This window comes from Malaclemys terrapin, chromosome 1 (assembly GCF_027887155.1).
Source record: "Malaclemys terrapin pileata isolate rMalTer1 chromosome 1, rMalTer1.hap1, whole genome shotgun sequence".
Taxonomy (NCBI): domain Eukaryota; kingdom Metazoa; phylum Chordata; order Testudines; family Emydidae; genus Malaclemys; species Malaclemys terrapin.
In genome coordinates, this window is record NC_071505.1 from 305,883,673 (window position 1) to 305,955,439 (window position 71,767).

Here is a 71,767-nt window from a genome sequence, read left to right on the forward strand (position 1 = left end):
ATGTTCCCATGCCATGGAGACCTAGTGCATTTTCCAGGAGATGAGGGAGTGGGCCAATGAGCTGCTCCCTGCAAAGACTTTGGGCTATGGTAAATGTGATGCTGGGAAGAGGACTTAACAAGCCCTTTCTGAAATTCAAGAAGTGTTTGGTGTGTGGGATGGGCATCAAGTAGATTCTTAGTCCCCAATATTTGCACTGAAGGGCATGAGCTTCTTTATCAATATTATGGATGATTCTCATAGGCATGTACAGTGTCTGGCAAAGGCAGGGGCCCCGTTCACCAGAATCTAGTCAAATGTTGCCTTTGTAACAGACTGCAGCTCAGCCTGTCTTTACTTCAGATCACAGAGCTCCGTATTGGCAGTGCTCTTTCACCATCCCCAGCAGCCCTCAGGCCCCTTTCTGTGCTCCCTATGATTTCACTTCATGGGCTAACCAGAGGAATTCCACACGTTGAGCTGGAGGTGTAATTTCCAGCATGAATAACCATACCTGCGCTAGCTTGAATGGAGCTAGCACACTAATAAGAGAAGTGCAGCTCTGGCATCACAACCTGCAGCAGGGACTAGCCAGCCAGGTACGATCCTGTCTGAGACTTTAGTTCAGTGCTGGGGCAGCTAGCCCCTCCCACAGCCCTGACTGCACTTCTATTTTTAGCATGCTAGCTTGACCAGAGGTAGGGTGGGTGTGTCTACTTGAGCTGGACATTACAGTGCCAGCTCAAAGTATAGACATACCCCAAGTTACAACCTGCCAAGCAGCTTTGTCTTCAGGCGCTGAGAGCGAAGCTTGAGGCAGGTATAGCTGTCACAGTCTGGAGGTGGGTGTGACCTTGAGGCAGTCCTTCCTACCGCCATAGCGCCTGCCTCTCCTCTCACTTCTGCCAGTTTGACACTAGCACCACTGATTTCAGTGCAGTTACTCCTGATTTACACAGGTGTAAATGAAAGTAGGGTCAGACTGATTTAGGGACTGCAAACCTCATGCAATAGAAACTCACACCCCCTGCTGCTTTCAAAGAGTTGTAGGGGGCTTAATTTGTGGCAGGACATTCACATTAAAGGGGAGTCAGTCTGTTAAACTGTCAGGGATTTGGGCTCAAGGCTGCTCTAATTTACCAAAGGGGCTGAACTAGGTTTTATGCATGGCGAAGGATGGAGCCAATATCTACATGTCCAGATCTCTCTGTATTTTCTTCTTTCTCTCACTGCTCCCTGTCTGCTCATTTCACACCCTTTCCCCTAACTTTCTCCTACCCCTTGGTTTCCTCTCACTACTTTATTTTTTTCCCTTTTCACTTTTTCCCTGTTTTCTTCCTTCCTCCTCTTATTCCCTTGGTTTGCTTTAAGGGTCTGATCTGTCAAGGTGCTCAGTACCTCCTGCAAACTAGTGAACACCCCAGCTCTTCCTGCAAGATCAATGTGACAGGAGGAAGATGTCAGCACCTTGCAGGATTGGACCCTTAACAAGGAGCAGCCGCTGTGATATAGTTGCTCTTCCTTTTTCTGCCAGCTTGGAAACCAGACCACTCACTTCCTCTTCTTGAGGTTTCACTTGAAATCATTAGTCACGTACGCACAAAGGAAATGGGGCTTTCCAAACTGCCTGTTCAGCACTAGGACAGGAAGCAGAGCTACATACATTCCGTGGCCGACACTTATGGGTTTGACAGAAAGAGACTGTTTTGTTAATGCCAGAAATACTTACCTAGGAAGCTAAACCAGGGGGGAGCCATGGAAATACTAATTCTTCCCCCCTTGCAGCTATATGATTTTCCATTTTAGAACCAGGCACTGAGCCTTGCTGCTTCTCTAGAGAAGCCTGGTACCTAATGAAGGCTCTGCTGCAAATAGATTCTCAGCAGTGACGCTCGCTGGGTTTGTTTCAGAAGTGGGTATGTTGTGCCTTCAGAAGGGACTTCTATAATGAAGAAAAACAAAATGGGGGGCTATGCAACTAGGAAGTGGGTCTAGATTAGCGAAGAAGTCTTGAGAGAGGTTGCAGCGCCTAACATTTCTCTTGCGCCGTTCCAGGAGCAGCGCTGATGGGCTCTAGATTGAACCCCACAGCCATTCTTTCAGACCCAGAGGAACATACTGCTCCATGGATGTGGAAGATCTTGCAACACCCTTCCACACAGCAGGCCTTCAATCCTGTTTCCATTTAAGTCAATGGCAAATACCCTCTGACTCTATGTGATGATAGCAGGGTTAGATTCAAAGAAGACATTACAAATGCTGACACTCAAACACAAGATGAAAGATAACGGACCTAGAGAAAACACAGTTCCTATTCTGGAACTTCCTGAATGGACTCCTGTGCATACAGGGAGAATGGCTAAGATTCATTCCCTGTGTGGATGGGGGCTTGCCTGCACCAAGAGACAGCAAAACATTAAAGTCAGGATCAGCCACGGAGATTTGAGAGAAGAGTTTTGCCCTAATTCTGCATTAAAGGAGCTTAACAATAAACTGACAATTTCCAAAGACAGTCACACAATAGAAGAAAACAAGATGGTGTGGAAGACTGTAATACTGACTTAAAGAACTCAAAGATTTATTGGGATGCTGCGAACAACAACTCCGGCACACACAGGCAGGACTCAAACCTCCTACCATCACCCTGCCACCCAGAGCCGGTACAATGACATACTAATGTACAAGCCAGTTTAACACTAAGGTAATGATACAGCACCCTCTATTGGTGGAGGTTCTGCTTACACTGATCTCCACAAGATGGTGAGACGCAACCGGGCCAGAGAGGGTTCTAATTCTCCACACCATTACCTCAGTGGAGTTATGCTAGCACAAAAGTGGTGTAAGCGGAGGTGAAAGTGGGCTGGTGCGGGACAGTACGGCGTACCGGTAAGAAGTGGCCACCGGTACCGGCCCCTATACAGCCCATGCTAAAGCGCTGCTGCGGCAGCAGTGCTTTAACATCACTGCCCCTTTTGCCCCCCCAGGGCTGCCGACGTGGGGGGCGCAAAAGGGGCAGCTGCACTGGGGTCTGGTAATTTAAAAGGGCTTCTGGCTGCCGCTGCTGCCCCGGGCCCTTTAAATCGCTGCTGGAGCCCAAGGCAACGTGGGCTAGGCAGCCTGGAAGGGCTGGCTGTGGGAGGCTGATCCCCAGCTCTGCCCCTTCTGCCTGAGGCCCCGCCCCTTCTGGGGGCCCAGAGCTGGGCCCCCCATCCTGGTAAGTCTTTTATCTTACTTTCACCCCTGGGTGTAATGGAATGGAGAGTCAGGCCCAGGTAGGATTACCATACGCCCTGATTTTCCAGGACATTGCCTCTTTTTTGAGCCTCGGTCTTGGAGGATTTTTCAAATAACAGGAGTTTTGCAAAGTGGATGCTGTAGCTCAGAAAGACCCCTGATTGGTCTGCTTCCCGATTGGTCCCTCCCTGCATCCGCAGCTGATTGGTTCATTCCCCTGCAGTCTCAGCTGCCAGATCCCGCACACCCACATCCCTGGCTCTCAGCCCTGGGGTGGGGATTCCCGCAGGGAGGCACTAACTGACGGTTGGCGCTGTGTCCTGGGCTTGTGCCAGCTGTGCTGCCACTGTAACAAGGATCAACATTGCCTCCCACCTCAAGAGTGAGGTCCCAGGTACCTCCTCCCAGTACACACTCACCCCTCCAGCATCCCGCCCCCCCAATACTCCCACCAGCTCTCCCTCCCACTCCCTAGCAGTGTCCTCTTTTTGGGAATCCTAGGCCTAGGTAATTTTATCTTTTGAAGCCTGTGGGTGTTGTAGTGGCTGATAGGATGCAGGAACTCTGTTGCAATTTGGGGATGGCAAAGTTCTAGGCTACAAAGGATTTAACTGAAGCTTAAAGCTCTCTGAAAATGGCTTCCACCACAGCTGCATATAAAACTGTCTTCATTTCAGCAATAAACATGCCAGACCAATTAAATCTCTTGTTTCTCCTCCTTTTAGCTCATTATGTACTAGAGCACCTACTAGCAAAATCAGGGTTAGAAACCAACTTCTATCTACCAGAAAGAGCTGCTTTATGCAGTGGCAGATTAGCCACTGGGCCAAGGGGGCCTCTGCCCAAGATCCCCAGCCAATTGGGGGGCCCCTGGAAAAATGGGTGCCCGGCCCCCCAACCTGGCACTCCTGCTGGGGAGTGGAGTTGGGGCCACTTGCTCTGGCCCACAAACCCCTAATCTGCCTCTGTGCTACTCATGCCAATCAATAGCCCTAGCTCCTACTGTTGCAGAATCACTCTAAGGTAGTTTGACACTGTTCATTACAACTAGAACCCAGCCCCTACGGATGCCTCAGCTGCTATTTGAAATTCACTTTTCCCTGTTTGAGGGCGATAAATCCGGCAGTGTAGGGAGTAGAGCCCATGGAAATGTATAATTCTGGAAAGCTTTTCCGGTTGTGCTGTAGGATTTCCAACACATTAATCCCCCTCTTTAGACATCTTTAAGAGCGATTCAAAATAATCCTTTAATGTAATAGTAACACAGAATACGGACACACAGACCTAAAATGCCTACTGGTAGTATTCATCCCCTCTCTGCTTTCATGTGCTACTACTTGATAATTAGCTTCAAGGACTCAGGTAAGATGCTTGTGTATGATACTAAAATATGCTCAGTTGAATTGGTTATAATTTCAAATGGTTTGTAGGCATCATGTTATGTCGCAAATATAATGCAACGGACCCCGGACTAATTTGTTTATGTTTGCATAGTGCTTTGAAAACATAAATCAACACGTAAGGGCCAAGTACATACACACACTCTCCCCTTACAGCCTAGCCTGACATTACCCAAATCAGCAATAATAACTTAGGCCTTTACAATGTATGATACACACCCAGAATGAGGAACATGAGAAAAACGGCTGCAGTATAACATGGAATAATAGGTGGTGCTATTTCTTTGAACATAAGGTCTTTAGTGGCTGCAATATCCAGGCTCAGGATTTTCTATGTCACTATGTTGCACAGTATTGAAAACGAGGTCTTGTGTGGCATAGCAGGAAATCTGGGTCTAACATGAGAGTGACCTGTTAAATTGGGGAATAGCTGTGGGGAATGGCCCTACCTCCCTTCCAAAAAGTACCCAAAGCTGTGGTTAAAATGAAGCAATGCCAAAAATAGATGCTTGGAAACTGTGGTTATAGTCGGAACGTATACTATGTAAAAATGGCACCTTCTTACTAAGTAAATCTGGGGCCACATTCCATGCTCCTGTCATACAGCCAGCCATGGGAGGGTCACCCCAGGAAAAAGAAGGAAAGAATTAATATCTGGGTACAAAAAGAGGTGTAGGAGAAGAGGGGAAACTACAGGGCTAAATTCATCCAGGGGCTCCACCAGCAAAGAATCCTCTAAGGGGCAGTTTTTTGATAAAGCAGTTCCACTTCCCGCAGTGAATGGTGCTGGGCGGGGACGGGTCATAGAGGCCAGCCAAGATGCACTGATTCAGCCCATCCCCATAGCAGCTTTTCCCAGTGGGGTTCCTAGGAAGCCGTGGATGTAATTTAAACCATCCACAAAGCAGCAACGAGGAAAGATGTGGCTGGTGTTGTCTGAGCCTAAAAAATTACACTGCTTTCTGATTGGATTTTATTTTTTAACCTACCATTGTTACAATTTACACCTAAGATTCCTACAACTAAAGCAGGGGTCGGCAACCTTTGAGAAGTGGTGTGCCAAGTCTTCATTAATTTAAGTTTTGCGTGCCAGACCGGGGTTCTGTCCGCTGGCCCCTGCCAGCCAGGGTCCTGGCTGCCGGCCCCACTCAGCCCGCTGCTGGCCCGGGTTCTGTTCATCCAGGCCGGCAGTGGGCTGAGTGGGGCCGGCGGCCGGAACCCTGGCTGGCAAGGGGCCGGCGGCCAGAACCCCAGACCGGCAGCAGGCTGAGTGGCTCATCATGCTGCTGGTCTGGGGTTCCGTAATCCAGGCCAGCAGCGGGCTGAGCATGGCCAGCGTCCGGGACCCCAGATGGCAGCAGTATGCCACTAAAAATCAGTCCGCGTGCCGCCTTTGGCACGCATGCCGCAGGTTGCCGACCCCTGAACTAAAGGAAGGACATTAGAGAAAAAAATAGTCCCTCTTTTTATTTCAGTTGTGTATTTGACAGAGCTTTGTGTATAGTCAGTTTCATTGTTTCCTCTATATATTCTGTTAGGCCCTGCTCCAGCAAACACTTAAGAATATGTAGCTTTACTCATCACCAGAGTAGTCTTATTGACTTCAACTATTTACTCACTGGAATTATTCCAATACCCCAAACTGTAAAATATTTGCAAGATTGAGGCCTTAGTTTCTCCTGCTGTTTGTGTGGCTTTTCAAACCTCAACAGGGAGAGTAAAACAGGTTAAAAAATAGAAAAATATGATTCCAAAACCACAACAATTGGTAGGGTTGCTCATAGTCAGGTAACTGAAATTACTTTAAACTAATTGTTTTTTATGGACTAGATTTCAAGTTGATTGTGTCCCTTTCCACTAATCACAGTGTTACAAAGCCTTCCCCTGCATTTACTTTTACAAGCAGATTGTTCACAGAATTTTTTCTTGGCCAAACTAATGAGACAAGCATAAAATATTTAAAGTAATCATTCTAAAAAGACTTTAAGGAATTTCCCTCCTTTCAGTTGTTACCTTTCTTTTCAGGGTTTTTGTGATGCATTGTACATCTAACTCATTCAGAGGAGAGGTCTGAAGACCATGTTTAAGGCCACGTCTACACTACCCGCCGGATCCGGTAATTGATCCCTGTACTCCACCTCGGCAGGAGGAGTAAGTGGAGTCGACAGGGGAGCCGCGGCGGTTGACTTGCCGCCATGAGGACGGCCAGGTAAGTCAAACTAAGGCTACATCTACACTACAGGGGGGAGTCGATTTAAGATACGCAAATTCAGCTACGTGAATAGCGTAGCTGAATTCGACGTATCGCAGCCGACTTACCCCGCTGTGAGGACGGCGGCAAAATCGACCTCTGTGGCTTCCCGTCGACAGCGCTTACTCCCACCTCCGCTGGTGGAGTAAGAGTGTCGATTCAGGGATTGATTGTCGCGTCCCGATGGGACGCGATAAATCGATCCCCGAGAGGTCGATTTCTACCTGCCGATTCAGGCGGGTAGTGTAGACCCAGCCTAAGATACTTCGACTTCAGCTACGCGAATAGCATATCTGAAGTTGCGTATCTTAGATCAAACTCCCTCCCCTCCCCCCAGTGTAGACCATCCCTTAGTATGCTCTGTGGGATGGGATATAAATTCAGGACTTCATACTCACCTCAATCCTTACCAGATTTCCCAGTCATGTCACTGGGAGGTTTGCACAGGGATTAATAAGTGAATACATACTCTCTGTATGTGTGTATATATATCTCCTCAATATATGTTCCACTCTATATGCATCCGAAGAGGTGGGCAGTAGCCCATGAAAGCTTATGCTCTAATAAATTTGTTAGTCTCTAAGGTGCCACAAGTACTCCTGTTCTTTTTGCGGATACAGACTAACACGGCTGCTACTCTGAAACCTGTCATAGGTGAATACAGCCATTATGTAGTGACTACTCTTTTATTATTTATTCAGTCTCTTACTGTCATCCTTAATACTCTGTGTAAACTTCTGCCCTTTGTTTCTCTTCCTTTCTCTCCCTTTTTTAGAGCTTTGTGAATCTCTTCAGTTCTTCCCTTTATATTTGCTTCCCTGCAGCAACTTCCAGTTCCCACCCTTGTTCCTGTTCCATTCCCAAAAATGATCAGCAATGATACTGGTAATGGTGACAATGAAGGGTCCTCACTGCGCTTTAGAGTTGCCTCGGGATTGAGATCAACGGGGTAAGGGTGGTTCACCCCTCTGAATCAGTTTCAGGTGGTCTGGACTCAAGCAGACACCATAACATTAGTGTGCATGTTCTCCATGCTTGGAAGAGTCACCCTGCAGCCCTAGGGGCCTAGAAAGGTACTTTTCTTTTTTATAAGAAAGCTTAGATTCTGCACAAGCTGAGTTCCAGTGTAGCCCCATGATGCTAAGACCTTATATACTGTTTGCCTCTTCAGAGCCACACTTGTAACCACACCTGTGCCACAATCCAAATACCTGCTGCCCATCCCCCCTCACTGTCCTTCTGGAGTATTGTGACTCACTCACTAATCATTTCATCTGAATGAACACCCACCTCACTATTTTCTGGACCAGAGTTGTAAAGCATTCTGCTATCCCTAAAACCATCCATTCCCTCATCCCAAGTCACAGTTGTTGTAACGCTGTGTGCCTCATGTGAAGGAAAGGACAGGGTTAGGGTTAGGGCATTCACAAAAGGTAAAACCAAGGGCAACAATTTTCTCTTCCAAACAGCAATGCAGATCTGTACTGAATAGGCAAATCTCATGGACATCTTTAGACCTTGTGTTTGCAGGCTGAAAGAAAAACACACAGATTGAAGACTGGCAACATGAGGAATTAGAGCACAGGATTAGGAGACAGGACAGTTGGTCTCTGTTTGGGATCATGTCACTGAGTTACTCTCTGCCTCAGTTTACCCACCTGTGAAATAAGATACTGATTCATAAGCACTTTTTTGAAGCATGCTGACACCTCTGGATGAAAAATATTACATAAATGCAAAGCATTATTACTGTATTGCCATTGTTTCCTAAACACTTCCTGTAGGATGGGACAGTCCTCAGTCTCCATACAGCCCCTCACGCTCCTTACATGTCTCCATGATTCTGAAATGTGTAGTACTGCAGTATGGATAAATCAGATTGGAGAGAAGGCGTGTTAAGTGCTTTAACGCTATAAAGGACAAATTCTTTGCCTAAGGAAGCAGTAATTCATGTCTTGAATTCCTGACTGGGGGGACGGGAGGGAGAGAGAGACAAAGCCTCAGCATAGTCACAGACACCGAGACCAAGGTGAAGAGTGTGTAATGCCATGGAGTGAGCAAACAACGATACGGATCACTGAGGGCCCTGGGCGGTGTGATACCGTGGCGAGAGGAGGGAATTTCCTGACTTTCCCTGCAAGTGACTAGCGCTGCTGGAAAGCTGCACTGAAGGCGCTAATCGCCAGGGGGTGGCTGGCTGGGATAAACATACCCCGCATGGCTCGGTATTTCCCCGCCTGCCGGTAAGGACTCTGCGGTGGGGCCCGTCCTGTGCGATCAGCTCTCGGAGCAGCGGAGTTTCTAGACTGGGGTCGGCTCCGCAGCACCTGGGGCTCTAGGCACCGGCAGCAGAGTCACGCCCCCGCCTTCCTCCCAGACCAGTGCGCGCGCCTCGTCCTGCGCCCCCATTTTCTTGCCGGGCCCCGTTCTCCCCCCATGGACCCCTTCTGTTGCCATGGCGCCGCCTGCTTCTCCCATCCCTGAGGCACCCCCCTCACCCCGGTCCCGTGCAACCCCACAGCAGCCCCTCGGCTCCCCGCTCTTCCTGCTCCCAGCCGGCTCCAGCCCCGCGAGCTTCCGCATCGCTCAGGGCTCGCGCTCACGGCTCAGCCGGGGGCGCCCCTCACTACCCATCACGCAAGGTGTTTTTCCGCCGTGGTCTCTGTGGCGCAATCGGTTAGCGCGTTCGGCTGTTAACCGAAAGGTTGGTGGTTCGAGCCCACCCAGGGACGGGTGTGGGAGCGTTTTATTCTCGGGGGGCTGCTACACGTGAAGAGGGAATCAGGTGCTGCTGATTGCACTTGGGGGCGGCTCGCTCGGCTCCAGGCCTGGCACTTTTTATTGTAGAGGCTGGGCCGGAATTGGAGCCGGGCGGGGGACGGGCTGGGAGCGCAGACCAGACATTGCCCCGCTGCCGGCGCCTGTCTCCCGCTGGCCCGAGGGGCGCTGCGCACGGAGCTAGCTGGGGGGGCGATCAATGCGCACCTGGAGCTGGCACCCGCAGAGCGCCCCCTGCCGCCCGCTCTGCCTTCGCGCGCGCACTGACGGGGGCGGGGGTGACCTGTCGCTAGCGCTGCTGCCCGAGCCGGGTCGCTGGGTGCTGTGCGCGCCGCGCTGGGTCAGCCTGGGGCGGGGTGGGCGCTTTGTGAGCAGGAAGGTCACAGATCTAGACACGGCATTAGGTAGCGCCTGTAGCTAGAGACCATAGTCCAGTGCCTTCGACAAACGTTGTGGCAAAAAAAATAGAAGCCCTGTGACACCAAGTAGTTTCTGCATCCGGCACTGAACAAACCTACACGCCGAAGTATTGATAATACACAACCGCGCAGCTACATAAAGTATAACAGAGACCATGGGAGGGCTGTAGCTAAGTTGGGTTTCCGTAGTGTAGTGGTTATCACGTTCGCCTAACACGCGAAAGGTCCCCGGTTCGAAACCGGGCGGAAACAAGTCACTCTCCCTTTTTCTGACTCGTCTCCTGCATTTTTAGGCTTAGAACATGGAAGTTCTACTTTGAATTGTATCAATGATGAGCTAAATAACATGGAAGCTCTCTCTAAATTATAGTCCTGGGTTCCTTACCCTTTCAGCTGCCATGGTAAATTAACATTTTTGGGGGGGGGGGGGGGGGGGGGGGTTCATGAAGCCTCTAATAGGAACTAAGTTCTATCTACTACTCTGAAATAATCTTAATGTGGCCTATAGAGTGCAATCCTTCGTTCTGGATTTGTCATTCCCCAAGCTGTCTCACAAAAACCAGGCAGTGTTAACCCGATTTTAAAAAGAATGAAGTCGAGTTATTTAGTAGGAATTGTACGGTTTTTCCAAATGGCATCAAACAGCAAAAATACTTTAGCACAAAACTGACCGGTTGTGCACCAAGTTTTCCCATTGCCCAGGGCCCAGTCTGGTAGAGGATCAGCCCATAACAGTGGCATAGGCCACTCACCGTTTATAAGCATCGGGTTTCTTTGTTGTTACTTGGACAATCACTGATTTCATTTAAGCAAAATGTTGAAATGCAGCCAAGAGTGTTATATATCAGTTGCACAACTAGCTTTGCTGGAATCCAGAACATGTAACTTTCCCCATATACGACCATTGTTAAGCTAGGACAAAAAACGGTTCTTTTTAATTACTTTGTTAAAAGTCGTTTTAAAAACAGCTGCGATTGAAATGGCTGTAGTACGGGTGTCCTCTTTAAAAAGACAAAAGCAAATACCAGCTCTACAGTCAGACGATGGTGCTTGGCATAATTTTCTCCAGTTGATTAATCTCTGCAGTGGAGGAAAGGCTGCTCAGCTACACCCCAGGAGGCCAGTATAATGGAATTACCTGACCAGATAACTGCTCTTGTATATTTTGAATTTGCCTACCTCCAGGCTGTGAACTTGCACTTAAAAAATTAAATCTCTGCTCTTACCATTAGGAAGATAACACGCACAAGGAGAAATTAGTGTAAACTTAAGTAGCGATGTCCGCCTGACTCAGCAGACATTTTGGAATAATAGCCTTCAGAGAGAGAAACTGTCTCCCTAGCAGCAATTGTGTTTTTACTCTGAAGCCTAATGTCAGAATTGACCATTTTATGGCAATTATTTCAGAAGATTCCCAGCCAATTAACTTAATTCCGGCTGGGTGTAGTGGAAGATACTGGAACTGAGGACAAAGGGAAAGATTGTTGCTACTGTATTACAGTTTACTGGGGGGCAGGGCTGGCGCGTCCACTAGGCAACCCGTGATATCAGAAACCTCTGTGTTCTTGGGGAACCAGAGTGAAGTATCCAGCCTGACACATGAAAAACACCTCCCCCCCCCCCGCCCCGCAGCCTCTGCTTAAACCAAAACCCATTAAAGGAAAAAAAAACTTGCAGAGAGCAGTGAAGGGCATTGGGAGACACACTAAGGCCTTGGCTACACTGGCAATTCACAGCGCTGCACTTGCTGCGCTCATGGGGTGTGAAAAAACACCCCCCCTGAGCGCAGCGAGTGCAGCACTGTAAAGCGCCAATGTAATCAGCGCCTGCAGCGCTGCACGCTCGCTCGCAGCGCTGCAAGCTATTCCCCTCGGAGAGGTGGAGTACTTGCAGCGCTGCGAGAGAGCTCTTGCAGCGCTGGCAGCGCAACTACACTCGTGCTACAATCCACGAGTGTAGCCAAGGCCCTAGACCCCTCTAGCATACAGAATGGAGAGCAAAGACAACTGCCCTAGCCTCATATGTATGAAAGATGGGACAGGAAGACATCTCAATTTACATACAGAATGGAGAACAGAGAATCGCACTGAACTGTGGGACCAGAAAAAGCAGGGAAGCACTGCATCCTGGGAATCTCTGCTCCAGATGCTAATGAACCTATGTCTGCACACACCCAGCTCAGCAGTTATCAGACCAATTCTAGTAAGTATCAGAGGGGTAGCCGTGTTAGTCTGAATCTGTAAAAAGCAACAGAGGGTCCTGTGGCACCTTTGAGACTAACAGAAGTACTGGGAGCATAAGCTTTCGTGGGTCAGAACCTCACTTCTTCAGATGCAAGTAATGGAAATCTCCAGAGGCAGGTATATATCAGTGTGGAGATAACGAGGTTAGTTCAATCAGGGAGGGTGAGGTGCTCTGCTAGCAGTTGAGGTGTGAACACCAAGGGAGGAGAAACTGTTTCTGTAGTTGGAGAGCCATTCACAGTCTTTGTTTAATCCTGATCTGATGGTGTCAAATTTGCAGATGAACTGAAGCTCAGCAGTTTCTCTTTGGAGTCTGGTCCTGAAGTTTTTTTGCTGTAAGATGGCTACCTTTACATCTGCTATTGTGTGGCCAGGGAGGTTGAAGTGTTCCCCTACAGGTTTTTGTATATTGCCATTCCTGATATCTGACTTGTGTCCATTTATCCTCTTGCGTAGTGACTGTCCAGTTTGGCCAATGTACATAGCAGAGGGGCATTGCTGGCATATGATGGCATATATAACATTGGTGGACGTGCAGGTGAATGAGCCGGTGATGTTGTAGCTGATCTGGTTAGGTCCAGTGATGGTGTTGCTGGTGTAGATATGTGGGCAGAGTTGGCATCGAGGTTTGTTGCATGGGTTGGTTCCTGAGTTAGAGTTGTTATGGTGCGAAGAGTGGTTGCTGGTGAGAATATGCTTAAGGTTGGCAGGTTGTCTGTGGGCGAGGACTGGCCTGCCTCCCAAGGTCTGTGAAAGTGAGGGATCATTGTCCAGGATGGGTTGTAGATCACTGATGATGCGTTGGAGAGGTTTAAGCTGAGGACTGTAGGTGATGGCCAGTGGAGTTCTGTTGGTTTCTCTTCTGGGCCTGTCTTGTAGCAGGAGTCTTCTGGGTACACGTCTGGCTCTGTTGATTTGTTTCTTTATTTCCTTGTGTGGGTATCGTAGTTTTGAGAATGCTTGGTGAAGATCTTGTAGGTGTTGGTCTCTGTCTGAGGGGTTGGAGCAGATGCGATTGTACCTCAGTGCTTGGCTGTAGACGATGGATCGTGTGGTGTGACCGGGGTGGAAGCTGGAGGCATGAAGGTAGGCGTAGCGGTCGGTGGGTTTTCGGTATAGGGTGGTGTTAATGTGGCCATCGCTTATTTGTACGGTGGTGTCCAGGAAGTGGACCTCCCGTGTAGATTGGTCCAGGCTGAGGTTGCCACTGGTCTGGAGGTATATACCGCTATGGGCACCCGCATGGCCCCACAATATGCCAACATTTTTATGGCTGACCTGGAACAACGCTTCCTCAGCTCTCGTCCACTCACGCCCCTTCTCTGCCTATGCTACATTGATGACATCTTCATCATCTGGACCCATGGGAAGGAGACCCTGGAAGAATTCCACCATGCTTTCAACAGCTTCCACCCCACCATCAACCTCAGCCTGGACCAATCTACACGGGAGGTCCACTTCCTGGACACCACCGTACAAATAAGCGATGGCCACATTAACACCACCCTATACCGAAAACCCACCGACCGCTACGCCTACCTTCATGCCTCCAGCTTCCACCCCGGTCACACCACACAATCCATAGTCTACAGCCAAGCACTGAGGTACAATCGCATCTGCTCCAACCCCTCAGACAGAGACCAACACCTACAAGATCTTCACCAAGCATTCTCAAAACTACGATACCCACACAAGGAAATAAAGAAACAAATCAACAGAGCCAGACGTGTACCCAGAAGACTCCTGCTACAAGACAGGCCCAGAAGAGAAACCAACAGAACTCCACTGGCCATCACCTACAGTCCTCAGCTTAAACCTCTCCAACGCATCATCAGTGATCTACAACCCATCCTGGACAATGATCCCTCACTTTCACAGACCTTGGGAGGCAGGCCAGTCCTCGCCCACAGACAACCTGCCAACCTTAAGCATATTCTCACCAGCAACCACTCTTCGCACCATAACAACTCTAACTCAGGAACCAACCCATGCAACAAACCTCGATGCCAACTCTGCCCACATATCTACACCAGCAACACCATCACTGGACCTAACCAGATCAGCTACAACATCACCGGCTCATTCACCTGCACGTCCACCAATGTTATATATGCCATCATATGCCAGCAATGCCCCTCTGCTATGTACATTGGCCAAACTGGACAGTCACTACGCAAGAGGATAAATGGACACAAGTCAGATATCAGGAATGGCAATATACAAAAACCTGTAGGAGAACACTTCAACCTCCCTGGCCACACAATAGCAGATGTTAAGGTAGCCATCTTACAGCAAAAAAACTTCAGGACCAGACTCCAAAGAGAAACTGCTGAGCTTCAGTTCATCTGCAAATTTGACACCATCAGATCAGGATTAAACAAAGACTGTGAATGGCTCTCCAACTACAGAAACAGTTTCTCCTCCCTTGGTGTTCACACCTCAACTGCTAGCAGAGCACCTCACCCTCCCTGATTGAACTAACCTCAAGTTTCAGAGTGGGCTGTAGTCCACGAAAGCTTATGCTCTAATAAATTTGTTAGTCTCTAAGGTGCCACAAGTACTCCTGTTCTTCTTTCTTTGAACTAACCTCGTTATCTCCACACTGATATATACCTGCCTCTGGAGATTTCCATTACTTGCATCTGAAGAAGTGAGGTTCTGACCCACGAAAGCTTATGCTCCCAGTACTTCTGTTAGTCTCAAAGGTGCCACAATTCTAGTAAGGAATCCTTATTTGATATCCAAATACTGAAGCAGCCTAGTTGCATTGTGAGCTCCCTGGAAGAAAACACCACCCATAGCCAAGAGTGATCAGCTTCTATTGTCTAGTCTAAAGAAAACCCTTGAGTCATCAGCTTACCTATAAACAAATCTAATGTTCTCCCTTGAACAATTGTATTTTCTCTACAAAAATCCCTACTCACTCTCTAGTCAGGGTTCTGATGCTTAGATCCAAACTATGCATAAGTTCCACTGGAACTCCATCTTCTCCTGACTGATCGTGCTGGGGGCTCTGCCTGTCTCCAGCATTCAGGACCCTCCGCTACCACCATCATCTGGGAACCCCAAGCAGATCAAGCCTCATGGAGTGGGTGAGATCCCCCTCTTTCTCTCTCTCTGTTTTCCTTTCTACCTTAGGTATTAACATTTAATCACGTATGTTATGTTGGTTTAGTCCTCCTTGTGTAGTTATCACTATTATTCAATAAATAACTTTTATGGTTAACTTGGTTGCTTCTTTCTCTCTTGCTGAACTTTACTCGTTTGTGTTTTTAGCTTCCCCCATTCACTCTACAGCAACGCTTCTTTTACCTAAGCTAAAGATCCCCGCAGCGCCCAAAATACTGTGGGGTTTGCTCATCAAGTAGGTTACTGCCAGTACAATTGTGATGTGAGAGTGGGGATAGAGACATGCTGAATCTGGGACGCATAAGGGTAACAGCTTGAGAGTGCTGCTTGACCCAGTCCATGGATCCCAGGGGCATATAAGGAGAGTCAGCTTGAAAGTGCTGCTTCATCCAGCCCAGTGAGTCCAGAGACATATAAGGGGTCAGCTTGACAGTGCTGATTGACCCGGTCCGCTCAGACTTGCTCTGTTAATGTATGTGTAGGTGTGTGGGTGTTCATCCAGTTATGGGGCTGGAGAAACCCAGCCTTAGGGAACCTAGGTCCTGCAGGATAGCTCCATTGGGAGGGGACTTGCACAAGGGAGAAGTAGTGCTCCATATGAAAACACAAGTGACACAAGCAGTACATTGATAGGATTACAGAATCCCCTTCCCCAGAAAAGTAACCCGAATAAATGAGCATACTCCAAAGTAAGGGGCAAATCTGGTAACACCCTAAGCGGTTGCCTAGGGCGGCCAGATTTGGGGGGCAGCTTTTTGCTGTCCTCGGCAGAAATTTGGAAGCAGGGGGTCCTTCTGCTCTGGGTCTTCGGCGGAAATTTGGCGGCAGGTCCTTCACTCGCTCCGGGACCCACTGCCGAAGTGCCCCGAAGACGCGGAGCGGAAGGACCCCCGCCGCTGAATGCTCAGAGGAGGAGTGCTGCCATCTAGGGTGGCAAAAACCCTGGCACCACTCCTACCGGGGTGGGGAGAGAGGGGGGGGGGGGAAGATATGAAAAATGAAAACAACTTTTCCTTAAATTTAAAGTCATCCCTCCCCCCAAAACCCACAGTACTGGCTACCTGAACAGAGAATTGAATAATTGAAAATTTGGAGATAATAAAAAATAAGTTGAATTGAATACAAAAACACACACAAAGGGCTGCTGTACTGGCCAGGGGAGGAGAAAAGTAGAGTAGTAGGAAGAATTGATACATACAGTATTGACAGCCACACAGATTCTACAGTTATGAGTCAGGTGGGTCTCCCAACATCATGAGATTGGCTTAAGTAGATATTTTAAATGTTGGGTTCTTTTATTCTTCTGACATTTGAGGCTTTAGGTTACATTTGGGTCCTGTTTTCCAGCTTTCTCTGAAAGCCTGAGCACTGGAAAGGCACTTTCTTAAAAGATGAAAACTGATAGTCTCCCCAAACCCCATGATTCCACAGACCAGTGCTTTAAGAAAAACACCAACTCTCTCAATAGAACTGCAAGACATGGCACCATATTGTATGTACCTATATATGGTTACATTTATGTTTTGTTCCCCTCTCCCATTCTTCTTACACTACTAAGATGGGGGCAGGATTCTATCCCTCTTCTCACCCTACCCTGGGGCACCCTGCAAGGCCTAGTTCCTCCGAGTTTTGACAACCATTAAGGCATTTCCTAAGTAGAAGTGGGATTAGTAAACTCATCCTGAGCCTCTCACTAGAGAAGGAAGGGAATTACACTAGGCGCATTTATTCAAAGCAGCCCCACTTGCACTAGCCTTCTGGGTATAACCCTTAAAAGGCCTCAGTGGACTTGGAATAACATCCAGCCTATCTCAAGCCATCAAGCCAAGGGGGTAAATTGAGGGTCACCTGCCTCCATCGAAGCCAGTGAGTAAATGCCTGCTCTTTTATGTTCCCTCCCTATCACTTCTCTTCCTCGTGACCACCCCTTGGAACCTGCTATATGCACTTGTATTGACTAGTCTCCATACCCCACACTGGATAGTTTAAAAAAGTTAAATTTGTATGAAAAATCATAGAATGAGCTTGTTACACACACTGCAGACTTAAGCAGCCTTATGATCTTGTTAAACATGTCCTCCCTTCCCTCTCTGAGGGTGTTGTCTCATGTTTAAACATAACTTGTAAACTCTTCAGAGCAGGGACTGAGTCTTAATTGAAATAGGTGCTGGGTCTCAAACAATTTTTTTTACATTCATAACTGATACAGCAAGCCCAGTGGTGCTGGGGCTATGAACTGCCAAGCCTAGAGGTGGCAGGGCTCAGCCCTGGCAAAAATTAAGCACTGTAGAATTTATGGAACTGCATACGTAATAATCTGCTTGGAAGGTAATCCGCTGTGCCCTTTTGGCACAACTGATTTACTGTGGGAACAGTGGCTAAGAGAATAGGGCCAGAGCGAGAGTGACTTTATAGTCTGTGGGTTAGGGTACATACCTGGGCAGTGGAGGACCCAAGATTCAGTCCCCCTTCTCCCATATTTAATACCCAGTTGAGCAACTTCACCGGAAGAGATGGAGACAGCCCCACCTCACAATATCCCAGTGGTTAGAGCATGCTCCTGAGAGTGGGGAAATCCCTGTTCAACTCCTCCTCCCGCAGAGGGTGGAATTGAACCAAGGTCTCCCACATCCCAGGTGAGTGCTTGAGCCCTTGGGCTAAAAGCATAAAGTCAGAACTGTTATTAGTGGTTTTGTCTGGAATAAGGTAGGTGCTTTCCTCAGTCTCACAAGAAACAAGAGTGCCTAAAGCACTTGACTCCTTGAGAGAGATTGCCATCTATGGATCACAAGTAGCCTGGGCTTAGGCCAGAGGTGGGCAAAATACAGCCCGCGGGGCCGGAGCCAGGCTGTCTACCATTTCTGTCCAGCCCATCAGGCTTTTTGGATGCCCCCTCATGAGCTCTGGGCCGCTAAAAGTCCTGCTGCGCAGCGGGGCACTGCCATGGACACACTTTGCCCAAAGCAGCTAGCTGCTGCTGGCATGTCTCTGTGCACCCCTGGTGGGAGGGGGAGGCCATGTGTCCACGCGCTGCCCTCACCCCCAGCACCATCCTCGGAGCTCCCAGTGGCCGTAAACCGGTGGTGCTTGTGGGTACAGGCAGCACACGGAGACCCGCTGCCCCCCTCCTGCCAAGGGATGCACAGACGTGCCAGCAGTAGTCGGCCACTTCTGGGAGTAGCGTGAGGCCACAGCTTACAGGCAGCCTGCCTGAGCTTGCTGCACAGGAGCCGCCTGTGGTAAGCGCCTCCCAACCAGAGCCTGCACCTCGCCCCCCAACTCCCTGCCCCTGGTCAGAACCCAATCCTGCAGCCAAACTCCCTCCCAAAGCCCATGACAGAGGCAGGGCTTAAAATACACCCCCTCTCAGCACCATCTCCCACGGGTAGATTAGGTAGCTCGCCCCGTAGCCTGTTGGCTTTTGTGCATTGCATTCTAAAGCACCTCTTTCCCCCCCTTCAGGCTGTGGGGACTGCAGTGAGGCTCCTAGGGGGGAGATAGGGAAGAGAATAAGTTGTGTTTTTTTAACTTCAGATCTTGTTCTCATCCTCTAGTGGAATATCTGCTTAAAGAGGGTAAAATAGATACAGAGAACTCGGAACAGGTTTGTTAGTGCAGCTTCGCCATGCTTCGGTTTAGGAAAAATTGTCTACTATAATGTTGCCCACCACTTTTGGGAAGATGAGGTTAAAATGGCTTTATGAACTTGTCCTGGTCTCAGCTATCATTTAGTTTTTTATGTTTGAGTTTAATTTAATCCTGTTATCTTTAAATTATTCTTTCATACCCTTTATAATTCCTTTCCAGCTGTATTGTTTACACCCTTGCACATAGACAGTTACACCCCTGCATTGGCTTTTAGAGAAACTATACCTTATTTACTAATAAGACACCCTATTTACTAACCACTGCAGTTGTGGTTAGTACCATTTTTCTCAACAGTGCAACTCACAAACAGATGAACACTGCATCAGATGTATTCATGCTACTTTACATTTAAAGTCATTGGTGCTTTTTTCCTTATCCCGACACATTAGTAAAGACATGTAAAACCAAGGAGAAGTTCAGACCCTTGGCAAGAACTGACTTTTGGTTAAAAGAGAGAAACAGCCCCTGCACGGAGTGTTACTTTGATGTACATAGCCATATTTGTTACAGAAACAGTTTGACACAGAGTCCGTTCAAGGTTGCTGGCCTGATTTTTCAAAGGCTGCCTGGAACTGGCCCAAGCAATCCAAGACCATCTCTCTTTTTGTAGCCATGTCCTCTGATGAGAGTTACATCCCACTGTAACTACAGGGACTATGAGGAGGCTTGAAATAGCAGGAGACAGATTTAGAGTATGCAACTCTGGCAGCTGTAATATGAATGACCATTAATGTCACAGCATAACTCACCATCACTCAGGCTTTTGCACAACAGAGTACCCTCATGGTCATTCTTATATGTCCCAAACCAACCACATCAGCCTTTTAAGAGTGCAGAAAGAGAAAGATCATTATGGCCTTTTACTTGGGGGAGAGGCCATGAGAAGCTGGATGGATAGATAGAAATGGAGTACCAAGGGATAACTGCAGAAAAAAGGTCAGGCTTTTCTCATTAAAAATGACTAAATTCATAAGAAGAATAATGAAATCAAATCCTCACTTCTGCTTTAAAGGCTTGATTACACACAAAATTGTACTGCTTTAACTGTACTCAGATAGTTAAAGTGGTACAACCCCCTATTATGGATGCAGTTATACTGGTGTAATACTGCTTAGAGCAGTATAGCCTATTCTAAAAAGGAAGGGAAAGGAAATAAGTTATACTGGTGACAAAACACACCCATGTTCACACCTTACACACTATTGTAATAATCTTTGTACAAGGTATGCCTTATAAGTTATCATGTGAAAACTCAATTTGCTGGTCAGTACTGTTCTGGTAAAGCATGTGTGGCAACATTATATGTGGCATTTAAGATTCCCTCATATGATGTTAACACACGTTCCAAGCCCAGCCCAGGCAGAAACCCGGTCTTGTCCTAAACAATGGAAGCAATGTGTGCTTGCCTTAATATGCATGTAAGCAGTAAACAGAGTTATTACGCAGGGAGATAAAACAAAGGAAGTTCAAACAGGTGAGGGGAAAAAAACCCAACAACCCAGCAGGGAATATCTTTCCACATAGACTGTCTCCTGGACCTCAGCTGGAAATGTGTTTTCAAGAGGGGGCTATAAAACTAGAACTATAAAAAGGAGGGACAAACCCACGGTACCCCTCTCTCTCTACCCCTGCCCACCTCATTCTCTGCACCTGAAGAGACAAAGGAAGCAGCTCTTGGACTCTGGGGAATGAGTCCTGGCCTGAAGAGTTTGGTCAGTAAGACTGCTGAAAGCACGTAGTGAGAAAACTTTACTTTGAATCCAATATTGTTGAGTTAGGCACCAGTAAGCATTTTCATCTTCATTTTTCTTGTGACCATTTCTAATTTTTATGCTGCATTGCTTGTATTCACTTAAAGTCTCTCTTGAAACAATAAAACTAGTTTATTAACTGTATCTAATCCAGTATGTTCAAGTTGAAGTGTGTGGGTAACTCCATTTGGAGTAACAAATTGTGTGCATATTATTCCCTGAAATGAATAACAGACTCAATCTATTTGTGCTGTCCAGGTGAGGGCTGGCTAATGCAGGACGTAGGTTTATGGGGGAAAATCTGGGATAGGAGCATGTTGGTGTACACTGTGGGAGTCGTTAAGGCTGGTAAGAGCCACGGTGTGTCTGGCTGGCTGCAGCACACAGACATAGCTGGGGGTGACTTACATGCTGGAGGCTGTTTGTGAGCAGTCCAGGTTGGAGGCTGCAGCGGCAAGGCATTGTAAAGGGCACCCCAGGTTACATGGCAGGGGTGACCCAGCTACTCATTGGTCTGGATTGGACCCTGGTATGTCACATTAGTACAAGGCAACTTTATATCAGTATAACTGTCCACAATGTAATTATTTTGGTGAGGGATGTGATTATTTTTTTAAAAAGTTACACCACTATAAAGAGTGTACAGCCCAGACATTGGTTTTTGTAATTTTAGTGTACGGTGTTCATTCCTCTTCCTTTTTACAGTGGAATAAGCAATATCTCTAGATCTAATAGAAAAGGCAGTCGGAGAGAATGGTCTGAAACCATTCAAACAAAATTGTCTGTGTTTTAGTACAGCCAAATGCAAAGTTATACATGTAGGAATAAGGAAAGCAGGCCCTTCCTGCTCACCGGGAAAACAGGAAAAGGATTTAGGGGTCATATTAGACAAGGAACTCAATGTAAGCTGCCACTGTAATGCAAGAAGTGCTACCGCATGCTAGGATGCATAAACAGGAGTAGTGAGGTGTTGGAGTATGAGGTGATTCTACCTCTGTATATAGCACTGGCAAGCTGGTTACAGAAGATACTTGAGAGGTGATCTGAATGCCTTATAAATACCTTTATGGGGAAAAAATACCAGGTACTAATGGGCTCCTTAATCTAGTGGAGAAAGGCAAAACAAGAACCAATGGCTGAAAGCTGAAGTCAGACAAATTCATATTAGACACAATACAACAGTGAGGGTGATTATCATTGGAACAACATGCCACAGGAAGTAGGGATAGATTCCCTCTCTCGCTGGAAACTGGATGCCTTTCTAGAAAACATGCTTTAGCCAAACAAGTTATTGGGCTCGGTACAGGGGTAACTGGGTAAAATTTAAGGGCCTGAGATATTCTAGTCTGAGTTCCTGTATATAAAATGGTCCCTTCTTCCCTTAAATGCTATGAATCTGTGTTCAGGAATACAATGAATGTAGTATTTAGGGAACTACTAAAAAATTGTTAAATATTTTTTATTTTTCATGTCTGAAAAACATACAGCTGACCAAATTAGGGCATGGAATAGCCTCGGTTCAATGTGTGAGAATGTATGACTCCCATTAGTGGCAATAAGAATCAAACAAATCAAGATGAAACTTATTTTCTTCCTTCTTACTGACTCTCTTCCCCCCTCACCCCCCCAACTAACCTCCTCTCTCCCTCATCCTGTTCTCTCCTGTATGGCAGAAGCATACAGATCGAGTCAGGAAAAGTCAGAGATGAGAGAAGTGATTCCTCATTTAAAAGATAATTCCTTAGAAATCATAATTATCTGCAGAAGTGAAGCTTTTTTTAATATTGACTCACAAGGATATTTTAAGTGTTATATACAACTATTAAAATGAGATACCATATGTTAAATCTTATTTCGTGCTGCAAATTCATGGCCAAACCCTATCTATCTTAACTGCCCTAAATAAGGTATGCACTATTCTGCTCTTGTTAACCCAGAAGGTAAGCCCTAGGATGCACTATCACCTTATAAGGGGAAGTCTCTGCTTTCAAATCCCCCTTTCAAGCTGAATTTGAGTAGCATTTACATAGGTTGATCTTGTAAAACAGCAGCTACGAAAATGGTAAAGGAACTCTGCAGAACACCCTTGAAATGTTACATTATTTTGCCTACTATTTAAAACAGACATCAGGAATCTGGATAGTTTGACAAATAATCCAGTAATTTATAGGTATTACTCCTGTGGTCCAGAAAACTGAATGTATTTTATTTTCACCTTTCTAAATTAAACACAAAAATGCACATTGAAACAGGGGAAAAAAAATAAGATTAACTTTCATTAAAAGATTCTGTGAAAGATCAACTCTTCCAATTAAATAACCAATTGAGAAAGTTAAACAAGACTAAAAATCTTATTCAACAGCCACAATGAAATGTAAGATAAATACTTCAGATTTTCAATGTTCAAGTACAGTCAGTGTGCAAATAAACTAGTTTGAAAATATAATTTAATAGTACTTTGTATGAAAGCTGATGTACAAAATTCTCAAAATGTTAAAAACAAATATTACAACAATTCAACAAGTTTCAAAGAGAGTTTCATCAAAATGAGGTAAATCTATGTCACCTGCTATTGAGTTCAACATTGCAGAGGAGAACAGGTCTTCAAGAATATCTTCCTTTGTGGGACTTTCAAAGGAAAGTCTTTTCAAGCAGGATTTGTTCATTAGTGAGTCTGTATGACCTTCATACTTGCTTTCTTTTACAGGACTGTAATAATTATGGTCTTCGCTTGCCACAGTGACGCATGTGAGGTTGGTTCTCTCGCTATGCACTGGTGCTGCAGCACTGCTATCCACCATTTCCAAATATCTACACTCATCTTCATCTTTTGGAAGCTCCGAAGAAGCAACAATCGAAGTAGGAGACAATAAGTCTGCTAAAAACTCTGCATTACTCTGGCTACTGCATAGTGACATATTGGAGTTTGTATTATACACAGATTCACTATCTGCAACATCAATCTGATACTGCAGTTCCTTCAATAAATTCTGTACTGATTCACTTTCATCATGAGATCCAAATTGTAAGATATCTTCTACATCTCTATTTGGAGAGCTTCCATTACACATCTGAGTTTTTGCCAGCCTATCAAGTGAAGCCAACTTGTTCTTTTTAGCCTTCAGTTTTTTAAGCAGTTTTAAACGAAGTTTGTGAGTTTGGGCATTTGATTCTTTATCTTTCACATCAGATTTGTGATTTCCATTTTCCCCATGGCTAGGTTTGGAATTAAAGATGGGGGTGTTGGGCTGAATTACTGTACTCCAGGTGCCCAAAGAGCTTCCAGACTTATTCAAAGTTGGACCATCAACTACAGGGTTTACTGCAGGTAGACTAGCATGTACAGAAGGACCAGTGATGTTTGTTAACAAAGGAGGAAGATTTCCACCTTGACAAACAGCTGATTTAGGCGCCCCCTCAGTAGTTGTAGTTTTGCTTGTACCTTTGGCTTGAAAGCCACCAAAATTTGCTGCCCCCTTAGTAGGGAGATGCAAGTCAGTAGCTCTTAGTAAAGGATTTTTGTAACTTTTCTTATGATGGGCTGAGGCACTTGAAGGCATGAAGGTATTATGCTTGCTTAATAACCCCTTTACCCAACTTCCTATAAATCCTCTCCTTTGATCTTTATGCAAAGACTTGGAGGAATTATTTGTAGCAGACAAAGTTGCAGCTTGAGAGTCTGCTCTAATTTTGCTTGTGTTTCTGGTGTTAGAGGATTTCTGCATAACATTCTCCATTAATGGTAATTTCTTATTCTGCAAGAGTTCTGGATTTAACAGGATATTCTCAGTGTTGACTGGGCTAGCTTTGGTCTCTGCCTCTTGAGCGTGTGATGGCGTGGACGAGTCATTACAATGGTTTGTGGGAACGGCAGATGTAGTATGCGCTAGGTTCAACGGTCCTAGATGTAAGGAAATACAGGCATTTTCAGATGGTGTGCACATGTTGCTGGAGGTAGTCGGACTGCAAACATCTTCTGTACATGGAGTTTGATCTGAACAAGCTGACCCCTGCTCTTTCAGCAAGCCTGTTTCAGCAATTAAGTTATTTCCCACTATCTGTCCGTTGTCCAGTGGTTTACCTTCAGAATCAACTTGAATTTCTACAAGTGTCAGAGTTATAATATCATCATCTGCCAAATTTTCTAAGCCAGAAAGCAAGCTATTTTCATTCTCTCTGGCCACTTTTTGTTGTTCTTTAGCAGGAATGCCCACAATCTCCTTTTCGTAACATACTGTAGTTATTTTGTCTACGGCATTATCACTATCACAATGTAACACTAGAGAAGAACTTGACTGTACATCATTAAGAGGAAGATTTTCAGATTTTACACTTTGGACCTTTGAGCAAATTTTATCTGGCACTTGGGATGCTTTCCTTTCCCAGATGACAATGTGAATCTCTGAAACAGGAACTTCAAATCTCTCACGTCTTTCACAATATGGACCTTTGATGTCATCGCATTCAAGCCAAGTTTCTGAAAAATAAAAAATGAATAGTTTAGAGGCTCAAAGATGCACAATGGCCATTGAAACTCAGATCATTCTTTTTGGGTCTCAAAACACCCATTTTATGTGACTTATATGACAATGCTACTACATACACCCTGGTGAACAAAGTTGATTTCTTTGTTCCATTACTTTCCCCAAAGAAAAGTTAGGGGTCTTTCACTCTGTAACTAGGCCACTTGCAGCAACAGAATTCACTATTAGGTCCTAGTAACATGACTAAGATGGAAAGTAACTCCTTTTCCTTAGCCACACTGATGCTCTTGGCCTAGATAGTGATACTGACATCCTGTTTGAGAATATCTGGACAGACCTGACATACAGACCTCTCTCATTAAGAGTTAATTTGGGGAATTATTTTTCATAAAGATATGGGGAAGGGGCTTAAGGGAGAAACTGATCATATTGATAATTCCCTCCCAACCATCCCAACAGTTACAAAATGATTACAATGTTGTTTTTAGTACGGATTCTAAAGAGATACACCCTAGGTGTAATGTGCTGCATAGTGTACACAGCAAAAGCTGTGCACAGGCTCGCTGGTTTGAATCCAGCTAGCGTGGATAACAGCAGCACTGGAGACAGCACAACATGAGTTTCAGGATAGGCTAGTGAGCAGAGTATGTACCCAGGGGCTATGCCAGACTTGTACAACCTGCACTGACGTGCACACTGAGCTGCTTTCATCATTACTGTTACCCACACTAGCTGGATTCAAGCTAGCTTAGGTAGGCTAGCCTGTGGACAGCTTTTGTTGTGTAGACATATCCTACATTTATTGATGGTTAGTGGGATGTTTCTCATCCTCTCTTTTCTTCATGCAACTCTGGCAGTTCAATTTAAGTAGACAACTTTTCAGCTGACCAGGATGTTTTGATTAAAATGGTGATCGCTTCTCTCTCCTTCCTCTGTGGAAGCAGGTTTCCATAAAGACCAAAATAATCTCAACTATTTTTTCTCTTTGAATTTTGGGAGTTCCTTCTGGGTTGTACTCTATAGTTCAACAAATCAAAACAGCAACTTACTAGTTACTCTTAAAAGAATTGCAAAATTCAGGAGGAGGAAGAAACTGAGCATTGACAGCACTGCGAGTCCCATGGGAACTTGCTTTTCCCATGAAGAGACATCTGGTATCTGTAACGGTAGCTTGCCCCTTAAAGGCTGGAGGCCTAGGGCAGCCAACCTTGATTACTGAAGGAGACACACCTGGGAGAGATCATGTGACTGCCCTATAAAAAGCAGAAGGGGGAAGCTCAGGAAGCTGCATCAGACTATAGCAAGTGAAAGGCTTCGGCATTGAAGACCCTGACACTGGGGAAGTTGAGAAGTCAGAGCCAGGAAAAGCCTGGGAATGACTGCTGACTGAGGACCCACCTCTGGGAAGGAGAGTGGGGGACTCCCTACCTAAGACAGGGGAAAGACACTCAACTGGGATGGGCCTGGAGGACCAGTGTGTACCCAGAGGACTGAATATATTTAACCTCCAGAAGGGAAGAGTTTGGGTTGTGTTTTGAGTTTGAGGAACCAATGAGAGAAATTAAGGCAGGGCACCTGCACAGCAAACTCTTGTCAGAAGGGGGCGTTCAGGAGGCAGCCAACCCTACTACAATACCCATGTAATCTGAATGCCCAAAAGAACTAACAGTGTGCCCAGATTATGTTTCTTGTAATTTTACCAAAGTTTGATGAGAAAATGATCATGTCCAATTGCCTTTTTCCAATGAAGTTATCAGTAAGCATGGCAGCAAATTACTGAGTTAGTCAAATCAGTTTTTTTAAAAAAGACCAAAGAATGTAAATATATTTGCAAACATTTAATACCTAATTTAGATTATACACAAAAGAAAACCTTAAGATAGTACAGTGATCATTATAACCCCAAAATTAGTAACAGAGGCAGCTTTATCTATGATGAGGATAATAAAGTTGTAATAGTCACCATCAGGATTCAAAACCCAGGTTTTGAAGTGTTTTGGATCTTGTTGATACTGAATAACAGTTGTTATTTGGTAGAAATCTCCTTCAAATTGAAATGAATAGTTCTTCAGCTTGTTATGTGGTAAGCCTTCTACGAAATGTATCATCAATATTGAGGGTACTCTATGATAAAGATACAAAGCATCTTATTGGAATAAAACAGTGGCTCAAGGTATTAATGAAATCACAAACAATGCATTTTGAGAATGGTAGTTATCTCAGTGCATTACTGTTCTACTGCTGTTTATTAATCTAAGATTGCTTTACAAATTATACACAAATGGCTGGGAGCACACAGGAACAGGGCACTCAGATTTTAATACATAATTCCACTTTGAAATAAGCTTTTAGTGAAATAGAGGTGTCATCTTATAGCTTAATTTGCTATGGGGGAAAACCTATAAAGAAAATGTTTTTTGGGGACAAAGACAGAATAATAAGACAGTTCTGCCAAACCTGGAAGGCTGACAACCACAATTCAGACTAAAACATTGAACATTATAAGGTGGTAGTTTTATCATCCCTCAATACCAGATCCTCTGGAAAGACTGATATTCAGTGTTGGGCTTTACAACTTGGCTCAAATGTCTGCTTAGTGCGTTAAGCTGAACAAAAATACTCCACGTATATTAAAGATTTTTAACCACAACATCCCTGAGAATTTTCAGAATCATCTCAAAGCTGGGTACTTAAACATTTAGTGGAAACTTGCTGAACATGTCAAAAAAGGTGACAGAATGTTGACATTAAGTTTATCATGTGTAGATTTAAACACTAATGCTCTAGTTTAGATTCAAGATCTCAAGTGGTTCAAACTTACTTTTCCAAAATCATTTTTCTTCTTTGAGATTTATCATTACAATTATTACATGGAGCAATATGAATAGCGTTAAGCGGGTGCCAGTCAGGGATTATATTTGTAAATGTTGTTAGTGTCTTTCTACACCTGGAAGGAAGAAAAAATAAAATTTGATCAGTTGTCTACCTGACATACTCAAAAAAAAAAAAAAAAAAAAAAAGTACAGTACTAGCATTTACCAGAAAGAGAGGTGGCAAATTAACAGGCTACATGCAATGTCCACTTACACCTGGCACAATCCCACTGACATCCCTGGCACTGCAGTGGCTTAATATAAACTGAATTTGCCTCAATCTGCTAATCCATATCAGTCATCTTTTATACGGACTATAATAAAATGGAACAATGTATTTTCTGCCATTCATCTGTTCGCCACTTTGAATCTCAATTTTTTATACTCAAATGAAACATGGCTTTAAAGAAATTCCTGAACGTGTTTTTACAGCACCATTCAGGACACTCTGACATGTAACACTAAATACAATTGCCATTTAGATGACCTGGAGGAACCTCACCACACCTGCCTTCTAACATTTTAAAACACCAAGGAGTAGAGGACACTTTCACATTTTCCAATTATGTGAATAAGGATCAGATTTACATTTCTGACTTTATGCAATTTAGATGAATTTATTCTATTTAACCCTGAAAGACATACCTATGTATAGGTCATGTCTGGCATGCTATTCATTAGAGCAGCAGCAACGTGTGTGACTTACAGTGGTCAACATCAAAAAGTCAGCCTTTGACAACAGAATCACCAGTTATTTCTCTTTTTTTACACATAGGATACTATTGTGTCATTAGCCATTATACCATACACCACCTGGAAACTATTGACAAATGCTGGCTCTTTAAAATGGTGACCAAATAACTTCACCATCACAACTCTTCCTCGCCTACCAAATGTACACACTTTGTGCACAACAGTGGTTTGAAGAAAATTAAGTGAAGACTGAAAGTACAATAATACATGTAAATAAATGTAAAAACCTAACCTGTCTTGGTGGCTGTAGCCACAATGTAAACATTCAAACACCCATGAAAAAGAATGCAGGAAAAGTGTCTCGACTTGGGGATCCTTTCGTAAAAGCAGAGGGAACGCAAATACTGGACTTTCCTTCTTACCTTCAAAGGGAAAAAAAAAAAAGAGAATGTTTGCAACTACACAAAAAAAGAGGGAAGACAGGATTATACCTCAGAATGCTACGTCAACTTGCAAGGCTATAATCTCATCCCCACAGTAAATGAGATATGACTGGAATAACTTCATGGGTACAGCTATGGTTACCAAAAGAATAATACACCCCCTTAAACTTTAAACTCTGAAAAACATGGAGATCAGCTGAATGGAGAAAAATGAGAATCTGCACAAGTCTGAATTATGCTCTTCACATGTGACATGCCGCCTTAACTCTGAATTTTATTTCCAATATTATGAAAAAATAATGAACATATGCAATTGACGACCATTTGCCAATTTAAGCCAAGTTGCTGCAAGCACTTTCCAGAGAACAGGAGGCTGTCAAGCCACACAAAGCCTAGAATGGGGAGAACTTTGCTGCTCTGCCTGCTTTCTGCTGCAGAGCATCCTAAAGAGCATTCATCAACAGTTCTGTACAATTGGAGAGCCAGGGGAAAGGATCTACCCGACTCTAGGCACATGCTGTTCTGCTGTAGCTGTGGATCTCAGGAAACATAAGCTTTCCTAAAACCACTGCAGCTTTATTTTTTGCAGTAAATTACTTTTACTATGTTTCCGTGTCTTACAGAGCGTTCCATGCGCTACCACCAGATCTCCCAGGGACCCTAGGTTATCCAAGTATCTGTTCTCATATTTTAATGTGCTTGTTTAAATTTATGTGCCCGACTTGTATCACAGCACCTGTATTTGTCATCCTCATCACACGTCTTCCCCATTCCATTTCTTTCCAGTGTTTTTTCCAGTCAAAAGCTCTAAAATTACTGTAACTAAAGTATCAGAGGAAAAAGATTTCACTGCTTTCTCAGCATGGTTACTTGGTGAATTTGACAGTACTATGTATAGTCAGTTTCAGTGCTTTTTTGATAGTCTGCTGCACTTTCTGTCTCAAGCACTAATAGAATTACCATTCCCAATCAGCGGCAGTCATTGTCATTAAGTATAATTAACCCTACAGAAAGTCCCTGGAGGCCATCCCACTTAAGCAGAGTACATTACAGAATGACAACCGCCCACTTCCAAAGAAAAAGCACTCTTAAGATCTTGAAGTTATAATCTTTTCCTACAGATATACAAGTATTAATGTTACATACTATTCTCACTTTTCCCCCCCACTGCCTAAAAATAACATTTGTAGGAACTTAGGAAGTGTTTACACAAAGAGCTCCCCCACTCCCCAAAGATGAATAAGTGTTCTAGTCATACAAGAAACAGGCTTTTGCCTTTTGCAAATTAAATTTCTGCTGCCCTTTGCACAACCAGAAGTGTTTTTCATCTCTGCATGCACTTTGCGGAATGATTCCTGTGGGCCTGTAGGTATAGGGACTATAGGAAAGAAGGGAACAGAGATAAGATACCAAACAGCTGCTCACTAAGTGATGGAGTGTGAAAGATACCAACAATTAACTACATCAACAAATTGGTTGTATTGACTGTCTTATGGAATGCATTTTAAGTATTGACAACAGCAATCTTTGCATTTATAGAACTGGAAAATAAAGACTAAATCGCTTAGTAATTACTTACCCAATTCACACTTAAGCAGGGGTTGAAGTTGAGCAAATATCGTATTTCTGATTTCATTCAGATGCGACTCAGCTTTTGGAAGAACGTCTAAAACAAAATCAGCAAAAAAAAAAAAACATTCATATTATATACCAAATACGCAAATCAATTCTCTGCAAACCAAGGCATTTTCTATTAACATTTGTTTACCCACAACATTTGAATGACACTTAACAGTTAAAGTTCTTTCACATAGGTGATTTGCAAAATTTACATCAGAATATGGAAAGCTAACTAACGACTTAAAGGAATCAAATTTCTACTATGATCTACTCAATGGAATATTTTAAATTAATCCGGTCTATAACGTGTAAATATGTAAATTCATGTGTAATCTAAATAAACAATCAAGCAAAAAACAATGTCAAGATTAAGGCTATGTCTACACTAGCACTTTTGTCCATATAATTTACATTGCTTGGGGTGTGAACAACAACACAAACACCCCTCTGAGCAACGTAAGTTACACCAGCAGAAGCGCTGTGTGGACAGCGCTACGTCAGCAGGAGATGCTCAGTTTACCATAAAACAATGAAGACATTTTAATGCTCGTGTCCTCAGATTAAGTGGTAGATTTCTTGAAGAACATGGTTTTCAAATTTTTTTTTTTTTTTGAAACTCAAGACAGATTTTTTGTAGGTTCTCAAAATTAATTCTGTACTCCAAGTGCTTCAAATTTGAGAAGGGCATGCTATATTTGTTATATAGAACAAATGCTGCTTTGAGTGCAAAACAGAACTCAACCTTAACTTTGGAGTCAAGACCAGAGCCTCCATAATTAAAGTGAGGACTTCAAACAGTCTTAGAAACTATTTCTTCATTAAAATCTTTATATACATAAATATATAGCTAAATTGAAATATAGCTAAAGTCCTTCCCCTCCCCAATGCTCCAGGCACTTCTGACAGATCTTTAAAAACAATCAATAAAAAGTAATAGATATAGCTTCCCTTCTCCACCAAAGGTGAAGTAAATTGATGGGTTTTGCCTTGACCAACAGGTTCAAGTCATTACAGACATGGGAGCAAGGGAGACAGTAAATTCAGAGCCAAGGACCCCTCCTGGGGGGGAGAAGAGAAGAAGATGTTGGCTGGACATTCCTTCTTTTAAACCAAGGGGGCTCCTACTCTAATACTTCCCTGCAAATGAAGTAGTACCACACATGTAGAGAGTATCTAAAGTAGGCAGGTCTCTCATGTTATCAGACTTAATAGGTTAACACCAACCAACACTTAAGATGTCCACCCAGAAACCAATAAGCAATCACCGTAATCCTGGTGATTTCAGTGCAATTAGCGTATGATTTTTCATCTCAGATAAACAGGTATTAATACAAAGTCATTAATGTTGTTTCATTCTTTCAAGCAATCTCTCTCAAAACTACAGTACTAAGTTTTTCTTGGGTTGTCTTTTTGACAAAGATTGTGTCAATAACTGTTTTCCATTTTAACTACAGGGTCCATGAAAGGGTTGACAGGCTCTAAGTTATTTCTGGCCTGATTAGAAATAATCAGAAATTACAATCTTTCTCAGGACCACCTACCAAAAAGCAGATTTTGGCCAGTTACAGCTCTGCATTAGTTCCCTGCAGGAACATCCTTTTCTTTGGTGCAGACTGCCCTTGATTGTTTCCCACTAGCTGATGACTTTTTCATTAGTTGCTCACCAGGGATAGGAAAGAAAGTCCCTGCTAATTTACAGCTTCTTAAGCTGAATCAAGAACTCACAAAATGCTTAAGGCCATATTACTAGTATTGCATGACAGGCCAACTGTTCATTTATACTGCAATATAAGCCATGTTAGAATCCAACTTTTTGGAGGTGAAGAGCTAGTACCTAATCTCAATATGCTAACCAGGAAAAAACAAGACTCAGATTTACATCAACGATGCACAGTTCACTTTCTGCTCTTACTATGATGAAGTAATCCACAAGTGAAATCTTAACTCTAAGGGCTTGTCTCCACTTATCAGGAGATCAAGGTGTGGCGATCAATCCACTGGGGGTCAATTTAGCAGGTCTAGTGAAGACCTGCTAAAATCAACCGCCAATCGCTCTCCCATCGGCCCAGCGTGCTGTAGACACCTCAATAGTCGACCTAAGGTATGTCGACAGCAGCTATGTTATTCACGTAGCTGGAGTTGCATAATGTAGGTCAATTTAGCCCTGTAGTGTAGACCTGCCCCGAGGATATGTCTACACTACAAGTGCTACAGCAGCTTTGCCACTGTAGACACTTACTCCAGTGACCACGGGTGCCGACTTTCCAATGCGCTGGGGGGTGCTCAACCCTTGGCTTTGCCCCAGGGCCCAGGCCCCACCCCACCACTTCCCACCGCATTCCGCCCTCTCCCCCCGGTGCGCCGCGTCCTCATTTCCCCCTCCCCCCCATATGCTGCGAAATAGCTGATCGTGGCGGGCGGGAGGCACGGGGAGGAAGGGGGAGATTTGTTAAGGTTTATCTGCTGTGCCAAGTTTCAAGACTGCTTACATGGATCAGTCATACCATTTTACTTTTATAAGGCTTTTTAGCATACAGTGTTTTCAAGTTTCATTTTCAATATGTTTACAGGCTTTTCACATGAACACTGTTCCTTTATTACCAGGGTTGACATCAAAATCAAATACATCAGAAGGCTAATATTAACACCAAATTTGCTGTAAGTGAATGTTTACAAGTATCCTGGTCATACCATGCCTCTTTTTTCAGTGAATCCCTTGGTTGGCCAGGTGTGTTCTCTGTGTTAACAGCTATCGGGCAAATCTTCCGCCTCCCTTGTCATCCAGGTAAATTGTATCAACCCAGACACTAACTTCCAAATTTTCACCTGCTACCAATTTCAAGGCTGGACACTCATTCTTCCCCTCAACAGGACTGGGTCCTGCCTTTCTCCTAGAGGGTTGAAAACGGAACCTCCCTAGCCAGCAAAGGATTCCTGTAAGCAGGTGTGTTCACCAACTGCAGCCCCTGTGCTAGGGACATCTACACACACTCTCCTGCATGCTTGCTTGTGGATCCACCAGCAGCTTAGAGACTGGACTCTAAACCAGAGATACCAAACAAATCCCAAGTGTCTAAGGGTGAGTTTGCCTGCGGCATCCTTTTGGGTTCAGCCATAAAGCTGTTCTGCTCTGAAAAAACAGTAACCAATCTCTCCTCAGACCCTGAGGCCTTGGCTACACTGGCAATTCACAGCGCTGCACTTGCTGCGCTCAGGGGTGTGAAAAAACACCCCCCCGAGCACAGCGCTGTAAAGTGCCAGTGTAATCAGCACCTGCAGCGCTGCACGCTCGCTCACAGCGCTGCAAGCTATTCCCCTCGGAGAGGTGGAGTACCGCGGCAGCGCTGTGAATCCGTGAGTGTAGCCAAGGCCTGAGTTACAGACTAACTCAAAGAATCAGCATGGAGAACACGCTGGCCAAGCCCAGCCATTTTCTAACAATTTTTTCCCCATCTGAACCTTCTCTAGGCTTCAGAGTAACAGCCGTGTTAGTCTGTATCCACAAAAAGAAGAACAGGAGTACTTGTGGCACCTTAGAGACTAACAAATTTATTAGAGCATAAGCTTTCGTGGACTACAGCCCACTTCTTCGGATGCATATAGAATGGAACATATAATGAGGAGATGTGTGTATATATATCTCCTCATTATATGTTCCATTCTATATGCATCCGAAGAAGTGGGCTGTAGTCCACGAAAGCTTATGCTCTAATAAATTTGTTAGTCTCTAAGGTGCCACAAGTACTCCTGTTCTTCTTCTCTAGGCTATCCACACTGGATCTTCCTAAAGTAAGGTCAGTGGATTTATATCCCTCAGAAAGACTCTGGCAGTTAGGAACTGAAACAAGTCTCCCAAAGGAACTGTTGCTTTCTCTATACAGTGATTCACCTTGAGTTACTCAATCAAATCACTTCCACACCCATCAGTTACAGAAAACTGCTTGTAAAGATTTCTCTCTTCAGTAATCTTTCTAAGGGCTAGTCTACACTGACAATGCTAAAGCCCTGCCGTGGCTGTATGATCGGGGCACAGCGCTCCTAAAAAAACAAAAACAAACAAAACCCCCCCATCTCAACAAGGGTCCCAGCACTGGGGCACCGTTTACACTGCGCGGGGGTGGGGGTGGGGGAGTTTCACACCCCTGAGCCAGAAAGTTGCAGTGCTGTTAATTGCCAGTGTAGACAAGCCCTCAGCACAATCCATCTTTTATCTGCTCTACAAAAGCATTGCTCTGTGGAGCCACAACAAACTCCTTCTGAGTTTTGCTTACACCCAGAATCAACTTTGGCACATTAGAGGATTTTCACAACTCCCTTTCAGACAAGTGGCTAAACTCCATGGTTGGAGAGACTCTTTCCCTCTGCAGCTTTCCTCACCGGCAATATGCAGGTTATCCCACACAAGCTTAGGAACACTTTCTTTTTGGGTTTCAGTTAAATCTAGAACCACCTCTGAGACAACTGAAATATCCTCAGCCATCATAGGCTGAGAGGCACCTTCTGTCTGCTCCACAAACGAAGGACTGGAGGTACATTCTCCTTCATTAGGCACATTACTATTTGCAATGTCAGTGTTCTCCACACTGGTAACAGGTAAGGTATAGGGATACTCATGTTCCACTAACCTCGCCTTCCCAAACTGCTGATTAGACAAAGCCATCAGCTCACAAGGCTGCCTATGCTCATCTAAACTTTCTTTGCCTTTCTCTCCCTTATCCCAGCACCCATGGCTGTTTGCAGACAAATACTGGGAGAGTGGAGCGCTTCCTTAACAGGCTGGTTGCTACTCCCAATGGACAGACAATTGGAGACAGTTTCTCCCTTAACAGATAAACTGCTATTTTCCACAAGCAGCGGCTCATCATACTGAGCTACTTTAAGCAAAACACTTCTACTTGGTTCAGGCTTTACTTCTACAAGCTTCAGTTGCCAGCAATCCATCAACCACCAAAAATCTACCCTCACCTTCCTCAATCAGGGTTTCAAACTGACCATCAACATTAATCTGCTCTAAAGAAATCGTTTTCCTGAGCTTCTTTCTGTGCTTCATCTAATCCCAAACTCACTCCTGAGATCTTAGACAGATATTCAGAAATTTCTTCACCATATAAACTGCTTTTCTGACTGGACAAACTGCTATTTTCCACAATCCCCAAGGCTAGAGAGACTCTCTTCCTTGTTATAGCATACCTAGTTACATACAACTGCTTAGAGTCATATACCCCCTCTTCACAAATCTCCCTGTTAGTTACAGATGATAGTGGATTTACCTTCAGACTTTTCCTGGGACTGGGTTATGACATTACCCTGATTAAACAGTTACCACATCATTATTAAATATACCAACATCATTAGAAACTGGCCTTTCGGAATGTTACAGTTTCTGCTGTTCTTTTATCACTTCAATTTGGAGTTTAAGTCTGGCAACTTCAGTCTCAGCTTGCAGCAGCTCCATTCGCCTCCTTGAGATTCTCTCTCTCCAGCTCGCCTGGCTCTCTCCTTGGCTTCTTTTTTCAGCTGGGCCAAGGCTTGCTTCTCTTGCACCTCAAGTTCTACCATTTCTCTCTCATGCTGAAGATGCTAACTCTCTCACGGCTTGCAGTTTTGATTGTGGATCACTAATTGTGACTAACTTAAAACTCAGAGTGTTAAAGGTTAAAATTCCAATTTTGGAATAGTGTGGGGTTCTGATCCAAAACACAAATGATCTGGTTCTGTGGATCCTGGCCAGACTAAGCCAACATGACCCGATGATGCCTGGGGCAGCCCTCACTGGAAATGCCAAGGTCAGGATAGGCTGCAAAAGGGAGAGTGGATACTCCTAAGACTGGTAGGTAACACTGAAGTTAAACGCCCCGACCAATCACAAACTGTGCTTCTGATCCTCCACACTGGTTATCAAGAAAAGAAATCACATAGCCCTCTTATTGCATTCCAGTTCTCTGGCTCCCAATCAGCACCTAGGTCCAGTATAGTGAGAAATTAACAGATTCAAAAATTTTATTAAGATTATGTTAAAAAAAAATAGTGAACAGAGTTTGAGCATAGAAGTTTCTGGTTATCAGGGAATAACATACAGATTATCGAGGGTGAAAAGTTTGGTTTAAGATAAGGTGGCATGAAAAATACATAATCTGCAATAACCCCGATTGGGAGTAAAAGCTTGATGGGTCAAAGTAAAGACATTGAGATATGAGGGTATGAAGTTCATAAAGTGGCTATGTTCAGGTGTGGATTATAATGAGTGGATATGATGAGGAGGATGGATTGACCCTCATTTGGTGAGATTTAATGTTCAGGGAGTTTATGGTTCCAGTTTATATGATCCAACGGAGGAGGTCACTTGGTCCCTTTCTCGTAGTGGGAGAACGATGTCACTCTGGCTCACGCCTTCTGGTACTGTCGGTGGCCGGTGATGTGCTCAATGTAGATGTCCCTGGACCATCGGATGGCGTCCGAGACCATGAGGCGCCACATGAGACGTGCGTAGCATCGACCAATCCCGCAGGACCGCAGCACACGCTCGTTGCAGGGGTCCCAGGCACCCAGGGCTCCGACAATCAGGGCGCCCATCTGCAGCTCATAGCCCTTTGCTCTCAGGGTGTCAGCCAGGGGGGCATACTTTTCCAACTTACGAGCTCGGGCTTCGCGAAATGCCGGGGTTTTAAACCCTGCTCACATATACAAAAATGTTCTTCTGACCCCAAAGTGTCAGCCACATTACCAGGTCAGTATAGGTTTGAATCTTACCCAAAATACCACACTGCCAGCCAATCCTTTAGTGTCTAAAACTAAAGGTTTATTATAAAGAAAAAAGAAGATAAGGTAAAAGATGTTAAATGGTAAAGCAGTCACATACATACAAAGACTTCAAAGTCCTTATATCAGGTTCCTAGCAGTATTGGTGAGTTTGAAAGTCACTCTGGAATACATCTACAGCTTGGATTGGTCATTCAGTCCTTTGTTCAGAGCTTCAGTTTGCGGCAAAGTTCCTCCAGAGATAAGAAGTAGGATTGAAGACAAAATAGAGAAGATGCAGCTGCCTTTGATAGTCTTCTGCCATGCAGCTTGTGCTTCCTTTGTTTCAAACACAAGCGCCCAGCACATGGCTTGGAAGCCTTTTCTGTCCATAGGAATGCCCATGCATGCCTTGCTAAGTCATGCGGTGTATCCCTTGCCTTCTCTCAATGGGTCAGTTGTATAGCTGATGGTCCTTAATGGGCCATTAAGCAGGCTAGGCAATGCTGATGCCGAACTGTCTGGGGGTGTCACCCAGAAGCATAGCACAAATTTAAAATACATACATATCTATAATTCATAATACAAAAGGTGATACAAACATTAACAAGATCATATATGGCAAATTATAACTTTTTTCAGATCTTACATGGCATATCTGGCATAACTCATTGCGATTTTTCAATATTGGTATTCTTAATATCCTAAAGTGTCCCCAGATTTCATACAGCGCCACAGCGAGGTTGATGGAAGAACTCCTCCATCAACATAGCTGCACTGACACGGAGAGAGATGGACCTAACTAAAATCACACAGGGCATGAAATTATTCACAGCCCTGAGCGATGTAGCCAAGATGACCTAACTTTGAGGTGCAGACCAGGCCTCAAATAACTGCTTTTAGAGATGGTGCATATTCACCCTTACATAATGTGCAGAGATGCCATCGCATAGTTTCACTAGTTACTGAAGACCAAGAAAATTACATCTTTATCTTGAATTCTATAACAATTGCAGCTCACCCGTGGCAATCTTGAAATAGAAAGGAATGAAAACTTCTGCTTACACTATTAAATTCCTCTGCATACTTGTATCAATATTCCTGTACATTCAAACTATTTTGAAATAAAAAGAAATAGTGACAAAGTTACTCACCTTTTAGCTTATTTGTTTGGCAGGCATTCAAGAGTGCAGTCGCTTGGTTATATTTTGTAAACAGCCTCTGGATTACAGATTCTTCAGTGCAAGCTTCAGTCACAGCAATCCTTAAAGTTTTTAAGTGTACCAGTGCTGACAGAATACAGTCTAACCAACATAGAGCATATATGTTCCTCCACTGAAGACACAAATGCCCCATGAACAATGAAGGTTTATTTTCTGCATGCAAGATTTCAGATTTTATTGAACCAAGTTCAGAATTTGGCAAAAGTTCTGTTTTGGAATTAGAGTCAGGACTTTCTTGTGCACCACCAACAGTAATAGCAGTTGCCAAGTCCACATTATGCTCCAGAGACTCAGTCGTCCTATTATGTTTCTGCTGATCATCCTGTGATAAATCAGGTAGGCATGGCTGGGCCACAGATAAATTATATCCATTACACTTGAGAACAAGATCAGTATTTAAAGTGTGCTCAGCATCTATCAAATTGTTGTTAGTCCTAGCTTGTTTTGAACATGATTCAATGGGGGAAGCTGTAGGACTGATTTCAAAAATCTTCCTTTTTCTCTGAGTACACAAAGTTTGAGGATTTTCTGAATCAGCAGGAATTATTATGCTGTTTAATGGTTTATAGCCCAGAGGGTAGATGCACTGAAGGGAAGAAAGAAGATAACAGTGATGTCTATAAAGTATTTCTGGTGAAAAATTTGGAAGTTAATACAAACAGTGCAGTTCAAATAGAAGAGAATATTTGTATATTGACACATTATTAAAAATCATAGAAATCCAATATATGCATTAAGGACTAGAAGTGCATTTTGTCTGATAGCGCTCTTTATAGAGTGATTGCGTACTAACAGAAGGTAACTTGATTAATGGAAATAACCAATATAAGACTCTCCATTAGCCCTAGTTCTCTTCATTTCACCCTCTTCCCCACAGACCTCATAATATTCCCAGGAAAGGATCCCATCTCCTATATCCCAGCTAATTCGTAAGGAGGAGAACTCTATTCCTGCAGACCTTCAGAAGCTGAAAAATTACTCTCAAGCCCTTTGCTCTTCCAGTCCCATCTTATGGGTATTTAAAAAGAAAACCAGAATTTACAACTTTAATGTGAAATTATATCTGAGGGTACATTAAATTAACTTATGGGTAACAATCCTCACAAGATCACTGTAGCTTGTGAAGGAACAAAAACCACCCCCACCCCCACAACTCCAACCATATCCAACTATTAAAAAGTAAGAATTCAGCTAAACTTAAAACAAAAATACTTGGAAGAATGCACATCTACAGTTTTCCAAATGATTTGCAATCCACCCCCTGCAGATACAAGCCTCCCATCTTCCCTCCTGTGTGTTGGAATACTGGAAATGTGGAACACAAAACAACAGCTTTGTAATTTGTTTCATACATACATCTTTAGTACTAAATAGGATGCCTTGTCTCAAAGTACCCTTTGCTCTTTTCATGCAATTCCTGTAGTTTCAAGAACTGTGCCTAGACAGTTAGTACATAAAGACATGCTAGCTCTGTCTAATCATATATGAATAATTGTGTAGCATATGAACTCACAGGGGCCTGATTCTGAGACGTATTGGGCTGTGGGCATCATTTGAAAGATAGCAAGTGCTCAGATTTAGAGGATGGGGTTGCTAAAAGAAAGGTCTATAGACAATCCAACAACATAGAAAAATGATATAATACCTGTGGATTTTCACAAAGGAAAATAGACTCTTGAAAACTAATGCGGTAAGTTCGTAAAGCTTGTATCTGGCCCTTCTCTTTACAGGCTGGGCAGCACTCATCTGACGTTACTTCAGCAGAATTACAGTTCTAAAAAATAAAGTGCATACAATAATATGCTGTTCCTAAAAAGTAAGGTATAAATGACAGCACTGAAAAACAATTGTTTTTTTTCATAATGCAGAAGCTATGTATTTAAAAGTTAAACTTGATGGTTTAGGATTTGATCATAGCAAATAAAATATACAGAGGAGATGGAGAGTTCTAAATTAGTTTTTCTCCTGGCTATCATTTTAAGTAAAAGTTTTCATAAGGCATTTTGTGTTAAAAGCTTATGTATTGAAATGGTGCTCATTTTATTTGCACTGAACAAAAAGTTATTCACTGCCAGTGAATATAAACTCTGAACTCTCAGACAAATCACAGATCAAATGCTTTTGAAAATAACGCCAGTAAACAAGTTCAATGAGATAAGTGTATTTAAAACAGAACAATCTTTCGCCATTGCTATAAGATTTCCGTGGAAAAATAATTTTGTAAATTAATTTGTAAAATTAAGACCAATTTAAAATCTCTCAAAAATAGAGAAAAATGAACTTTGCACACATGAAAAATAAGTTTCAACTGACTTTTCCCGAATACCCCACCATGTGGAGTGCAGATATCCCTATACCAGTCCCTTGTCCAATCACTTGCAAACCATTTCCAGTCTTCTGGGAATCCATCATGCTGTGCCATTGGCTAATTTATGTCACTTGTAACATTGTCAAGACCACTAAGGATTTTTCAAAGAACTCTGAAAAATAAGAAGCGAATACAAACAGTTAAATGAAAATTGTATTAATTTAAATTTAAAATCTGAATTAAGATTAAAGCATATTTTATATTTTCTTTGAAAACCATGGTGCTTTTCCTGATTAAGATGAACTGTTGTGGGTTTATAACTGAAACTGGAAAATAAAACAGCACCTAATTGTGATGTTCACATTCATTGCAAAATAGATGAATAATTTTAGGCCATGTTCCTGCAAGCTTCTCCATGTGGCTAACCCTGAGACCCATGCAGTGCCCTACTTATTTCAGAAGTGCAGTGCTCTGCCCAAATATAAGGGTCTGCCTGCAGAGAGCAATTTGCAGGATCAGGTCCTAAGTGGGAAAGAAGGACTATTTTCTAAAGGTGCAGACTGACATCAGAATTAGCAGATGTAAAGAATTCACATTGCTGTCGCTCATCAAGCGAGGAGCATTAAAGATCTGCTACAGGTTTTCCAAATGCTAAATTTAATTTGGGTCCATAATAAACTAAGAAGTTGTTCCTCCAAATGTGACTGTTTGCCTCCTAACTGCAGAAAGCAACTCTGAGGCCTGGTCCACACTAACCCCCCACTTCGGACTAAGGTACGCAAATTCAGCTATGTTAATAACGTAGCTGAATTCGAAGTACCTTAGTCCGAACTTACCGCGGGTCCAGACGTGGCAGGGAGGCTCCCCCGTCGATGCCGCGTACTCCTCTCGCTGAGCTGGAGTACCAGCGTCGACGGCGAGCACTTCCGGGATCAATTTATCGCGTCTAGACCAGACACGATAAATCGATCCCAGAACATCGATTGCCTGCCGCCGGACCCGGAGGTAAGTGTAGACATACCCTGAATGTTGCCAATATCTGGATTTTTCTGACAGTGCAAAGTTATACTTTTACTAGTAATTCAACAACGCTACAATAATACTCCCTGTTGTAAGATGTGAGAGTAACATCTTCTATTGATATAGCATCTTTCATCTCAAATAACTTTACAAACCTTAGAGTCAATTTTTGCCTTTTTCATAAATGTAGGCAATCTCCCACAGAAGTAATTAAAATATGTTTCTATGGGCAAAGTTCAGTATAAGCCACATACACACATCAGAAAGCATAATCTAGCCCAGGGGTAGGCAACCTTTCAGAAGTGGTGTGCCAAGTCTTCATTTATTCACTTTAAGGTTTCGCGTGCCAGTAATACATTTTTAACAGGTCTCTCTAAGTCTATATTGTATAACGAAACTACTGTTGTATGTAAAGTAAACAAGGTTTTCAAAATGTTTAAGAAACTTCATTTACAATTAAATTAAAATGCTGATCTTACGCCGCCAGCCTGCTCAGCCTGCTGCCAGCCTGGGGTTCTGTTCACCTAGGCTGGCAGCGGGCTGAGCGGGGCCTGCGGCCGGGACGCCGACTGGCAAGGGGCCGGCAGCCAGGACCCCAGATCTGGGAGTGGTGGTTCAGGGGTCAGGGCAGAGGGCTGGGGGTGTGGTTCAGGGGTCTGGGCAGAGGGCTGGGGGTGTGTGGGGGTTCAATGTAGAGGGCTGGGGGTGTGGGGGGGTTCAGGGGTCAGGACAGAAAGCAGTGGGGGGTGGGAGGGTTCAGGGGTCAGGGCAGAGGACTGGGGTGCTCGGCTCGTGGGGGTGCTCCCAGCCCCCTGCCCTGAGCGGCAGGGGGCTGGAAGGGATATGCCCTGTTCCACCCCCTTCCCCAAGATCCCATCCCTACCTCTTCTCTGTCTCCTCTATGGAGCAGTGAGCATGCTGCCACTTGTCCCGCTCCCGCTGCAAGGGCCATCAGCAGGCAAGGATAGAAGGAGGGGCAGGAAAGCACCACACTGGGGGAAGAAGCGGGGGAGGGGCTGAGTGGGACTGGGGGCCAGGACCGTGGCAGGCAGCAGCATGCCACTCAAAATCGGCTTGTGTGCCGTGTTTGGCACGCGTGCCATAGGTTGCCAACCCCTGATCTAGCCCTTACGCTGACACATTTATGCAAAAAAATCACTTCATCCAGCAGTGAAATTCATCCGTATCTATGATGAAAGGTAGCAGAACACAGCAATTTAGACAAGGTCCCAGTACTGCACCCATAAAAGTTAACTAAAATTCCCTGCATTCAGTAGGTGCAGGACTAGACCAAATGTATACAAAATATCATATCCCTTTAAACTTTCCCTAAAACTTCAGGTAGGTGAAATACAACTACCTACTTTGGATTTTGTCCAGGTCAATGAGGTTAACACCCTCTCATATTCCAGGGCTATTTTTCTTTTTTAATGTCACATCTGAAACATGACATTCCAGCAGCACAGTGCCCCCCACAGCTACCATGCTGGGGCACTCATTTATTTCTGACTCCGAGGAAAAAGGTGCTACCTACTAAATCACCAACTCCACTTCCTGCAGCACCTAAGGGTTCTTTGGAGTTTCACCCAAATACCAATCCAGCCCCAAATCATTTAGCTTGTGAGGCGAAAGCTGTCAGGACCACTACTTAAAAAAAGTACAACTACAGACCATAAAAGCATTTATTCTCTATTTCAACTCCACAATAGCAGTTCTGAACACCACCACCATCAGTTATATGAAATTAAAGCATATGCATGTTGTGAAGAACGTTGGGATTAAAAATAAACAATGATCAGAAAAGTTTAAGAAATAACACATTGCTGGACTCACTCAAGGTAATATCTTAATGAATCAACAAGAGAGCAGCTCTGCTGGACTATCAAGCAAGCCAAGCTCTCAAACTCTCCATCCAATGTCATAATATTACCAAAGTACATGCTTTCACGGATTTATCATTGCTACATACAGGGGGAAAAAAAGTCATGTCAGTAATTTTCAACTGTTTACCTCCCAAGATCAATATCAAAGCCTGGAAAAATGTTAAGCAGAGCATGTACACCAAGAAAAGCTTCCTGACTGGCTCAGAGATCTATAATTATTTAGTCACACTCCCGACCAATAGCATTATCATCTTTCTAGAACCTCATCTTAAAAAAGCCCTCCAAACCTTGTAATTCTTATGAAATTCTTGACCAGACTGACAGACATCTAGATATTTCTGATTAAAGTTCAAAAATATGTATTACCACCTATTTTGGTTTGGTTTTCATCAATATTTACCCTTAGCTTAATAAATGTTGAAGTCTACCTCAGTGGAAGTCCTATTCTAATCAGTGTTCCACTTTCCTGAAAAAGCAACTTCAGGTTCAAAAGCTTCCTGTGTACCTCCTCATCCAGTACCATCACCCCCTTTAAAAAAAAGGGCACTGAAATGCTGTTTTGTAATGTACATCACTCAAGCAAATCACAACAACCCATCTCCAGCAATGATACACTAAAATGTGCAACAAACAACATGGGCACACACACTTAAGAGTGGGTACAATATATTTTAACTACAAATATCCTTTTACGATGGGGCAGGTAGAGCAAACAGAGTGGGCTCTGCAATTTTTTTTTTCTTCAAAGTGTGCAAAACAAAACAAAACAGTGTAACATCAGCAATGATATTGGAGTGGCCTCCTCATAAGATATTGGCAATTCCATGTGATAGGTTGGTGTACTGGATAAAGATTGACTGTGGCTGACATGATGCACAGTGGAAAAGAATACTTGGAAATAGTTACACTTAATGTTGTCCTAGTCTCATCATCACCTCAATATCGCAAAGACATAACTAGAGGGCACCTACATGATGTATTTTCAGACTCATGAGGCCTCATTTTTAATCCCTGGTTCTCTTTTCTTTCCTGCTCAGCACCGGCACACACCACTTGCCAAACATGATACTAGAGCTATACCTAGCTCTTCCTACACTGATATAAGCAGACCCTGCATTTAAAAAGAAAAAAAAAAAGACAAGACACCAATAAGGAGAGAGACACACTTTAAAGACTTTTTTAAAAAAAAAACAGTAATTCATAAGTCATAGTTTACATCTCAGTATATCTCAAATATATCTGCAAATAGTAACACAACCATTGTAAACTGAAATAAATATTTAAACACAAATATACGGTTTGCATTTTAAAACTATTGCCTGGATTCTTTGTTTTAGAAGCAAGACAAGTTTATTCTGCAATGTAGGATACTGAAGCTTAGTCTATACTACAGCGTTAAGCTGCCTTAGGTCAGTCTATGTCTACCTAATAATGTCAGTGTCTACACTAAAATACTGCTTCCACCGAAGTAACCCATTACACCAAAATAACTCCACCTTCACAAGAGGAGTAGCGCTTAAGTCGATGTAGTTAGGGTGATGCAATGTCTGTGTAAACAATGCATTACTTACATCAGCTGGTGCACAGAGGCCCCCCGCCCAGCCCTGGTGCTAACAGCCTGAGCTGTCAGTGCGACAGGGGCTCACAGGTGTGAGCCGCTGACTCCTGGTGAGGGATGGGGCAGGGGGAGGATGACAACCTGAGCCCTATCACCACCCAGACTCTCCTCCGCACCAATCCCTCACCAGGAGGTGTCAATCTTGGGATTCCGCCCCTCCCCCCGCCCCCAGGCAATCCCTTGACTGGGAGGTGGCAGCAGGGCTCCTGATGTCAGTCCCAGCGGTGGGAGCTCTCCCCCCGAGCCTCAGCAATGACGGTCTGAAGCCCCGCTGCCGTCTCCCAGTGACGGATTGGGGGGAGGAGAGCCCAAGCCTGGCCACCATCTGGGCTCTTCTCTCCCTCCCTCCCTCCTTCCCCCTGCCATCCCAAACTGGGAGGCAGCAGCGGGGGCCTAGCTGCAGCTCCATTTCACAGCAGGGAGCCTACAAGCTGTGAAACTGACATTCTTGTTAGTTTCATGGCTGCTATTATTTCACATTTTGGTTCTGGCTGTCAGTCCTGGAGTCTGGAGGAGGGAGGAGCACGCTCCAGCTGCCAGCCCCACATGGGTCTAACAGCTTGGGATGTCAGCCCTGGGGTGGAGCGGGCCTCCTTTTGTGAGCCCCCCCACAGACTGACAGCTGGAGCCAGAGCCCAAATGTGTAATAGCAGCAGTGAAACGGACAAAAACGTCAATTTCACCGCTGTAGGCTCCCTGCTGTGAAAGGGAGCCCAGTGCTGGCTCAGTTTCAGCTGTCTGCATGGGGACAGCTCACAGCTGTGAGCCCCATGCGTACAGCTGAGGTTGTCAGCCACAGGGCTGACTGGCTCCAGCTGTCTGTGTCCCACAATGCCCCATTTCAATCAGAGGAAGCACTCCTGGTGAGGACATGCACCACCAACAGAAGGAACAAGTGTGGACATGAACCATTGCTTTAATTACCGCAGTGGCTGTATGTCAACTCAAGTTGATTTAATTTTGTAGTGTAGACATGCTCTTAGTTGGAACGTTTCAGCCCCAGATCTACAAATTAAGAATCCCTTGCAGGCAAAGTACAAATCCTAGGCCAAGAATCTCCATCAAAGATCCCAATGACCAGTTCATCAAATATCTGACATTCTCCTCTCTACTGTCTCAAGGTTAAAAGAATACCAAGAATAAATTTCCTGCAAATGATCTTGTTATTCCTTCCTGTCCCCTCCCCCACTTTACTTTTAAAGTAATCTCCATTGGAAGGTATGGGTGAAAGGAGAGGTACAGAAAGAAAAGTAAAACCACAATTAAAGGCCCAGTGGAAAAAATTCAACACTTATACTGACCATATTAACAACAAGGAGTCCGGTGGCACCTTAAAGACTAATGGATATATTTGGGCATAAGCTTTCCTGGGTAAAAAAAAACTCACTTCAGATGCAACCAGACTCCTTGTTGTTTTTGTGGATACAGACTAACACGGCTATCCCCTGACACTGAACATATTATTAGTTATATATTCATTTTTTATGCAAAAGGAAACTGGATAATTCAATTTTTCCCCCTTTGCTTGGAACACACAAGAAATCATTTATCAACTAACATATTATGATTTGAACAAACAATATTTTAAAACATGGTCACTTCAGGAACATAACCACAATTTACTTTAAGTGCAAAACGAATGAGACTGTTATTGTTGATATTGCATAAGGTACAACACAGGACCTGTCCTATCCTGTGTACACTACAGTTCAAATAGCCTGCCACAATGGAGATTCCTTCTAGGAAAAGGCAAACACAGGTCTTGATCCTGCAAGCTATTTTGTAGATTCACACAGATTTGGGGTGGCAGGGGGGTAGGGAACTGTAATGAACTGCAGTATAAACTGGTTCACAACACCATGCAATAGTCTAAGGGCTTGTCTACACTGGCAAGTTTTGTTGACAAAAACTGCCTTTTGGCAACAAAACAGCAAGAGCACACACACTACAATGGGACTTTTGTCGCAAAAAACGTCCAGCTTTGGTGACAAAAAACTTCCACCCCAGGAGAGACTTGTGTCTTTTCCCCTCCCTTTATTGTCGACAAAGAGCCAGTGCAGACACTGCTGATTGTTTTGTGGAAAGAACTGGCTTCTGCCAGTATCCCACAATGCCTGCCCTGATGGCTCTGCTCAGTGTTTTGATCTCTGCTGCCCCGCAGGCATGTGCCCCTCCCCATTCAAAGCTCCGGGAAGTATCTGTGTGCTGTTCCCTTTGGGAAACCAACAAAGAGCAAATCATGGGAATGCTCCTGTTCTGCGCTGCACTAGGAACAGAGCAGCAGGCAGACTGCTGCTGTAGGGGGAGGGGGAGAGACTACTGTGCTGCTTTGCCATTCCTCAGCACAGAGAGCTCCCAGAGCTACTCATGATGCTGCTCTCAGCAGCTGAGGGGGCTGTGGGAGAACTTGGAGATAATTCCAAGATGCGCAGAGATCAGCTCTTCCTTCCCACAACACTGCACTATGGGATACAGACCCACAGTGCATTGCTCATCCATCGATGATGGTGTCCTCAATGTGGACATGATCTGTCAACAGAGGGAGCAAGTGTGAACACCCCTGGGAGATTTTTGTTTTGTCAACTTTTGGGTGTCGACATAAGTTTTGTCAACAAAACTTGGTAGTGTAGCCAAGCCCTCGGAAATGCTGGTACATTCTTTATGTCTACATTTAAAATGCTAAAGCGGCACAGCTGCAGGAACAACACTACCTGACAAGCCCTAAGTGTGCCCAGAAGCTCCATCTACACTGCTAAAATTGCTTGTAACATGGGAAATTATGGGATTGTTAGGACAGGCAGGGACTGAGCCTTTTATTGCCACGTCATCTAGACCTGTTCCAAGCAGGATTAGTTCACAGTGGTAAAAACAGCCCAGTCTATACAACTCAACTGCAGCTGGAGAGAACAAAGGTGGGTGATTTTGGAAAAGGGTTTAGTGCAGGCACCCCCATATTTTAGGACCCCAATCCAAGAGGTTAACAAAGAGCATCTGGACAATTCTAGCTAATGGGGTATCAAATACATTTTATGGCAAAACTGTTACGGTCAAGGTATTCTAGACTCTACCCCATCTACAACAGCCAGTGAGTGTGTTAGGCTGTGTCTTACACTGCAAGCACTACAGCAGCACCGCTATAGCACAGATACTTGCTACAGCACCAGAAGGGGTTATTCTGTTGCTGTTGTAAATCCACCCCCTCCTCCCCCCAGAGGTAGTAGTTAGATTGACTCTGTCAACGTAGTGGTGTCTATAGTCTGGCTGGGGTCAACTTAACGGTCTTTCAGGGAATGTGAATTTTTCACACCCTTGAGCAACATAGCTAGATTGGCCTAGATTTTAAGTGCAGACCAGTCCTTAGAAACTGATTTAGATGGGATTATGTTGAACAAGTTCCCTGACTTGACTTCTAGCCCAGTGTAGACTTGTCCAGAGACATGGGAAGGATTCTAGGGGAAAAGCATAATGTTATAAACTGATGAGAACATAACCGAGCCTTTACACATTAATGACAGAAACTACTAGCACCAGGATTAAACACTGTTTCAGTTGACGCAGTTTGAACGGTAAAAGCAAGACCTTGAATGTGACATGGCTATTGACAAGAAATATGCAGTCGGCATCTGAAAACACACAGAAGTAAATAGTCACATTTCAGCACTACCCTATATAGCATTGGTCTCCTGGAGCTAGGGCTGGTAACGAGCCGAAATGAGTTTATACTGGCACCAGGATAGATGCTGTAACCCAAGGCAGAGTTCCCACGCGTTCAGCAAGCCCCAGCCTGGCTTGGGAAGCTTTCCCAGAGGAGGCGCACGAGACAAGATCAGTATTTGCGGCAGGTCCCAACCTAGCAGCCGATCTCCCCCCCACAGGGGGCTGTGACCTCGGGGAGGCCCGGCAGCGGCTCCAGCTCACCTGCTCACGCCAGCACAGCTGGTCTCGGCTTTTCCCCTTCAGCGGGCGCGGCCCGCCCCGCACTCCGCGTGGCCGCCGGCGCCCATGGGGTCTGCAACCAAAGACAAGCCTTGCTCTGAGCGGCTGAGAGGCAGGGCCCCACCCCGGCGCGCGGGCGCGAGGCCGGCTCACCACAGGCCGCGCAGAGCCTGGCCGCACTCAAACGCGCGGGGCAGTTCCGGCAGCTGGCGCGGGCCCGGGCCCGGCCCCTCAGCCCCGCCCCGGCACCAGGCGCACGTGGGCCCCAAGCGGCTCCGTGGGGGGGTTGCTCGCGCCCCTCACTTACCGGCCGCTGCTGAGCGAGGCCCTGGTAGCCCCGCCCCCTACAACGTCCAGTCGCGTCCCCGGCCTAGGCCGGCCTGTGCGACTGCGCAGCTTCCGGCACGTGGGAAGCAGCGGCCCCTGGGGAGCGAGGGGGCAAGGTCAGGCACAGTTAAGCCGGGGGATGCGTGGGGCACGGTCACGTGCAGCTCCGAGTGCGTGACATCACAAACCACGCCCCCAATGGGTCATACGCCTTCCCCCGCAGCTGCAGGGCAGTGACTGGAGGTCCCTGCTCCTCCTCCGGGGGAGCGATTGAGACACGGACCAATCCCCATCCCCCCCGCCGCGGGAAGGGACAGACCGACACCCACCCACGGGGGACAGAGAGCTCGCTCCCCCCTGAGCACAGCTGGGCGGGGAGGACACGGGGGAAATCCACCCGCGCCTGGAGCAGGGAGCGAACCGCTCCCCTTCTCCCCGCTGCGCAGTTCAGTCAATGGCGCGTTACTGGCTTGGCAAAGTATACCGATTGAAAGAGACTGGAAAGCTCTGGTCTCTGCGGGGGAGGGATACATCAGCGTTTGTCCCGGGGACCGTGTGTTTTAGGTTTTACCCCCCGACCCATTGAACATCTGTATGGGACAGCCCCCGGGACAGGACTTCCCTCTTGGTTTTAATACCTTGTATTCTTTGTCATTCCTTCCCTTTACTGATTTAGTAGCAGCTGACAGGCTGCTTCTGCCAATCCTTCCTCTCCTAGACTTCTGCAATTTTTCTTCATCTCTGTTTAACTGAAAGTGAGCATCATATCAGATATTTTAAGGAAATCTCTCGCACACACTGTGGTGAGATAATTTGCTACTGTGATGGTTCTGGGTGTGGATTTATAGGTTGTGGATTGTTTTTTCTTTTAAGTTTGTATTTGTTCCTCTCAATAACTCACATATCAGTGTGCTAAGCTGTGTTCTGTTTCAAAGGAGGTTGTATGCTTCATTTGTCAGAAGGGTAGTGTTGAGACTTGGTAGTAATGTTATATAGCATCAGCTTTTTATTTAGATTTGGTTTTTGAGCTTTAGTGCTTTATGGTTGAGTGATGGACAATATGTTGGCGCCAGAACTCAATGCATGTTCCTGTAAATAGATTAGGAGAGGGAAATGACTCAGTTCTACTCTGAAGCTATTGACGTTTGAGTTTCAGTGTGCATAGAGGATTTGTTTTCAGAGCTTTAGATATGGGGTTTGCATCTGTGTTTTGTCTCAGTTGGTGTAGTTGGATGTTAAAGTTTGGCCCCATATGTAGAATGATTTTGAATAACTTTGTTGAATAGTTTCACAATAGTATTTATGAAGTGCTGCTATTACATAATTTTAATGCTTTTATAGCCTATGTGTGATGCTGCTTTGTAGTTTTATTATGAGGTTTAGATATGTACAATTTAAGGTGTATTCAGTTTCTTTATCTCTGTAATAAAATTTTAGTTATGATTATGGTTTGAGCTTTTAATCTTTTCCAGAGTGACCAATGGAGCCCATGTTTTTGCTTTAAGTTTCTAGCAAGTGTAAACTCTTTTTCAGGGACTTTCTGAGTGAGAAGTCATACAGTAGACATTATGGGCCATCTTTCTAGGACATAACATAGATAGGATAGGCATTTTTTTTTTCAGTTATTGTGGCTTTGTTTAATAAATAATTTAGTAGAGGCATTTCATAGATCATTGATATTTATGATGACAAAAAGTAGGATTAAGGTTGCATCCTTTTTTAGCCTTCTTTCTTGTCTGAAAGCCTGTTTTCAAGTTTTTTTTTTTTTTAATGTGCATAGATTTGATTGTCTCATCTTTTCCCGTCATTTCTATTTTGTAACCATTTACTGCTCATGGCTGGGTGCTATTTTAAAGTCTATAAAGCAGGTAAATATCCCTCTACTCTCAGTTTTTACTTGTAGGTTTATGGTCTTCTGTTTGTTGATGACGTAGTCAGCAGCTTGTTTCTCAGGGAGGAATCCAATCTGTCTTCGTGTTGTTGCTCAGGTATCTGTCGCATTCTTTTATTGGAGATGTCACCGGATAATTTGCAGATGTTCTTACACAGATGTCTGTGTTTGGCTTGAAAAAATGTTAACTTTTGTGCATTAAAGTAAATAGTGTGTGACTAGAGACACTCCCTCCCCACCTAGGTATATCAGAGGAGGAAGGAAAACAAGAGTTATGAGAGAGGGGAATGTTTGGGAAGAAATTCTTTCCCCTCCTCCCAAACACATAGGTAGGAGATAAGCGAAAGTTTTTGTTAGAAAGAGGGAAACTTCACATTGCACATACATATAAGGAGAGCAAACTCTTGCCCTGCCCTCCAGTGGAAAAGTTGATGTGACATGTAGACCATTCTATATGCATGGTGGGAGCACAGTCCAGAGATGCGGGCAAAGGGCCATTGCCTTTCCCCCCTTTTTTTTAAACAGGCCCCTGACCAGAGCTGTCCGGTGTACAGGCAACGTTCCTTCCCTGCTGGCATGATAGAGGAGTTGCTGGGTCAAATTTAAGTGTGTGACCCCATGCCTAGTGCATGAGGTTGCAGCACCACTCTAATATTGGACAGTCACTCTTGTGTTGTGAGGGCTCCTGTCTCCAGGCCAAATCTGAGTGAGTGGCATTGCGACTGGGTTGGAGGTGACACACAGAAGTTGTGCCAGTTTAACTAAAATTGATTTAACCAGTTTGGTTTAGTTAAACAGTGCAACCCCCATACATGTACACTGGTCTACAACTGGCCATGTTGGTTTAACTTTCATTGGTAACTCTTAAAAAACAATTTTATTAAATAGACACAAAGCTTGAGACATTATTTTCCATTATTCCCCCTTACATGTACGCATGCACACTGGAAGAGAAGAGAGGAGGTTTTCTGATGTGATTGTGAAATATATTCATTTCAGGATAATTTTTACATATCTAATTTAATTTAATTTCAGGACACAGGCCTCTATTCCACCTTCTTTTAAAGTATGCTTTAGTCACTCAATAATTACAACTATAGTTCAGATTCAGTAAAAATCTATTTCCACATCCTCATACATTTCGTTTTGGGCCGAAACTTTCCATTCCTGAAGTATAATCAAAGGTGAACGTTTTGTGCATGTAAGATATTTGAGAAAAATCCCTTTTATCCTTTTCTTTTATTTGCAAGTATGTGGAAAACATTGTCACACTTTTTTTTTTTTTTTTTTAAACATACAGAGAACTTTAAAATGACTGGACTGTGAAGCTTGGTTTGTAAATAGTCCTTGGCGAGAAGCAGGTTCAGGACCAAGTTGGAAAGAATTGGCTTGAAAATAGGAACAAATGTTTGGAAATAGCATACTGGGAATGGAGTTTAAAAAAAATTTCACGCAAACTGAGATTATGCTCTGTTCATTTGTGCCTTTCACAAGTATGCACCCATCAATGCAAGTTAAATAACCATTAGCTGGTGCCGCCCACCTAGACTCAGGGGTTCTCAGGACAAAATTTTTGGTGGCCTCAGAATGCGGCCACCAACTCTTGCTGGTGGCCATTCTCACACTTTTCCTTAAAATACTAAATTAGCTTTAGGAAAAAAATAAATATGCACATATACACATCCAAATCATTGTAATGTTTATTGCTAGCTAATAAGCATATTGTGAAAAGTGATATTAACAAACATGCAAGTATCACTTTTCACAGCAGACTTACTCAGCCCTGCAAGCCTGAGGACAAATTAAGCCCTGGAGGGTGGGGAGGAGGGCTGATGGAGGCAGCAAGAAGCTGCAGCCTGAAGCCCTGTGACTGGAGGACTGAGTCTGAAGCTGCACAGCCAGAAGCCGAGAGCTGGAGCCCGAAGCCTCGCAACCAGAGCCTGCCCCCCTGCAACCTCAGGGGTGAAGTCCAAACTGCTCCTGGGAAGGTGGAGAACTCACTGGCTGCCTGCTTCTCCAGCGTTGTGTCCCAAGTGTCTCGGGAGTGGGGAGGGGTGGAAGGAGGGAGACTCCTGCTGGTGGCCCCCATAACCAACACCAAGGCGGTACATCCAGGAACACTAGGGAGGGGAAGGGGCCGCTGCTTTGCTCTCCTCCCACCCATAACAGTCCAGGATGCTGTGGCTGCAAGAAAAGCCCCTGGTGGCCACACTTGAAAACGCTGAGCTAGATGGCCATTGCACGCTGTGCTCTGACAGGTTGAATATGAAGAGCAGGCACCATCTGACAAGCCTACTTTTACTGCTTCAGCAGGTGACTGGCAGATGTTTTTGTCAAGAGGGCGCACACTGCTTTTATTAACCGTTATTTTGGTCACACCATGTCCTCTTGCATTATATTAACCCAGTCTAACATGTCTGCTCTTACGTGTGGTATAATCATATCCATGTATTTGGTGTACATCGAAAAGATTGTCAAGGGCACCCAGAGCACTAGATGGAAGCTCTTTCATTATAGTTTGTAAACATCCAAATAAATGTGGACCTGATTGAATAATGAAAAAATATTATTCAATAATAATTTATTCAGTAGTGGAAGGAAGAAAGGTTGAATATATTATTCAGCTTTTATTTTACCCATTGTAGAGCTGGTGAAATACTGAAAAGTGTGTTTGACACTTTTCTTGACATAAAATATATGCAAAGTTCATCATATAAATTATTTGTACTAAAAAATTGAACTGCAGAGGTAATTGTAGGTTAACAATATAACTACATCCTGGTCGAAGTCTAACACTCCTACTTTTGGGGGAACTGACGTGGGATATTTGTTGTCTACAAGGAGGCAGGCTCTCAAGATACCCTGTGAATAGCACATTGCAGTATAATGCCATGCTGTGCACTTGAGTCAATACTGATTCAGAGGGAAGAGGGTGGCCTGCTAAGGACATGCTTCAAAGCTTATTGAAGTCAATGGGAGTCTTTCCTTTGGTTTCAATAGGCTTTGTATCAGGTCCTAAACAACCAATATTATTTCTTGAAATGCCTGGAGTTTCCAGCCCTGACTCTACTTTAATGTCTGTAGCTTGTTCAATAGGGAATCTAGATTAAACTAACACTTTTATGAAGGTTGTTTCCCCATAGAAATCTAATTTACAGGCTAAATTGCCCACAAACTTTCCCACTCCACTTTTCAAATTCTTCAATAATATACTTCTGTGCTCACAGACTTTCCTTTAATTAGCAACTCCACCACCCAATCAGCACCTCAAAATTTTCACTTGCTATAGTAAATCCTGTCAGAACTTAACTGATTAAAAGTGGCCCCTCACATATTTAGTGCTGCATGTCAGGATGCTGCAGTCTAGCAGAAAACAAAAGACAGTTGCCAGTGTTGCTATTTAAACTGCAAGCTAGTCCATATTTTTATTTAATTCCCCCCCTCCCCCCCATCTGACCTTCCAACTGAATTTCTGTCGTTGTCTATAAACATCTAAGACTTTCCGGAGGCCTTCCCTGAGATGTGATTAAAGATACTAGCCTTTTGCAGAATTCAAATGAAGATGGTCACAAAGCTTGTTTTTTGGGGGGGTAATAAGCCTGCACTATACCAGCTAAAGTCAGTGCTTTTAAGCACTTAGGGAAATCAGACCTATAAGAGATTAGCGCTCCATCTATGTCTGTGTTTTTAAATACATGAAATCAACCTAAAATGACATGTCTGGACAAGTGCAATGTCTGACATAACATGTGACTCTTAAAAAAACAGCTACTTGTTCTATGGCAGGGGTTCTCAAACCGGGGGTCGGGACCCCTCGGGATCGCGGGGTTATTACATGAGGGGTTGTGAGCTGTCAGCTTCCACCCCAAACCCCGCTTTGCCTCAAGCATTTATAATGGTGTTAAATATATTAAAAAGTGTTTTTAATTTATAAGGGGGGTTGCACTCAGAGCCTTGCTATGTGAAAGGGTCACCAGTAAAAAAGTTTGAGAGCCACTGTTCTATGGTGTTTTAGGAGATATTTTGAAGACCACCTGTCAAATTTGTAAATAAATGCAGAACTTTTGTGACTCTTGCAAAGAGCTTCTAAATATTTTGTCAATAGAACCAAAATCAGATATTATCAGTGCCCAGAATGTTAAACCATTTACTAGCCAACTGACAAATCACTTTTCTTTTTAAATCCTAGAACTTGCTTTATAATGTTCTAGGATTTCAGATGTTCTAGTTTCCAGTACTTTCAAAGAGAAGGGAACTTCTGTGAGTAGATAAAATGTTGCATTGTTAAAATGGCAGACATACAGAGAGGGCAGCAATGATAGTGAATAATGAAGATACTAAAATGGTGACAGGTATCTTTAAAAGGTTTGAAAACTTCTTTGTGTATATATATATATATAATACAATGTATCCCTAACATACACCTCTACCTGGCTATAACACGACCCGATATAACACGAATTCGGGTATAACGCAGTAAAGCAGTGCTCCGAGGGGGCGGGGCTGTGCTCTCTGGCGGATCAAAGCAAATTTGATATAACGCGGTTTCACCTATAACGCGGTAAGATTTTTTGGCTCCCGAGGACAGCATTATATCTGGGTAGAGGTGTATATTCAACTAATGATCAGAGTTTTTCTTTAAGGAAATTTAAGAAACAAATCAGGATATCCAAACTCAGAGGGCCTATACACACAAACAGGAGAGAGCCCAATTTGACTCTCAATTCCATGATGCTTGCAGGGCTGGCAGACCAAAAACTAACCTACCAGCCTTTTGCTAATCTAGAATTTGATGAGAAACATTTTCTTTTTTTTTTAGCAGAACTGTACCGTAACTTGTGTGCAACATTCACTTAGTATTATCTCTTTAATTTATTTAAATGTTTAATTCTTGTAAAATAAAATGCTTTAATTTCAATATACAGTGCTTTTTCTGGCCAGTGAACTTGACTTGTGAATGCATGTGCAATTGCTGAAAAATCTTACAGGGGGTTCGCAGCACGGTTCAGGGGGTTCGCAAGAAAAATTTTATTAATGGTGGCCAGAGGACTCTGCTGGGACCCAGTTGCAGGGCAGACAGCCCGAGCCCCAGGGAGAGCGGGGCCGGGCAGTTTGAGTCGGCAGCCCCAGCCCTCCCCTGTCAGCCAGGGAACCGGCAGCCCGAGCCTTGTGGAGAGTGGGCAGTTTGAGCCGGCAGCCCCAGCCCTCCCCTGTCAGCGGGGGAGCCAGCAGCCTGAGCCTCGTGGACAGCGGGGCTGGGCAGTTTGAGCCAGCAGCCCCACCCCTCCCCTGTCAGTGGGGGAGCCAGCAGCCCCGAACCCCAGCACTCCATGCGGGGTGCAGGTGGCAGCTCGGATCCCTGTCCTTGTCAGGCAGGGGAAGTTTGCATCCAGGGCAGTCAGCAGGGGGCCACGCTGAACATGGAGGGTGGTCCAAGCTAATTTGTCCCTCTCAGGGCACCTTCCTTGGTGGAAGAAAAGCTGTTTGGGAGCCAAACCAGCCAGAAGCACGTTGTAGCCAGTGTAGGAGTGTTAAGGTGTCTCAGTAATTGTCCTTCTCTCTGGAGTGCTGATTTGCTTCAGTGAGTGAATCTTCTCAGTTTCTAGTTTGGTTGTTAGCAGTCTCTATTTTTATGAGAACTTTTGTACACAAGTTCAATGGATAAGTGGCTGAAAAAGGAAAGTGTAAAGATGATGGAATCAGCTAGTGTTTCCTCAAGTCCATACTGTGGAAAATCTAAGTCTAATGATCATGATGGTCCTGGAAAGTCACTTACAAAGAAAAGAAAATATGATGATTATATAAAATATGGCTTTACATGCATTGGTGATCAAGAACATCCAAAACCACTGTGTGTGATTTGTGGTGATGTTCTAGCAAACAGCAGTCTCAAACCTTCTCTACTTCGGAGCCATTTAGAAACTAGGCATGCTGCACAACTCAACAAGCCTGTTGATTTTTTTCAAGCGAAAATTAGCTGAGAAGAAAAGTGACATTACCAGTTTTATATCCAAAGCAAGTACTGATAATGAAAATGCACTTAAAGCGTCATACCACGTGAGCTACCGAATAGCAAAAGCATCAGAAGCCCGTACCATAGCAGAGAGCTTGATTGGTCCATGTATAAAAGACGTAGTACATTGCATGCTCGGAGAAAAGGCTGCAAAAAGGATTGACATGGTACCTTTGTCCAATAATACGTTGTCACGAAGAATTAATGTCATGTCAAATAATGTAGAGACCATAATTGTACATAGAGTGAAAAATAGTCCATATTATGCTATACAGTTGGATGAATATAAGAACATAAGAACATAAGAAAGGCCGTACCGGGTCAGACCAAAGGTCCATCTAGCCCAGTATCCTGTCTACCAACAGTGGCCAATGCCAGGTGCCCCAGAGGGAGTGAACCTAACAGGCAATGATCAAGTGATCTCTCTCCTGCCATCCATCTCCATCCTCTGACAGACAGAGGCTAGGGACACCATTCCTTACCCGTCCTGGCTAATAGCCATTAATGGACTTAACCACCATGAATTTATCCATTTCTCTTTTAAACTCTGTTATAGCCCTAGCCGTCACAGCCTTCTCAGGTAAGGAGTTCCACAAGTTGAATCAACTGATGTAGCTAATCTAGCTATTTTGCTACTGTTTGTACGTTATGTGAATGAAGGTATGGTTGAAGAAGACTTATTGTTTTGCCGACCATTGGAAGAACGTACAATTGGAGAAGATATCTTCAATCTGACTAATGCATATTTTCAAGAAAAGGAAATAGATTGGTCTCATTGCCTAGGCATTTGCACTGATGGGGCCACATCAATGACGGGGAAGTATACTGGATTTGTAGCTCGAACAAAAAAGGTTGCATCAAAAGTCTCTTGGACTCATTGCAACATCCATAGACAAGCCCTTGCAACAAAACGCATGCCAGAGAGACTGAAGGAAGTGCTGGACAATGTAGTGAAAATGGTGAATTTCATAAAATCATGGCCAACAAATTCCAGAATATTTCACATACTTTGTGACAAAATGGGTAGTATACACGTCTGTGCGAGAAAGCATTTTCCTCGTATGCACATCTGAAAACCAAATACAGAAACAGACTTGATGCTGAACCAGACCTGAGACTTTATCTTTCTCCAGTGGTTCCAGACTTCCAAGAGCTATGCAGAGCAAAGCAAGCGAATCCATCACACTGAGGAAATTTAAATTTAAATCCCTGGAAATATTCATTTTTAGGGGGGGGTTCACGAGATGTCATAATTTAGTGAAAGGGGTTCGCGGGCTGTTAAAGTTTGGGAACTACTGATATAGATTGAATAGAACCAAGGAATTTTTTAGATAAAGATTGGGGGAAAAAATGTATGTCTCCATTTGGAGACAGAGAAATATTTTTACCATTTTAAGATATAAGATTTTGGAGCCCATAGTATCAATTGTTCAGCTTTTAATTGCAGCAAAATTTCAACTCCCTTTTTTATCCCCTATCCCAGTTGCTAACATAAACTGGTCACACATCTAAGGACTTATACAGACACAACCGGTAGTATGTACAACTTTTGTCACTCAGGGGAGTGAACAAGCCACCCCCCTGAGCGATGTAAGTTACCCCGACCTAAGCACTGAAGCACTCCCACCAACATAGCAACCGCTCTCGTGGAGGTGGTTTTATTATGCCAATGTCTCCCGTCAGCATAGAGCGTCCTCACCAAATGCGCTACGGTGGCGCAGCTGCGCCTCTGTCGTGCGTTTTATGTAGACTAGCCATTATTCTCTCCCTGGCTATTGCAATATTTTGGCCTGTTCACTGCCTCTAATTGTCTGTCCTCTTCACTGTCAATCTTGATCTTTCTCTGTAATTTAAAACTGGAAACAATATGTTCTGAAGCTGTGATTATTTCTAGTAATTGTGCTACATTAAATATAAATTTCTACCTTTGTCTTTATAACAGAAGGGAACAGCTATAATTGTCCTCTTAAGTCAGTAATTTTTCTATAGTTCTATATAACCTGCAGTGTTTTAAGGAAAATGTACTGAAGTGCACTACTGTCCTATCCTCTGTATACAGTGCTGTATATTTTGTTACTCAGAACTATTGTTTTTTTGCGTGAAAGGGCAGTAACTGATTTCTGTGATTCTTGCTCTGGTTTCATTTATTGGCCTTCCTTTTCAACTAGCATGCATTTCAGTGTGTGAGAAATTTTGAAGCTTGTGGGTAATCCTGGATAGGGCCTGTCACTTGCTAGCTGTGCTGTAACAGGAGCTCCCGTAGATACGATTTAGTAGATTATCAGTTTCTAAAATGATAGAACAATCCAGTTGTATATTAAAAAGTAATTAAAATATTTAGTAGGAGAGTCCATCCCGTTTTGGTCATCAGAAATCAGGTAGAGAAAACTGATGCAATTATAAAGGAAAGAAATCTAGGTTTAAGCTTGAAATTTTGCTATTGAAGAGGCACTGTAAATAATTAAGTTCAATGTACCTTTCTTTTAAATCAATTTTCTGAGAAGACGCCCTGTAAAGTAGAATGTCTTCTAATCTTAAAAAATCTGTTGTTTAAAAGTGTCTTTTGGATAGGCTCAAAAGAGCAACTCCATCAAACATGCTCAGAGCTCCCTTTTCTTTCTGAGCACACTCTAGTTTGTTGCTGTTTCAGTTTTGCTGCTACTGTTATTGTTAAACAACCTTTTCCAGAGCCTGGGCAAGCCCAGCAAAACAGTTATGGGTATAAACAAAGTGCTGCTGCCAAATGCACTAAGCACGCTAAATGCTTTTCTTTAATCTTTCAATTACATTAACATTTGAAGTGACTTGTAACAATAATACATATAAAATGTTTGGATGGAAATGTGATTTTTCCAGTTAATTTCCTAAACTGATCCTGGGATATGTAATCATTTGCTCCACTTTGTGCCACATAATATATAGCCATTATTGAGAGAATTAAGGACAGAGTTTAATTTATAACTGTGTTTGTATTATTGGGTTAAATCAGAGCCTTACAACAGACTTTCACATTTTTTTCTTCCTTTTCTATATTTTTATGTTACAATGATTTTTCTTCTGGTAATGCAATATTATGTTAAAATGGACTTTCCTTATGTTTAAAAAAAAAAAAAAAAAGGGAGGAAGTTCTTTGAAGATCCAAAATACAAAACCCGCTTGTGGAAACAGAATTGAAAAAGCAAAGTAACGCCCTAATCCTGTAAACCCTAGGGCACATGCTTATCTTTACACATGTGAGTAGTCCCCTGACTAAGCTTTTGAAGGATCTGGATCTAAGAATTTCTTTGAAGTCATCAGGGGCTTGATCTCACAAACCCTTACTCACAGGAGTAGTCCATTGAGGTCAGTTGAACTTCTTGTTCAAGTAAGGATTACATGTAAATATTGGTTTGCAGGTTTAGTTTCATGGTCTGTATCATTACTGAGCATTCAAGCATTAATAATTGTATGCTAATTGCATACTATTTTGTCATACAAGTAGATAATTAGAGAGTTTTGAAAATACATATTAGTTTAGTATCCTATTGTAGCACTGGAGCTCTTCGATATTTTTGACATAACTTGTAACCTTGTAACCTGTTGTATCATTTTGTAGTATGGAGATGCTCAGACTTATTGTTTAAATCTGCATGCCCCCTATAAGAAAAACAGAGAAATTACTGGGAAATATTTAGCTTTTATAATACTAAATTGAGTTCATTCATGTCCTGTAGAATAAAACTGGCTCAGAGATAGGAAACAGAGTGGAATAACTGGCTAATATCACTGTTGGAACAGACTAATAATGGGATACTTCTAAAATTGGCACTAAGACTAGTGCTGGTCAGTGTGTTTGGTGTTTTAATGAACTGGAAGATGTGATCAATGGCATACAAAAATGTTAGATTAGTCAACAGTAGGGGGCTGTGGAGAACTCTAGAAAGATTTAGCAAAATTAGTTATTTAGAAAACATGATAGTAAATGAAATACATTATTTTGCAGTAACCCAAACTGTATGTTAAAAATGACATTAAAGTTTGGGAACTACTGATATAGATTGAATAGAACCAAGGAATTTTTTAGATAAAGATTGGGGGAAAAAATGTATGTCTCCATTTGGAGACAGAGAAATATTTTTACCATTTTAAGATATAAGATTTTGGAGCCCATGTTAAAAATGACATCTTAAGTGACTAAAAATGTCATTTTGAAGTTCCAAGTTTATTTTTCAGTTACATACAGATATAATGTGCACAGGAGTATTTCAGGTTTTTCCCAGTCAGCGAACAATTTATGAGTTTACCCTGTATAAGCTTTATACAGAGTAAAACGGATTTATTTGGGGTTTGGATCCCATTGGGAGCTGGGTGTCTGGATGCTGAAGATAGGTGACCTGCTGAGCAGTTTTTGGTTAAAGTCTGCAGCTCTGGGGGCGTGGACCAGACCTGAGTCTGTGTTGCAGCAGGCTAGCGTGTCTGGCTCAACAAGGCAGGGTTCTGGAGTCACAAGTTGGCAGGGAAAACAGGCTCAGAGGTAATTTCAGCACATCAGGTGACAGTCCCAAGGGGGTCTCTGTGACTGAACCCGTGTTTGTCTGATTCTGGGACTGGAAGAACCCAGCTGTGGGGAACCTAGGTCCTGCAAGATAGCTCCATTGGGAGGGAACTTGCAGAAGGGAGAAGTAGCGCTCCCTATGAGAATACAAGTGACACAAGCAGTACATTGATAGAAGTACAGAACACCCCCCCCCCCGAAGAGTAACCCTAATAAATGAGCACGCTCCAAAGTAATGGGGAAAGCTGGTAACAAATGCCCTCTGAGCCCCTCGATCCTAGCCCGGAGCACCCTCCTACACCCCAAACTCCTCATCCCCAACCCCACCTCAGAGCTTGCACCTCTCGCTGGAGCCCTCACTCCCCCACCCCTGACCACCCTCCCACCCTCTGAACCCCTCAACCCCAGCCCAGAGCCCCCTCCTGTGCCCCAAATCCCTCATCCCCGGCCCCACATCAGAGCCTGCCATAGGTGCCGACTTCCTGTCTAGCTGGGAGGTGCTTGACCATCCCCTCTGCCCCAGGCCCTGCCCCCACTCCACCCCTTCCCACATGTCTCCACCCTACCTCTTCCTGCCCCCAATCTGCCCCCGTCCCCCCTCTTCCCTGCCTCCTCCCCTGAGCGCGCCCTGTCCCCGCTCCTCCCACTCCCTCCTGGAGCTTCCTACATGCTGCCAAACAGCTGTTCGTGGTGGGTGGGAGGCACTGGGAGGGAGGGGGAGGAGTTGGTCAGCAAGGCCGCCAGCAGGTGAGAGACACTGGGGAGCGGAGGTAGGAGGGGGAGCTGGCTGCCGGTGGGTGCTAAGCACCTGCTAATTTTTCTCTGTGGGTACGTCTGCCCTATGGAGCCAGTACTCCAAGCCGCAGCCCTCAGCTCCCTCTCGCATTCCTATCCCCTCAGCCCCAGTCCAGAGCCCCCTCCTACACTCTGAACACCTCATTTCTGGCCCCACTCCAGAGCCTGCATTCCCAGCCAGAGCCTGCATCCCCTCCTGCACCCTAGCCCCCTGAGCCAGCCCAGTGAAAATGAGTGAGTGAGGGTGGGGAGAGCGAGCGTCAGAGGGAAGAGGGGATGGAGTGAGTGGGGGGCGGGGCCTTGGAGAAGGGGTGGGGCATGGGCGGGTTCTCAGAGGAGGAGGAGGGGCAGGGATGGGGCAATGATGTTTGGTTTTGTGCGAGTAGAAAGTTGGCAACCCTATTGCGGTGTGACCCTCTTTATGTTTGGGGCATAGGGTTTGGCAATCTTACGGACGGGATCCAAAGCCCTGACGGGCCGGATCCAGCCTGCATGCCGTAGTTTGCCCACCCCTGGTTTAGGCACTAAAACTGAGAATTTCAGCTGCCTTCTGTGGCCTTTGTGTTCAGTTAACCCACTGTCCAGTTACAAGGACTCTTTTTCTCTGTGAGAGAATTTTGTTTAAAAACATGAATGCCTCGTTTTAGTTATGAGAGAAAACTATGTGCCTGTCATGTGACTAAACTTCTTATTTTTTACTAAATTTAGATATATCTGAACCAGTTATCAGATTGGAAAATCTCCCCCCAAATCCGAGGTTATAACCTTGTCACATATTTCTCAATGAAGCAAATATATAGAGCAAAGTTAAGAGACCCTTGTAATATGCTTGTGCCTGACTCTAAGGTGTAGTGACTCTAGTGATCCCCAGTATGGTAAAGTAAATAAAGAAGATGCAAAAGAATCCTTCTTCAATTTAATCTAATTTAAATGTTTACTTTTCTTGTACAGATCAGCTGTTTTTAATTCAGTTGAATACTTTGAAATACTAACCATATGATACTGTTATTTAGACGGTCCTTGGTATTCTTCCATCCCAGAACTCTTTTCTGCCTTGATGAACATTTCAGTTATTAAATGAGATAATCCTGGATGATGTCAACAATAGACTGAGCACCATAATTACCGGGGTTTATCAGAAAACCCAAGTTTAGACTCCTGAATGGCTTGAAAAATGGAAAATGTTACTTGCACAGGAAGCCAGAAAGACTTCCCAAAAGAATACCGCAGGGTGCAGGAGAGAGAATTTCTGTTAAAGTGTAGTGTTCTAGAGATCTTATTTATGGGCTGCATACACATACATGTTGTCACAACCAGATCAGATTAATGAACAAATGAATATGAAAATGAATAAACATTTTAAAATGTTCTTTTAAAGATACATTTTCTGCAACAATGGTGTGGCCATACTTGTCGAGGTGTGTAAGAGATTTCTGTGCATTTCCTTCCCCTATTTGGATGAGAATATATACCTTCTATATATGTTTAATTGTTTTCTGTTAATATTACTAGTGATAATTATTCCTTTTAACTAACAGCTGAAAGGAGAAAAAAGCCACAAATTATTGGCTGTAAGATGTCAGCCATTTTCAAATAAGTACATACAATAATCTTTACTTTTCATCCTTCTAAGTATACAAACTCACCAAAATAGTAGCTGATGGACATAGTCTTTAGGTTTGAGTGTACTTCTTAAAACTTACTGTGCTGTACTCTTAATGAAGAGCTCCTCAAAGATTTTGCTGTTAATATACTTTGATAAGACTAGTTTATAATTACAATATTTTATCAGCATTTGCTAATTACATACTTTTAAAACTGCTGTCTCTGATATTTTTAAAACAATGTATTTAAACTGATTGATGTTGATGTAATAGCTATACTAATTTGCTATAATTTTTGATAGTTTTCAGTTAGCAACATGGTTATGTGAAGAATTTTAAGTAGAAATTCATCTGTTACTATAGCAAAACCTATTCTTAAGGCCACCTGCTGTCTGTGGCAAGGTTCACCTGTGTAAACAGCCATTGAAATTAGTCCTCTGAAGGCTCTTTGTGAATGTATTTCTGACAACTACCAAACATTCAGTTGTGTAAATTTACATTTGAATCAATCTTTTGAGGTGTCTAGGGAGTGGCTTCAAAATAATGGATGTTTTATAATGTGAAAAATGATGATTAAAACTATTTAACTTTTAAATTGTGAATCAAAAGTTATGGTTATGGTTCATCTGTTCATTCTGATATTTTTAAACTACAAGTATATCAGAAACAAGTAGGTCTTCTGGACTCCCAGGGTGGGTAAGGAGTGTGATGGTTGTGTACCACTCACCCACCCGGCCCTGAAAAGGTTAATGAGGGCCTGAGAGGCAAGTTATGTTATCTGGCTGCATCTGGAGGTGGGCCCAAGCTTTGGGATGAAGCCCAGCTGTGGAGGAGCTGGGTAGTGACTACAAAGGCAGGAAGTTTAGCACAGAAGGAGGTAGGGAGAGAGTCTGCAGTCTCCCTTAGAGATTATTGAGAGAAGGCCCTCGGATTCTTACCTGAGTAGAGTAGGCAGCCAGGGGGCTCCGCATGCTGCCCCGCCACAAGCGCTGGTTCCGCAGTTCTCATTGGCTGGGAACCGCAGGCAGTGGGAGCTGCAGGAGTGGCGCCTGTGGACGGGTCAGCGCGCAGAGCCGCCTGGCTGCCCCTCCGCGTAGGAGCTGGAGTGGGGACATGCCGCTGCTTCTGGGAGCTGCTTGAGGTAAGCACTGGCCGGAGCCTGCACCCCTGACCCCTTCCTGTGCCCCAACCCCCTGCCTCAGCCCTGATCCCCCTCCCACCCTCTGAACCCCTTGGTCCCAGCCCAGAGCACCCTTCTACACCCCAAACCCCTCATCCCGAGCCCCACTCCAGGGTCTGCACCCACAGCCAGAGCCCTCTCACCCCACACAACCCAACCCGAAGCCCCCTCGCACATTCCAAAGTCCTCATCTCCCGTGTGGAGCCCCCTCCTGCACCCAAAACCCCTCATCCCTGGCCCCACCCCAGAGCCTGTACCCCCAGCCAGAGCCATCACCCCTTCCCACATCCCAACCCACTGCCTCAGCCTGGATCCCCCTCCTGCATCTTGAACTCCTAATTTCTGGCCCCACCCCAGAGCCCGTATCCCAGCTGGAGCCCTCACCCACTCCCACACCCCAACCCTTTGAGCCAGCCTGGTGAAAAGCGAGTCAGTGAAGGTGGGGAGGGGGGTTGGAGTGAGCAGGGGCGGGGCCTCAGAGAAGGGGCAGGGGCAGGGCCTTGGAGGAATGGCGGGGCAAGGGTGTTTGCAGGGCCGGCTTTAGGCCGATTCAGCCGATTCGGCTGAATTGGGCCCCGTGCCAAGAGGGCCCCGCGCTGCAGCTCTCCACCCCGCCCCCAGCTCACTTCCCCCTCGTCCCCTCCCCTGAACGCTCAGCCCCCTCCTCTGCTTCCCGCGAATCAGAGATTCGCGGGAAGTCTGAAAAGAAGCAGGGGCGGGCCAGCAGCACAAGGTAAGCTGGGGTGGTGGGGGCGTGAGAAGGGCTCCGGGGAGGCGCCGCCCGTTCCCACCGAGCATGCAGGCCCCAGCGGCTCTGGCCTGGCGTGGCTCCGGCCCGGTCCCCACGGCTCCAGCCAGGCCCCCGCGGCGCGGCCCTGCTTGGGTCCGGCTCCGGCCCCCGCGACGCTGCTCGGGTCCGGCCCCGACCCCGGCCCCGTCGGCCTGGCCCAACCCCAGCCCCGGCCCCGGCCCTGGCCCCAGCCCGGTCGGCGTGGCCCGGCTCCGGCCCAGCCCCCGCGGTGCTGCTTGGGTCCGGCTCGGCCCCGGCCCAGCCCCCGCGGCGCAGTTCCGGCCCCCGCGGCGCGGCCCCCGTGGCTCGGGTCCGGCCCCGGCGCGGCTCCCACGGCGCGGCTCCGGGTCGGACCCAAGCCCGGCAACCCCAGCCGGAGCGCGGCTCAATTCCTAGGGGCGGGGCTTGCAGCAAGCCCCGCCCCCAGGAATCGGGCCCCGCTCTTGCTAAAGCCGGCCCTGGGTGTTTGGTTTTGTGTGAATAGAAAGTTGGGAATCCTACCTCGAGTCTGGCACGTGGCCAGGAGTGATAGAGAACAGCCACTGGGGTGGAGCAGGCTCAGGTGGGAAGCCCTGGTGTAGGATAAATATGATATTAAAGAATTAGAGTTAGTTTAAGATTGATTAAGGAACTATAGTGTTGTAAAGAAAGGCCCTGATTAGCAGGTGGAAAGAAGGCCATGAAAATAATAAGGCCACAAGTAATTAAGTAAGAAGTGTGACATTGCGCTCTATATGATTTAATGAATGTATGCTGATGAGTGTGAACATAATGTAACTATGCAAAAAGTCTCTTGTAAGGTATCATTACAAAGCTTATACTCTACTGAGTGTGGTCATCCTATTTGTATAAATGTACCCCTCTTGTATCTGAAACTAGAAATATAAAATATAACTCTGAGGGCCTATTGTAATTATGCAAAGTTGTGGGCCATTAATGGTGGTTTGGAATCTTGATGGCTCCCATTAACCAGGACAATTGACTGTAAATGGCTCTGTTTTACTTGTAAGTCTTCCTGTATACATGTATGCTGGCAAGTGGGTAATGAAGTCTTACAGTGACATGTGATCATGTCACCTGAACTGGAATCCATCTTTAACCTGGTGCTTTTCCATTGAGAAGGAGAGAGGATTCCCGCCTTATGCAAAAGATATATAAGTGGGTGGAACAGAACAAAAGGGGGAGCCATCATGAGAAATCCCCTAGCTACCACCTGAACTGGAACAAGGGATGTACCGGGGATCAATTCAAAGGTGAAGCCAATGGAGCCTATTTGCCAGTGATGTGGCAATGCGGTTTGGAGACGGAGCATCACTCTGAAACCAGGTGGAGATTGAGACCATGTGAGAACATGAATGAGCCTTCCAGCACAAGCTGGCTATGGACATACTCAGCCTGATATATGAGCAAAGCAAAGAACTTCATTAATCAAGAAGTTTTGAATTTGTCTAATACTCATGATATAGTTAATTTGTTTAAGAAAGTACAGCCTAAAGTGAATGAAATAATCAACCAAGCCAATGAGGATCATCAATGAGGGACAATAGCCAGGGCCATCATGTGCTATGTATGGAAGGTATGCACCAGACAAAATCAAAGCCACTCTCACTGATTCAGAGCAAGGTAAAGTGCCTTCTTTTATCACTACAGAGAAACTGAAAACTTGGTATGGCAAAGAGAATATTGATTGGTGTAAAACCAAAAAAAACCTCACAAGGGTCCAATACCGTGGGGTAAATTGTGAAAAGGGTATGGAACTCCTTATCCCACCCACACTATCCATCCCAGTAATTACAGAACACCAGGTCATTCAAACCATTGTTAAAGCACTACCAGTAGGAGTACTGGAAGACACTGCAACTTGTAAGGTTTGAAAAAAGTTTGTTTTTCCTCTTCAAATACTGAGGCAAGATAATTACAAGGTCTGGAAAACCCCAGACTTGTCCTGTTGCTCGCACCTGAGGGACACCTACATGTGCAGGTGTAATGTTTTACAGATAGAGTTGCTGGGCTGGCATGCAGGTTCACTTTGGGGGAGCAGTCTCCAAACTACACAGTCTGGTTGAGATGCTGAGGAAACTGGTGAAGTAAAAACTGTTTATGCTGGGAATGATAAATATTGTGTGGTGGCTAGAAGTAACCATTTTTGGTATGGATCCAAAGACTCTTATTTTGATTGTATTTCACACTAAAATTCACTGTAGTGATAAATGGAAAGACTTTATATCACATGTCCATTTTTTATAATGTAACTGAATTACAGGAGGAGGCTGCAAAAGCCGTACTGAAGTTGGGGCCTAGTATTTTCCCCTTGAGCCTGGATGTTAAAAGCTTAATAGGCAGGAAAAGGGAATTCAGGAGTTAACTAGCCCTCCTGATGGGAATAAGCATAGAACATGGGATTACATCCACAGTAAAAATTGTCATTCAAAGTTTTGTTAGTTGTCAATACAATTGTGGTAATTGTAATTTTGATTTTGTATTGTCAAGTTTATTAGTCGTACAAAATGCTGCAAAAAAAGTATGTTAAAATGCTTAATGTAGTAAATCTGATGTAGTATGTAGGGTTTTAAGGTAGGGAAAGTAGGATAATTCTAATTCTTTAATTTCATATTTATCTTAAGGAAATATGTGTTATAAAGAAAGGCCTTGACTAGAAGGTAGACGGAAAGCCTTGAAAATAATAAGTTATAAAGCCAGAAGGACTGTAGTAGGGAGGATGTCTAGCTCAAAGAATAAATAATGAGATAAGGGAAAGTTTCTAAAAAGAAGGCCTCTGACTGATAGGGATGACTGCAGATGTCTTAATGTGTCTTAAAATGAGCCAACATGGCCCTTACCATCCCACATACCACTTATCTCCTGTGTGAATTCAGGTGCATTGGAAAAACTTGGTCAGTGAGAAGGAGGGAAGGAAAGGCCTTGGAAAGAAAGGAGGTTGTAAATCTTATCTGGATGAAGACTGGAAATAAGGGTGAACTGTCTGAGACGCTCTGTATCTCCGGGGAACACTCTGCTCCCCCATGTTCATCCCTATAATATGATTGTGTGGTATCAAATGCTATGTTTGTCATGTCAGGTGTCTTCGGAAGGCTCATGATGCACTGAGCATTGTTGTTATAGTAATGTTATAGGTTGTAGTTTCATGTGTATAGTTATGAGGCTGAAAATGTGTCCTCATGGCTTAAAACAAGCCCAGGCAAAACTCTCTAGGAGCAGAGGTGCAGTTCACACCTCATCAGGACATGTATGGGACAAATCCAGCCCAGCCCCACAGGAACAAAGGACACTGGCCTAGGCAGCAACAAAGGATCTGTTGGACTCTCGAGTGAATCACCCCCCTTCCCTTGGTCAGTTTGGGACTATGATGAGGTAATGCTCGCCTGACTCTGAAGGTGGGGGCAAAGCCAAGAGGGAAGAAAGAAAATGATAAAAGGGAGAGACGTTTGCCATGCTCTTTCTCTCTCTCTTCCATCTCTATCTACAGACACCACCCCAAGCGACTGAAGCGCTGATCAAAGGGAGAGCCTGGCTGAAGGGTAACCAGCCAGCCTGTGGTGAGAAGCATCTAAGTTTGTAAGGGCACTGAAAGTGTTAAGATCACCTTAGAATGCATTTTGATTTCATTTCATTTGACCAAATCTGACTTCTTGTGATTTGATTTATAATCACTTAAAAATCTATCATTTGTAGTTAATAAATTTGTTTGTTTATTCTACCTGAAGCAGTGCATTTGGTTTGAAGTGTGTCAGAGACTTACCTTGGGATAACAAGCCTTGTACATATCAATTTCTTTGTTAAATTGACAAACTCATATAAGTTTGCAGCATCCAGCGGGCATAACGGGACACTGCAAGATGGAGGTCTGTTGTAGGAGCAGCAGTGATCTGTATGCTCTGTATAACTATGGTATGTATAACCTGTATACTCAAAAGGTCTGTTATATTCCACCCCCCCCTTTTTGTCTCCTCTCCCTCTCTGAATACTTGTGAAGTGGCTTTCCCCCTCCTCATTCCTCCTGGAATGCTTGTGGGACGAATGGGCTGGTTGAACAGCTGGAAGATCAAAAGAGCTTCCAGGTAGACAAGGTGTCTGGGACTGTAATTAGGCAGCACTCACACACCCACCGCATGGACGCTGCATGGACACTGCCCGAGGTGGAGTGTGACCAACCAGACGCGGCCAAGTCATCTCTAGTCACAGGCCCTGAAGAGCAGGTCCTTAAAAGGGGAAGGGACCATGTGCTCCAAAGGGCACTCACAAGCTTGTACCTCCCATGAAGGCCCTTCGCCCGGACCGCCTGGCCAGTGGTTCACTGCGTTGCATTTCATCATGTCTTGGGAAGAGTTGCCTTCATCACGCCATCCATCACTGCACTATGGAACACTTACCTTCAAGGATCCTAACATCTCCAGTGCTGTGCCTGTCCTGGGAGCGTGAGTGTGTGAGTGTGCCCCCCCTTCCTTTGAGCTTAGCTATCAGTATAATAAACGTGCTGCTTTCTGCCAAACTCTAGTGGGTCATTAGTCCTCCCTAAGCTTACTAGCTGACCCAATTTCTGGTAACAGTGTCTGGGACCGGAGATACTGGCTAGTGTCATTCAGTTGCACAATCCAAGGAGCGGCTGGCCAAAAGTACTCACTCACATAGCTGGGAGAAGCTTACATGCTAGAGGCTGTGCGTGAACAGCCTGGGTGTGGGGGTTCTCACAGCGGAGCAGGGTAAGGCTGGCTCCCAGAGTCGAGGATTGGAGTGACCTAGCAGATCGCTGGCCAGATAACACCAGGGGAACGTCACACTGTCTCAAATTTGTTTTTAGCTGAAGTCAGTACTTGGAAATGACATCACTTGCTTCTTGATGGTTATAAAAAAGTAAACTCTGTTAGAGTTCATTGTTCACATCTGCCTGACCACGTTGGAGCCCATCAACATGGGTCTAAGCACCCCTGGGATTAGCCTGTT

The 71,767-nt window shown here is 44.4% G+C and overlaps 1 protein-coding gene, 1 long non-coding RNA gene and 2 other non-coding genes across 8 annotated transcripts in view; 3 read left to right on the plus strand and 1 right to left on the minus strand.

The window, feature by feature from the left end:
• The first annotated feature begins 9,522 nt into the window (after nucleotides 1-9,522).
• On the plus strand, nucleotides 9,523-9,596 carry TRNAN-GUU (transfer RNA asparagine (anticodon GUU)). The gene has a single exon. It is a non-coding gene; the product is annotated as a tRNA-Asn (tRNA).
• A 644-nt stretch (nucleotides 9,597-10,240) lies between these two features.
• Nucleotides 10,241-10,313, plus strand: TRNAV-AAC (transfer RNA valine (anticodon AAC)). The gene has a single exon. It is a non-coding gene; the product is annotated as a tRNA-Val (tRNA).
• Nucleotides 10,314-22,972: 12,659 nt separating this feature from the next.
• On the minus strand, nucleotides 22,973-50,087 carry USPL1 (ubiquitin specific peptidase like 1). 5 transcript variants are annotated; one of them, XM_054015362.1, is made up of 11 exons: nucleotides 49,979-50,081; nucleotides 49,654-49,744; nucleotides 45,089-45,228; nucleotides 41,220-41,386; nucleotides 40,552-40,680; nucleotides 38,838-39,492; nucleotides 30,905-30,991; nucleotides 29,175-29,304; nucleotides 28,138-28,263; nucleotides 27,280-27,440; nucleotides 22,973-25,309 (listed from the first exon to the last, which is right to left on the minus strand). In XM_054015362.1, exons 4-11 carry the CDS (start codon nucleotides 41,316-41,318, stop codon nucleotides 23,349-23,351), a joined length of 3,348 nt encoding a protein of 1,115 aa, XP_053871337.1. In that variant the 5' UTR covers nucleotides 41,319-41,386; nucleotides 45,089-45,228; nucleotides 49,654-49,744; nucleotides 49,979-50,081; the 3' UTR covers nucleotides 22,973-23,348. The 5 variants fall into 5 exon arrangements, with proteins under 5 accessions (XP_053871337.1, XP_053871336.1, XP_053871338.1 ...); XM_054015361.1 differs by adding an exon at nucleotides 48,213-48,264 and having other exon boundaries at nucleotides 41,220-45,228; XM_054015363.1 differs by lacking the exon at nucleotides 45,089-45,228.
• A 21,415-nt stretch (nucleotides 50,088-71,502) lies between these two features.
• LOC128829158 (uncharacterized) overlaps nucleotides 71,503-71,767 on the plus strand; it is a 9,954-nt gene continuing 9,689 nt past the window's right edge. The window contains exon 1 of the long non-coding RNA XR_008443299.1: nucleotides 71,503-71,767. This exon is cut by the window's right edge and continues 1 nt beyond it. This is a non-coding gene — a long non-coding RNA (uncharacterized LOC128829158).

Excerpts from the sequence above, each read along its gene's own strand:
- USPL1 (XM_054015363.1), bottom strand. The coding sequence starts at position 41,318 with ATGATGGATTCCCAGAAGACTGGAAATGGTTTGCAAGTGATTGGACAA. Across the intron at positions 27,441-28,137 it reads AGAAAAATGATTTTGGAAAA|AGTACCCTCAATATTGATGA; the intron begins GTAAGTTTGAAC and ends TCTTTATCATAG. Across the intron at positions 25,310-27,279 it reads CTGGGTTTTGAATCCTGATG|AAACTTGGCTTGAATGCGAT; the intron begins GTGACTATTACA and ends TTTATTTTTCAG.